We start from the raw sequence: 70,585 nt of genomic DNA, 5'->3' as shown, positions 1-70,585 counted from the left end.
GCGCGACGCAGAAGGCCACCCTCGAGCGATGGAGCGCCAAGGCAATCTGCCTCCTCCCCCACCTCGTGGGGAGAGGTATCCCACCCCGCCGCCTGTCACGCATCCGACTCTCGGTGGCCGACTAGGCCACCGCGAAGGAGTCGGCGAGAACGACGCCCGCCACCGGATCGACCGCCTAGCACGATCCCTGGCGCTAGAAGAAGAAGACGATGTTGGCCCGCCTTGCTTTGGCCCCCGCATCCGCGACAAGCCCTTCCCCAAAGGGTTCTCGCTCCCCAGAGACACGCCCAAGTACAACGGCGCTGTGAAGCCGGAAGATTGGCTGATCGACTACTCTACCGCTGTCAGCATAGCGAACGGCAACAGGCGCGTAGCCGTGAAGTATGTCCCTCTCATGCTGCAAGGCACGGCACGCACCTGGCTAAACAGCCTCAAGCCCTACACCGTCAACAGCTGGCTGGACTTCACGGAAGTCTTCGTCCGCAACTTCACCAGCACATACAAGCGGCCTCCAAAGCCCCGCCAGCTCTCCTTGTGCGTCCAAGGGCCCAGCGAATCGACTCGCGACTACCTCACGCGATGGGCCGAGCTCCGCAACTCCTGTGAGGGGGTGCACGAGGTTCAAGCCATCGAATACTTCACCTCCGGGTGCCGAGAGGGCACCCTCCTCAAGCACCGACTCCTCTGCGACGAGCCGGCTACCCTCGACGAGCTGCTGGTCATAGCAGACAAGTACTCCACGGCCGACTCCTCGATGAAGACCGAGCTCCGAGTGGACGCCTCTGGGAAGGTGCTCGCTCCGGCTCCCAAGACGCCGGTTGGTGACTCCAACCGACGCCCTTACCAGAACGACCACAAGTGCAAGGCCCCTATGCCGCCTTCCACCAGTCGGCAGGTGGCCACTTTCGAAGACGAGCAGCCCGAAGAGCGGCCCGCTCCCAAGAAGAAGGGTGGCAGGCCGGCTTGGCAGCCGGACTTCTCCTACGAGCAGACTCTCGATGCCCCATGCAAGTTTCACAGCGGCGCGAAGCCGTCCAACCACACGACCCGGAAGTGCCACTGGCTCACACGGATCTCCAAGGGCGAGGGGCTGGTGCCGCCTCCGCGTCCCGGCCCACCGCCTTCAGCCCCCCAGCAACCGGTTGCTCGACCAGCAGTCGGAGCCATTCAAGATGAGTTCCCAGATGAGCACGTCGCCTATGTCGTCTTCACGAGCCAGGTTGAAGACAAGCGCAGCCGGCGCCGACAGCACCAAGAGGTCAACGCGGTCGCCTCCAGCAACCCCGAGTTCATGCATTGGTCTGAAAGGCCTATCAGCTGGAGCCGAGCCGATCACCCAGAGGTGATGCCGTCTCCTGGCTCCTACGCATTGGTGTTGGACGTCACCCTCGCGACGGAGAGGCGAGCTGCCCGATTCTCCCGCGTGCTGATTGATGGCGGAAGCAGTATCAACATACTGTACCGCGACACCATGGAGAAGTTAAACCTCAAGGCAAAGCAGCTCATGCCAAGCCGGACCGTGTTCCATGGAATCATACCCGGCTTGTCCTGCTCCCCAATCGGCAAGATCAAGATGGATGTTCTCTTCGGAGACAAGGATCACTTTCACCGAGAAGCGATCTGGTTTGAGGTAGTGGACCTAGAGAGCCCTTACCACGCCTTGCTTGGCCGACCTGCCCTGGCCAAGTTCATGGATGTGCCCCACTACGCCTACCTCAAGATGAAGATGCCGAGCTTGAAGGGGATCATCACTGTAGCCGGCGACTACAAGAAGTCCATCGAGTGCGCTGCAGCCAGCAGCCGACTGGCCGAGTCCCTCGTGGTTGCAGAAGAGAAGAAGATGCTGGAGCGAGTTGTGGCCATGGCCGGCAAGCAGCCGGCCCTATCCCCCAACCCCAAGGAATATGATGCGCAGGGCTCCTTCCAGCCGGCCAAGGAGACGAAGAAGATACCTCTGGACCCGGAGAACCCGGAGAGGTGAAACCTAGACAGTAAATAGGAAGGTGAGCTCGTCGACTTCCTCCGTGAGAATCGAGACATCTTTGCATGGTCCCCAAAGGACATGCCGGGTGTTCCGAAGGATTTCGCCGAGCACAAGTTACACGTCCGAGCGGACGCGAAGCCAGTCAAGCAGCCTCTCCGCCGACTGTCGGAGGAGAAGAGAAGAATCGTAGGAGAGGAGATAGCCCGGCTCTTGGCCGCCGGCTTCATTATGGAAGTGTTTTTCCCAGAGTGGCTTGCCAACCCGGTCTTGGTGTTGAAGAAGAACAACAAATGGCGTATGTGTATAGACTACACTAGCCTCAACAAAGCCTGCCCCAAAGATCCATTTGCCCTGCCACGGATTGATGAAGTGATAGACTCCACAGCCGGACGCGAGCTGTTGAGTTTCTTGGATGCCTACTCAGGATACCACCAGATCAAGTTGGACCCAGCGGACCGCCTGAAGACCGCCTTCATCACACCCTTCGGAGCTTTCTGTTACCTGACTATGACATTCGGCCTGAGGAATGCCAGTGCCACTTTTCAGCGTTGCATGCAGAAATGCCTCCTCAAGCAACTCGGCAGAAATGCCCACGTCTACGTAGATATTGTGGTGAAGACGGAGAAGCGCGGCACCCTGCTGGAAGACCTCAAAGAAACATTTGCCAACTTGCGCCATTTCCAGATCAAGCTCAACCCCGAGAAATGTGTGTTCGGAGTGCCAGCCGGCCAGCTTCTAGGCTTTCTGGTCTCCGGACGCGGCATTGAGTGCAACCCTGTGAAGATCAAATCCATTGAGAGAATGGAGATTCCCACCAAGTTGCGAGACGTTCAGAAGTTCACCGGGTGCCTGGCCTCCCTAAACCGCTTCATCAGCCGGCTAGGAGAGAAGGCTCTCCCCCTGTACCGACTCATGAAGAAATGCACTCACTTCGAGTGGAACGACCAAGCAGACCAAGCCCTCCATGAGTTGAAGAAAATGCTGACCAGTCCACCTGCCCTAGCGGCGCCGACTGAGAAGGAGCCCATGCTCCTCTACATAGCCGCGACTAGCCGAGTGGTCAGTACAGTCATCGTGGTCCAGCGCCCAGAAGAAGGCCGAGCCCAGTTAGTCCAGAGGCCGGTATATTATTTAAGCGAAGTACTGTCCACCTCAAAGCAAAACTACCCGCACTACCAGAAGATGTGCTATGGAGTGTACTTCGCCGCCAAGAAGCTGAAGCCCTACTTTCAAGAGCATCCCATCACGGTCGTATGCACCGCCCCGCTTGCCGAGATCATAGGCAGCCGGGATGCATCCGGCCGGGTGGCTAAGTGGGCCATTGCGCTGGCTCCTTACACAATCTTCTATCAGCCCCGCACCGCCATCAAGTCCCAAGCATTGGCCAACTTCCTCGTCGACTGGGCCGAGACCCAGTACCTACCGCCGGCTCCCGACTCCACTCATTGGCGGATGCACTTCGACGGGTCCAAGATGCGCACCGGCTTGGGAGCCGGCATCGTCCTCACCTCTCCCAAAGGCGACAAGCTCAGATACACGCTGCAAATCCATTTTGCCGCCTCCAACAATGTGGCTGAGTACGAGGCGCTCATACACGGGCTCCGGCTAGCCAAAGAGCTCGGCATACGCCGGATCCTGTGTTATGGCGACTCGGACTTGGTGGTCCAGCAATCATCTGGCGACTGGGACGCCAAGGATGCAAACATGGCGAGCTATCGATTCCTTGTCCAGCAGATCAGTGGATACTTTGAAGGGTGCGAGTTCCTTCACGTGCCACGGGCCGACAACGACCAAGCAGATGCCCTGGCACGGATCGGCTCCACCCGACAGGCTATACCAACCGGTGTCTCTCTCCAGCGCCTCCTCAAACCGTCTATCAAGCCGTCTCCAGAATCGGACTCTATCTTCGTACCGCCCGCCCCTGATGCAGCCGGATCCGACTGGAGGAACCCAGCAGGCGGCTCGGGGACCTCGACAAGCGGCCCGGGGACAGCCGTAATCGCACCCGGCTCGGGGACTTCAGAACCCGGCCCGGGGACTGCAGCAGTCGGCCCGGGGACTGCAGCGGCACAAGAAGCGGTGGCCGACTCCAACTCTCCACCACCCAACCCACCCACCCGGGTCACAGTGGTCATACTAACAGTAGAAGAAGTCACAGCTCCATCATGGGCCCAGCCCATCCTCAACTTCCTAGTCAACAGAGAGCTGCCGACTGATGAGATCTCGGCAAGACTAGTGCAACGCCGAGCCGGCGCATACGCAATAATAAACAGAGAACTTGTCAAGCATAGCGTCACTGGAGTCTTCCAGCGCTGCGTCGAGCCAGAGAAGGGCGTAGCAATCCTCAAGGATATCCACCAAGGCGAATGCGGCCACCACGCAGCCTCAAGATCACTTGTGGCCAAAGCTTTCCGCCATGGTTTCTTCTGGCCGACTGCTTTGGAAGATGCCAAGGAATTAGTCAAATGCTGCAAAGGATGCCAAGTCTTCAGTTCCAAGCAACACCTGCCGACTTGTGCACTCAAGACCATCCCCCTCACCTGGCCCTTTGCCGTTTGGGGGCTGGACATGGTGGACCCATTCAAGATAGCCCGCGGCGGCATGACACATCTGCTTGTCGCCGTGGAAAAATTACCAAGTGGATCGAAGCGAAGCCGATCAAGAAGCTGAACAGGCCGACTGCCGTGACATTCATCGTCGACATCACTACTCGGTATGGTGTGCCACACAGCATCATCACCGACAACGGCACAAATTTTGCCAAGGGAGCACTGGCACGTTTTTGCGCGACACAGGGCATCCGACTGGACTTAGCGTCTGTTGCCCACCCGCAGTCAAACGGCCAGGTCGAGCGAGCAAACGGCCTCATCCTCTCCGGCATCAAGCCCCGACTGGTCGTGCCACTAGAGCGCTCGGCCGGCTGCTGGCTCGATGAGCTGTCGGCTGTCCTCTGGAGTCTGCGTACTACCCCAAACAAGTCAACCGGCTTCACTCCATTCTTCCTTGTATATGGTGCCGAGGCCGTCATCCCAACTGACATCGAGTTCGACTCGCCTCGGGTCACCATGTACACGGAGGCGGAGGCCAAGGAAGCACGAGAAGACGGCGTCGACCTGCTGGAAGAAGGCCGGCTGTTAGCACTCAGCCGGCCCGCCATCTACCAGCAGGGTTTGCACCGTTACCACAACCGGAAGGTCAAGCCAAGATCCTTCCAAGAGGGCGATCTTGTGCTCCGGCTGATCCAGCGAACAGCCGGCCAGCACAAGCTCTCGGCCCCTTGGGAAGGCCCTTTCGTCGTCAGCAAGGCACTAGGCAATGACTCCTACTACCTGATCGACGCACAGAAGCCAAGAGCACGCAACAGGGATGATTCCGGCAAGGAGTCGGAATGACCATGGAACGCCAACCTCCTGAGAAGATTTTACAGTTAAAAGCAGTATGTATCATGCTACCTTTTTGTATTAAGTACGAGACAATGGGCCCCCCGAGGCGCACTCGGGGACTGCCCTCCTTTATCTATGAATGACGAGTGTCATACTCATGAATGTATTATTACATTTGATTTTCTATCTGGCACCGGGTTCGACTAGTCGGCCCGGGGACTGGCCGCCTTAAGTTATATTAAAAGTTCTACCTGAAATCAGACAAGTAGTGTGCCAGCACCCGAGCCCTCTCTTGTTGTAAGTCGCAGCTCGAAGAACCGACTGTCCGACTGGCAAGAGCCAAAGGCAGAAAGGATGCCCACACAAAAAACGGCTAAGGACTAACGAACTTATATAATGCAAGCCGGCCTCCAGCCACACCTACCGGCTGACCAAACAGCCGGTTGGCCGGCTTCCCAGTCACTTCGCTACAATCCAACAAAGCTTGAGTACTCGCCCTCCCAACCGGCCAAGCATTTCTCCAGCCATAGACTGCAGAGCAGCTGTCCGGCTGGGAAGGCGGCAACCAAGGGAGGGCGGCAAAGGAAACAGCCGAAGGATGAAAAGCAAAGAACAACGGAAAGCCAACGCATGCATAATTATATTTACACATAAGGCCTTCAACAGGCCGGCAGTCAATATAGTTCGAATACACCCCCAGTGGGTGGAATTGTGCAAACTTAACAAAATACTGTTCCAAGAGTAGTAAAACAGGAAAGTAGAGGCAGCAGATTAGACTAAGGGCACAGCAGGGGAGCCGGGCTGGTCGGTGGAGACGGCGGAGCCGGCTGGAGGAGTGGCCGGCTGGCGAGTCTTGGCTTGATCATCGTCGGCTGCAGGCAGTGCGCCCGCGCGTGCCTTGTTGCTGGAGGCATGGTCAAGCTGAGGCTGACCGGCCGCTCCACCATCTGCTGCGGCGTCTTCACCCTCCTCCTCCTCCTCGCCCTCGTCGCTGGAGTCGATCTCCTCCGCCGAGTCCTCCCATCTGCCGGGTTCAGCCCGAACCACTCCTCCGGCTGGGCAACGCCGTTGTCGTCTAACCTCAGGAGCAAAGGCGCTGGTGTCGGTGTAGTCGGCGATCGCCGAGACTCGCTGGATGATAGCCGGCCGCACCGGCTCTAGCTCCGTGTCGGCCTCCTGCCGCCAGGTGGCCAACTGGTCCAAACTCAGCTCGGGATACCAGGCCTTGACGAACTCCAGCGCCCGCCTGGCGCTGGACCGAGCCGCAGAAGCCTTCCAGGCCTCGAAGCGGCCAGCCGCCACCTCCAGCCAGTCGGCAGTCCGACTGGGGGTGCGGGGAATCACCTCACCAGGCTAGAGAGCGGCCAGCACTTGCGCCCCAACACGTTGAAGCCGGTGGAGCATGCGGTGAGCCGGCTAGAGGCGGGCTTGAATCGCCAAGAGCTGTTCCTCCAGCGACCAGCGAGCGTTCGGCGTGATCTCAGTGCCAGCCTGCCTTTGTGCCTCGCGGTGGGCCTCGACGACCTGGTTGGCGGCAGTAGAGTAGCTAGGGAAGCACTCTGCGCAAGAAAGAAAGAGAAAGAAGAGAAAAATACCAAGTCAGAAAAAGAACCAAACGGCAAGCGGCAAGCAAGGGACGAAGAAGAGGGCGGCCTACCATCAACCAAGTCTTCGATTTGGCCGTAGCCGTTGATCAACGACTGCCTCGCCTCGGCCCAGCTTGCCGCCTCTGTCTCATATTAGGCTTGGAGGGCGGCCTCGCTGTCCTGCACCGCCTTCAGGGCCGCCTTATGGCTCTCCTCCTGGTCGGCCAGCCTCTTGGCCAGGCGGTCACGCTCCTGGGCCAAGGCGTCAAACTCGGCCTCCTTAGCGCGAAGGGCGGCCTGAGTCCCGCCCAGCTGCTCCCTCAGTTTGGCGTTGGCCGCTGCAGGCATGGCAGAGAAGAAAGAAGCAATAAGGAAGAAGTCGTCAAGAAAGATCCGCCCCGACTGCTCAGCAGTCGGCCCGAATCTCGGGGACTACACCTAGTGGGTGCGCTGACGCGCCCCCACATGAGAAAAAAAAAGATGAAGCACTTACCCCGGCTCTCAGATAGATCAGCATTCTTCTGGGTCAGCTCCCGAGCCTGGGAGTTGAAGGCAGCCGCGCGGAGGTTGTGGTAGTCCTGCAAGTCAGGCAGAGAAGCAAATGAGAACAAGATAGCAAACAAAGCCCGCTAAGAAGTTCCAAGCCGCCTGCTCAGTAGCCGACTCGGAACTCGGGGACTACACCCAGTGGGTGCGCTGACGCGCCCCCACGGAAGGAACCAAGGTCAAAAAGCAAAAACGGGAAGACTTACCAGAATGGCCGCTCGCGTCGCGAGGAACTCGTCATTGTATTTCCTCAGCACTGCGGCCTGGGACTGAAGCCGGTTCCGGACTTCTTGCGCCGCCACATTCACCACGGCCGTCCCTCCACCCGGCGTACACCCCAAGCTGGCGCTAGCCGCCTCCACGTCCCGGGCCGACGAGCCGGAGCCCGCGGCCTTCTGTGGGTCCGAAGTGGCCTTCCCCGCGCGCTGGCGCGATGGCGACTGGACCACCAAGTCCGTCCTCGCAGCCGGCTCGCCCCCAGCCGGTTCTGCCGGCGGCACATTAGGCCCTCTGCCTTGGGCCTCCCCAGTCGGCGAGGCCGGTGCCGCCTCCCTCCCTGGGAGGACGACGTTGTCCTTCCTCTCCAACCCCGGCAGGTCGCCGCTGGCTTCCTCCGGCGGGGGCTCCGGGACCTCGGGCGCCGCGACGCGCAGAGGGGTGACAAGCAAGGCCCTCTCCGCTGTCGCCGCGGCCGCAGCCTCCGCTTGGGCCTTGGCCGCCGCGTCGGCACGCGCCTTCGCCGACTCGTCCTCCTGTGTCGCCTTGGCGGTAGCCGCCCTCAGCTCCTCCGCCTCCCGCTCCTCCCGCGCCTCCCGCGCATTTCGCTCCGTCACCGCCTGAAGCTCGGCGCGGGGGTCCACACGGCGGGTGCTCCCGGATCCTCCCGGCGATCCAACCATGGAGGCGGCAACAACCCGCTCAAGAGAAAGCGGACCCTGATTTTTGAGAAAGGGCAAGGATTTAGAAATCTACAAAGAAAAGAAGAAAGAGTACGCAAAAGAGTATACACTTACGCTGACACTGTCTGCGGCTGCTTCACCACCTTGCGGAAGCGGGCCGCCTTCGCGGCCGCCTCATCCCGCCTGGTCGCCGCCGCCCCGCCCTTGGGCTTCTTCGGCCGACTGCTGAACAAGCCCGACGCGGCCCGGCGCTTCTGCCCGCCGCCCCGAGCAGGCGGCACGGCGGAGGAACCCGCGCCACGGCCAGACGCTGGCTGGCGCCGCGGGACGATTTCCGCCTCGTCGTCATCCGGCCAGTCGTCAAAGCTGACTCCAAGCCCGGAGCCGCCAGCTTCGCCGCCACCCGCCTCGGTGTTTTCGTCCATGGCGGCCGCCCCCAAGTCGTGGTCCTCCAGGTCATGCTCCGCCCGGTCGGGGAGAAATCGGCGATCCGCCTCCAACCCGGACGCAGGTCGAAGGAGAGGGCTCTGCCAAGACGTACCGACTGGTCAGAGTCGGCCAAGAAAAACTCGGCGACAAAACTAAGAGAAGAAAGGGTAAAAGAGAGCATACCATAGGCGGAGGATGTGCACGGGAGTATGGCTTCTTGCTAAACCGCCACTCTGCGGAGAGCTTGCAGTTCGCAAGATAATTCACCATATGAGCCACCTCGTCATGCGGCATATCCTTGGTGCACATCCGACTCGGATCGAGTTGGCCACTCATCTGACAGATCAGGTGAGGGCGGCTTTGAAGCGGAAGCACCCGGCGCGCGACGAAGGCGGCCAGCAAGTCGGACCCAGTCAGGCCCTCTGACTGGATCACCACCCAGAGTCGGGCGACGGCCGTGGCTCCAGCTTGTGACAGCGTCACGGCCCGATAGGACCACTGGGGCCGCCTCCCAGCCGGCGAGCCGGCTACGTAAGCCGGCAGGTTGACGTAGTCGCCTTGCGGGGTGATGTTCCTCACGTAGAAATACGACTTCTGCCAGAGCTTCACCGACTAGATCAGCGTGATGACGGGGAAGGGGTTGTCGGCCGCCGGCCTCCGCATCGTGATGAAGGCGCCGCTCTGAGCCGGCATGCCTTGCATGCGGGTGCCGAGCTTAGATTGGAAGAACTCCCCCCAGAGCTCGAGGGTGGGGAGCACGCCAAGAAAGCCTTCGCACAGGGTGACCAAGGTGGACAGCAGCACCACCGTGTTCGGAGTGAGGTGGTGCGGCTGGAGTTGATAGAAGTCGAGGAAGGAGCGGAAGAAAGCGCTCGCCGGCAGGCCGAGGCCGCGCAGGAAGTGCGAGCGGAAGACTACCCGCTCGCCTTCCTCCGGCGCCAGCGTGATCTCCTTCTCCGGCGCGAGACGGACCCGCACCTGGTCCTTGCCGGGCAACCGCCGCGTCTTGCGAAGGAAATCGATGTGGTCCATATGGACGAGGGAGCCGTCCCAGTCCCGGCCGTACTGCATGGTGGCGAGAAGCTAACGAGGAAGAGTGCAGCGGCGGAGAAAGCACGGCCCTGCGACGGCAAAGCTGCGGGACGAAGTGAAGATTGGTGGGACGGCGCGGCGGCGAGGCGCTGCTGCGAGGGAAAGCAGGAGGAAGAAGATGGCGGAGAAGAGAAGAGCGTGCGAGCGTTTCCCGCTTCCCCTCCTCCTCCTACTTATAGCATCATGCGGCGAAGCCGAGGAGGCGAGGCGTGGGGAGGAACGTGGGATTAACTGCGCCCACTCCCCCACGTCCCGCGATTATTGCGCCCTAACGGCGAGCGGAAACTGCCGCCGGAAGACGTGCAGATAGCTCTAGGCCACAGAGGATCCACGCCTGGGCCTGGGCGTAGGAGTGGTGGGCCCCCGGCCCGCGGCGACGTCCTGTCGCGCACATGGGTTGGCAGGCTTTTTTTAGCCGGAGGATGCCATGTGGTTCGCAGGCGGTGAGCAGCCGGCCCACGGCCCGGCGCACGCGCCAACAGACTCCCGCCTTCCTACTTTAGAAATTTCGCCAAGATGGCGCGCCCAACCGAAGCCGGCTCCTAGCTGCCGGCTCGTCAAGATAAGAAGCTGACCGAGCTTCTTGACCTCCTCTCAGGCTCGAAGCCCAACCAGCTTTGGGGACTACTATCGGAGTAAATGGCCACGGGTAGCCTAACCGACTCCCCCTGGCTCTTCGAAAAATTATCAGGCCATTCGAGCCTTCAAGCATATAGAGCGCAGGGCCGCCTTCCCCCGGCCGGCTATCCCCAGGGCCGGCTATCAGAAGGCGGCCCGGCCTCAGAAACCTTCCCCAAGAAAGCTACGAGATGGCCGACTCCAGGAAGCCGGCCCCAAGTGGACCGACTCCCAGAAGCCGGCCATGAAGAGAGCCGACTCCGAGAAGCCGGCCAAGACTACACCCACCAAGACTGTATCCACATAACGGTGATAAGACGGGGCGTGGCCGCAGTACAGCCCACTACCTCCGAATCCCAAAGTAGGCATGGCCACAGGGCGCCGTACGGGCCAGCCATCTCCCGTCCGGCGCGGCACTGTAACCATGTTGACCCCGATGTCACCCACGACAGGCACCAGTACGGCCCACGGGCGGCGGGCCCCTTTAGCCAGAGAGACACTCGAAGGCGGCCCGGCCTCCCCTAGTCGGCCAGAGGCGTGGCCGGCTCCCAATAGCCAGCTACCTCCCTCCCTCGAAACATGTGCCTCATTAAGGAGAGAAGACGAGGTGAGGCTACAGTGAGAGCCCGCAAGGCGGCGACACTGTAGCCACGCTTACCTCGACAAAGCCCTCGTCATCAGAGGCGAGGCAAAAGTAACCAGCCGCCGACAAGGCCCCCAAGCGGTGGGGCCGGCCTATCGGCCAAGAGGCCGGCAGCCGGTGGGACCCACCAGTCGGCGGGCCCTAATGGCCGGCGGAGAAGCCGGCGAGCATAGACACTGATGGCTGGGACCCGCACCCAGCCGGATTACCATTGTACCCCTGGGGGGTAGGCCTATATAAGCCCCCCGGGACACCCATGCAAAGGGTTGATCTCATAGAATTCCACACACCACATAGAGAGAAAAGGAGAGCTAGCCTTGCCCTTCTTCTTCCTCTAGCCAAACAGCTCAAGGAGCACTTGTAGCTACTTATCTTGATATAGTGATCATGCGGAGACCCCGCAGAGCAGGACTAGGGGTGTTATCTCCACGGAGAGCCCCGAACCTGGGTAAGATCCGCCGGCGTGCATGTCTTCGCCTTATCCCGTTTCCAGGCACCGGCGATGTCTTACTGGCTCCCACAATGATAAGCCACCCGTTGGCATATGTCGCACCTACCACCTGATAGTGGTACTTGCTACTCATGGAGACGGGGAACCTCCTAAATCCCTCGATGCTCGTTATGTGAAAAATATTATGCACTACTTTGATAATCTGAGAAAACCCCATTCAACTTGGTAACGGGAGACACGTCGGATCAACGTGAATACTTTAGGGATTATCGCTTGACACAAAAAGGGAAACTATTATGGGATCAAATTGATATGTTGCATTGGTATGCTTGGAATTTATGCCAGAGATATGATTACACTTGTTGCTCTAGGATGAACGCTCCACACGCCTTCCCTTTTCATGCAAATTTAATGATAATGAAACCTTGGCTTCTTATGCCAATTGTAGATATGATTATTATGATGTGGAACAAATAGAAGAATTTGTTGCTTTTAAAAGGGTGCTTATGAAATTGAATCTTTGTTTTTAATGTATGAAGCTTTTGATGATGATGTTTATAGACCTGAAATTTTTTGTCATCCTTAAATATTGCTATGATAATTATAAATATAATTCTGATATTGATGAATTTATTGAGAAAATCTCCGCTGTACGAGAAGAGACTAATATTTTGCAGGAGTCTATGGAAGAAGGAATTGATGAAACTGTGAGCTCATTGGATGAAAAAGATGATGATGAGAGCGAAGAACAAAATGAGGAAGAGCGGATTAGCTACCCGTGCCCACCTTCTAATGAGAATAACTCTTCAACTCATACATTGTTTAATGTCCCTTCATTCTTACCAAAGGATGAATGCTATGAATATTGTTATGATCCCGTTGATTATTTTGAAATATCCCTTTTTGATGAACTTGATGATTGCTATGCTTGTGGCCATGATGCCAATATGAATTATGCTTATGGAGATGAACTTGCTATAGTTCCTTATATTAAGAATGAAATTTTTGCTATTGCACCCACACATGATAGTCCTATTATCTTTTTAAATTCTCCCAATTACACTATATCGGAGAAGTTTGCACTTATTAAGGATTGCATTGATGGGTTGCCTTTTACCGTTGCACATGATAATTTTGATGAATGTAATATGCATGTGCTTGCTGCTCCTACTTGCAATTATTATGAGAGAGGAACTACATCTCCGCCTCTCTATATGTTGAACACAATAGAATTGCAAGAAATTGCTTATACTATGCATTGGCCTTTACTTGATGTGCATGAATTGTTATTTTATGACATGCCGATGCATAGGAAGAGAGTTAGACTTCGTCATTGCATGATATATGTTGCTTTGTGCTCATTACTAAATGTCAAATCATTGTTAATTAAAATTGGCTTTGATATACCTTGGGATCCGGGTGGATTCATTACTTGAGCACTTTATGCCTCGCTTAATGGTTTTAAAGAAAGCGCTGACAGGGAGACAACCCGGAAGTTTTAGAGAGTCATTTATTTCTGTTGAGTGCTTTTATAAAGTTTAAAAACAAAAAAATATAGAGGGGAACTTAAAAACTTTTTCACAAAAGAGAAGCAATTGGAAGTTATGCATTGGAGAAGTGAGGGTCGACCTTGAACACTTGTGTTCATGCTCATGGAAACAATGTAGAATTCTTTATGAAGATTCTCACAAAAATAATTATCTCCTTGTACAATTCCATTGTATTATAAAAATAATGTGCCAAGATTTGCCTTTAGGATGAGTAGATTGCTTGTTGGTATGTGCGGTGCAAAAACAGAAACTTTGGCTGTAGTGAGCAATTTTACATTTTTTTACTGGAACGTTGAAAGTTTCTGAAACATTTTGCACAGTCTTGCTATACAAGTTATTTATTTTGTCCTAATTTTTCAGAATTTTTGGAGTACCAGAAGTATGGTAAATGTTCAGATTACTACAGACTGTCCTGTTTAAGACAGATTCTGTTTTTGATGCATTGTTTTGCTTGTTTTGATGAAACTATCGATTCTATCAGTGGAATAAGCCATGAAAAAGTTATATTATAGTAGCTACAATGCAAAAAACAAAATATGAATTGGTTTGCAACAGTACTTATAGTAGTGATTTGCTTTATTATACTAACGGATCTTACTGAGCTTTCTATTGAGTTTTGTGTGGATGAAGTGATCAAAGATTGACGAGGTCTCGATATGAGGAGAAGGAGGAGAGGCAAGAGCTCAAGCTTGGGGATTCCCAAGGCACCCCAAGTAAATATCCAAGGAGACTCAAGCGTCTAAGCTTGGGGATGCCCCGGAAGGCATCCCATCTTTCTTCAACAAGTATCGGTATGTTTTCGTCTTCGTTTCGTTCACGTGATATGTGTAAATCTTGGAGCGTCTTTTGTGTGTATTTTTTACTTTTATTTTATGCACCATGCTAGTATGAGATAGTCCATGGTTAATTTATAGAATACTCATTGCACTTCACTTATATCTTTTGAGTGTGGCTTTATAGAATGCTTCATGTGCTTCACTTATATCATCTGAAGTTTGGATTGCCTGTTTCTCTTCACATAGAAAACCGTTATTTGTAGAATGCCCTTTTGCTTCACTTATACTTATTAGAGTATGGTTTTTTGTAGAAAGAATTAAACTCTCTTTCTTCACTTATATCTATTTAGAGAGTCAACAGGAATTGGTCAATTGCATGGCTAGTCATAAAATCGTACATAAAACTTCTGGATCACTGAATATGATATATTTGATTCCTTGCAATAGTTTTGCGATATAGAGATGGAATATGTGGGAGGTACTAGTAAATGGTTGTGGTTAGTAAGAATTTTGGTGTTAAGGTTTGTGATTCCCGAAGCATGCATGTATAGTCTCTCGTTATGCTATGAAGTTGGAGCATGATTTATTATTGATTGTCTTCCTTATGAGTGGCGATCAGGGACGAGCGATGGTCTTTTCCTACCATTCTATCCCCCTAGAGGCATGCGTAGTAGTACTTTGCATCGAGGGCTAATAAACTTTTGCAATCAGTATATGAGTTCTTTATGACTAATGTGAGTCCATGGATTACACGCACTCTTACCTTTCCGCAATTTGCTAGCCACTACGGTACCGTGCATTGCCCTTTCTCACCTCGAGAGTCGGTGCAAACTTCGCAGGTGCATCCAAACCCTGTGATATGATACGCTCTATCACACATAAGCCTTATTATATCTTCCTCAAAACAGCCACCATACCTACCTATTATGGCCTTTCCATAGCCATTCCGAAATATATTGCCATGCAACTTCCACCGCTTCTGTTTTGATGACTTTAGCATTCATTGTCATATTGTTTTGCATGATCGTAAGATAGCTAGCACGATATTTCCATGGCTTGTCCGTTTTTTGATATCGTTGCTATGCTAGATCATTGCACATCCTGGTACACTGCCAGAGGCATTCATATAGAGTCATACTTTGTTATAGGTATCGAGTTGTAATTTTTATTTCTTTTGAGTTATAAGTAAATAGAAGTGTGATGATCATCATTATTCATTTTTAGAGCATTGCCCAAGTGAGGAAAGGATGATGGAGGCTATGATTCCCCCACAAGTCAGGATGAGACTCTGACAATGAGAGAGAAAAAAGAAAAAAGAAAGAAAGAAAAAGAAAAAAAGAAAGAAAAATAAAAAAAGAGAGAAGGGGCATGCTAATTCCACACTTGTGCTTCAAAGTAGCACCATGTTTTTCATATGGAGAGTCTCCTATGTTGTCACTTTCATATACTAGTGGGAATTTTTCATTATAGGATTGGATGCACACCCACTTAGTTTTCATATTGAGCTTTCATACACTTATAGGTCTTAGTGCATTCATTGCATGGCAATCCCTACTCCTCACATTGATATCGACTGATGGGCATCTCCATAGCCCGTTTGTCGGTGGAAACGACACCTATGGGATCACTGGAATCCATTCTACGGTTGGCGGGCGCGGGGTTGTGCAAAGAGCAGGTCTAGAAGCCAGCACAAGGATCATTTACCCAGGTTCGGGCCGTGAGGATGTGTAATACCCTAGTCCCGCTTTGGTGTATATTTGAGTGTTCTTGAGCTCTTGAAGTAGCTATGGTGTGTGCGTCGTCCAAAAGATCCGAATCCCCCCTCAGTACGTCGCGGGCCTCCTTTTATAGTCAAAAGGGCCTGCCACAATGGCACACAGGAGGTGGAAAGGTATACAGTGTACAAGCTTATCGCCTGTCATTACAGGACAAGGCGCATTAAATGCGCTACTTAGGTGTCCTCTCGCTTTATTGGGGACGATAACGAGGCCCGTTCCGTCCGTCGCCGCTCTGTTTCACCCCGACACACGTCCAGGCCAACAGAGCATGCAGTGCCATGTAGGCTGGCAAGCTGCTGAGTTGTCGTGGTGGTAGGGTCTTCACGAAGATCTGCATGCCACCACGTAGGTGCTTGACTAGTTGGATTAGTACCCACGTACCGCCACGTGGGTACTTGCTTTAGTTGGTGGGTCGGCCGCTGAGCTGGGGCGGCGATGGGGCGGCAAGGCCTTGCCGCAGTCTTGTGTATATTCCCGGCAAGGGTCTTGCCGGGGCCTTGCGAGCGCCCTCGGCAAGAGCCTTGCCGAGGCCTTGCAGGTGTCTTCGGCAAGGAGCCTTGTCGGGGCCTCGTGGGCATCCTCGTCAAGGAGCCTTGCGGTTGTCTTGTCTTCTGGTTCTCATCTAGGCTTCGTAGGCCTTTTGTCTTCACAAAGATCTGCATGCCTCCATGCAGACACTTCCCAAGCCTTGGTTCCAACGTTGTCGATGGTGTCGGAACTCTCAGGCTCAAGGGTGGATGTGATGTTGGCATTGGGTAGTTGCCCCGACAAGGGTCTTGCCGGGGCTGCGTAGGCCGCCCCGGCAAGGGTCTTGCCAGGGAGAAGCCTGTTTTGCTGCTCCGTCTTCTGCGCCCCTGGTTGGAGCGCTGCTCTGGTATTCTTGTGCCTTTGCTTCCCTCTTCTGCCCTGCTAAGTGTGGTCGCAAGTGCGGCTCTGACTGCTCGTGTACAAGTAAAGGGGTACAAAGAGAGCCCCTACTTCTGTACACCGACAGGAGCCCCCGAGCCTGGGTCACACATAAGCGCAACGCATTGTTGGGCTGGGCCCAGAACGGTGCACAGGCATGTGGGGTGCTACCTCTTGAGCACTGCGTTGGTTTTCCCTTGAAGAGGAAAGGGTGATGCAGCAAAGTAGCGTAAGTATTTCCCTCAATTTTTAAGAACCAAGGTATCAATCCAGTAGGAGGCCACGCACAAGTCCCTCGCACCTACACAAACAAATAAATCCTCGCAACCAACGCAATAAGGGGTTGTCAATCCCTTCACGGTCACTTACGAGAGTGAGATCTGATAGATATGATAGGATAATATTTTTGGTATTTTTATGATAAAGATGCAAAGTAAAATAAAAGCAAAATAAAAGGCAACAAAACTAGCTAAGTGTTGGAAGATTAATATGATGGAGAATAGACCCGGGGGCCATAGGTTTCACTAGTGGCTTCTCTCAAGAGCATAAGTATTTACGGTGGGTGAACAAATTACTGTTGAGCAATTGACAGAATTGAGCATAGTTATGAGAATATCTAGGTATGATCATGTATATAGGCATCACGTCCGAGACAAGTAGACCGACTCCTGCCTGCATCTACTACTATTACTCCACACATCGACCGCTATCCAGCATGCATCTAGAGTATTAAGTTCATAAGAACAGAGTAGCGCTTTAAGCAAGATGACATGATGTTGAGGGATAAACTCATGCAATATGATATAAACCCCATCTTGTTATCCTCGATGGCAACAATACTATACGTGCCTTGCTGCCCTTACTGTCACTGGGAAAGGACACCGCAAGATTGAACCCAAAGCTAAGCACTTCTCCCATTGCAAGAAAGATCAATCTAGTAGGCCAAACCAAACTGATAATTCGAAGAGACTTGCAAAGATAACCAATCATACATAAAAGAATTCAGAAGATTCAACTATTGTTCATAGATAAACTTGATCATAAACCCACAATTCATCGGTGTCAACAAACACACCACAAAAGAAGATTACATCGAATAGATCTCCACGAGAGAGGGGGAGAACATTGTATTGAGATCCAAAAAGAGAGAAGAAGCCATCTAGCTAATAACTATGGACCCGAAAGTCTGAGGTAAACTACTCACACATCATCGGAGAGGCTATGGTGTTGATATAGAAGCCCTCCGTGATCAATGCCCCCTCCGGCGGAGCTTCGGAACAGGCCCCAAGATGGGATCTCACGGGTATAGAAGGTTGCGGCGGTGGAATTAGGTTTTTGGCTCCGTATCTGGTAGTTTGGGGCTACGTAGGTATATATAGGAGGAAGGAGTACGTCGGTCGAGCAACAGGGGGCCCACGAGGGTGGAGGGCGCGCCTGGGGGGTAGGCGCACCCCCTACCTCGTGGCCTCCTGGTTGAAGTCTTGACGTAGGGTCCAAGTCCTCTGGATCACGTTCGTTCCGAAAATCACGTTCCCGAAGGTTTCATTCCGTTTGGATTCCGTTTGATATTCTTTTTCTGCGGAACTCTGAAATAGGCAAAAAACAACAATATTGGGCTGGGCCTCCGGTTAATAGGTTAGTCCCAAAAATAATATAAAAGTGTACAATAAGGCCCAATAATGTCCAAAACAGAATATAATATAGCATGGAACAATAAAAAATTATAGATACCTTGGAGACGTATCATGGGGCGGAGTTTTTCCTGCAGTAACTTCCTCGTCTGTTGCGCTTCCCCACGACCCGCGTTGAATGCGTGACGTGGGGGTTGTGCGTGGGGCGGTTGCTGCCTGATACGTCTCCGTCGTATCTACTTTTCCAAACACTTTTGCCCTTGTTTTCGACTCTAACTTGCATGATTTGAATGGAACTAACCCGGACTGACGTTGTTTTCAGCAGACTTTCCATGGTGTTATTTATGTGCAGAAACAAAAGTTCTCGGAATGACCTGAAACTCCACGGAACATATTTTTGGAAAATATTAAAAATACTGGAAGAAGAATCCACGTCAGGGGGGCCTCCACCTGTCCACGAGGGTGGGGGCGCGCCTGCCCCCCAGGGCGCGCCCCCTGCCTTGTGGGCCCCCTGACGCTCCACCGACCTCAACTCCAACTCCATATATTCGTATTCGGGGAGAAAAAATCAGAGAGAAGGATTCATCACGTTTTACGATACAGAGCCGCCGCCAAGCCCTAAACTCTCTCGGGAGGGCTGATCTGGAGTCCGTTCGGGGCTCCGGAGAGGGAAATCCGTCGCCGTCGTCATCATCAACCATCCTCCATCACCAATTTCATGATGCTCACCGCCGTGCGTGAGTAATTCCATCGTAGGCTTGCTGGACGGTGATGGGTTGGATGAGATTTATCATGTAATCGAGTTAGTTTTGTTAGGGTTTGATCCCTAGTATCCACTATGTTCTGAGATTGATGTTGCTATGACTTTGCTATGCTTAATGCTTGTCACTAGGGCCCGAGTGCCATGATTTCAAATCTGAACATATTATGTTTTCATGAATATATGTGAGTTCTTGATCCTATCTTGCAAGTCTATAGTCACCTACTATGTGTTATGATCCGGCAACCCCGAAGTGACAATAATCGGGACCACTCCCGGTGATGACCATAGTTTGAGGAGTCCATGTATTCACTATGTGTTAATGCTTTGGTTCGGTACTCTATTAAAAGGAGGCCTTAATATCCCTTAGTTTCCATTAGGACCCCGCTGCCACGGGAGGGTAGGACAAAAGATGTCATGCAAGTTCTTTTCCATAAGCAAGTATGACTATATTCGGAATATATGCCTACATTACATTGATGAATTGGAGCTAGTTCTGTGTCACCCTATGTTATGGCTGTTACATGATGAACCGCATTCGGCATAATTCTCCATCACCGATCCAACGCCTACGAGCTTTTCACATATTGTTCTTCTCTTATTTACTTTTCCGTTGCTACTGTTACAATCACTACAAAACCCAAAAATATTACTTTTGCTACTGTTACCGTTACTTCCATATTACTTTGCTACTAAATACTTTGCTGCAGATACTAAGTTATCCAGGTGTGGTTGAATTGACAACTCAACTGCTAATACTTGAGAATATTCTTTGGCTCCCCTTGTGTCGAATCAATAAATTTGGGTTGAATACTCTACACTCGAAAACTGTTGCGATCCCCTATACTTGTGGGATATCAAGACTATTTTCTGGCGCCGTTGCCGGGGAGCATAGCTCTATTCTTTGAGTCACTTGGGATTTATATCCGCTGGTCACTATGAGGAACTTGAAAGACGAGAAAACAAAAATTTATCCCTCAACTACAAGGGGAGGTAAGGAACTGCCATCTAGCTCTGCACTTGATTCACCTTCTGTTTTGAGTAAGTTTGCGACACCTAAACCTGCTTCTGCTATTAATTCTGATATGTCCCATGTTATTGATGATGCCACTTCTGCTATGCATGATACTTATGATGAAACTACTTCTATGCTTGATACTAGTGTGCCACTTGGTGAATTTCTTGATGAACAACTTGCTAGGGCTAGAGAGAATGAAATTATTGAAACTGATAATATTGAAGATAGTGATGATGAAGACTCTCCCCCTAATAAATATGAATTACCTGTTGTGCCTGAGGGTTATGTTCTGGATGAAGAATCTGCTAGAGCCATTTTAGCTTGCAATGATAGAAGTGATCTTAAGAAGTTATTAGCTAAATGGAAGCAGCAATCTCTTAATGCTAGAATGAAACCTGACCCTGCTTTTGCTACTTCACCTATCTGTGTTACTGATAAGGATTATGAATTCTCTGTTGATCCTGATATAATTACTTTGGTTGAATTTGATCTTTTTTATGGCTATGAATCTGAAACCGTTATGGCACATCTTACTAAATTAAATGATATAGCCACCCTATTCACTAATGATGAGAGAACTCGCTACCTTTATATCCTCAAAATATTTCCGTTCTCATTAAAGGGTGATGCTAAGATATGGTTTAATTCTTTTGATCCTGGTTGTGTGCGTAGTCCCCAGGATATGATTTATTACTTCTCTGCTAAATATTTCCCTGCTCATAAGAAACAAGCTGCTTTAAGGGATATATACAATTTTGTGCAAATTGAAGAAGAGAGTCTCCCACAAGCTTGGGGGAGGCTTCTCCAATTACTTAATGCTTTGTCTGGTCATCCTCTTAAGAAAAATGAAATACTTGATATCTTTTATAATGGACTAACCGATGCTTCCAGAGATTACCTGGATAGTTGTGCTGGTTCTGTTTTCAGGGAAAGAACACCGGATGAAGCTGAAATTCTATTGAATAATATGTTGACAAATGAAAATAATTGGACACTTCCTGAGTCAACTCCTGAGCCTATTCCTAAACCAACTCCGAAGAAGAGAGGTGTTCTATTTCTCAGTCCTGAAGATATGCAAGAGGCAAAGAAATCTATGAAAGAAAAAGGTATTAAAGCTGAAGATGTTAAGAATTTACCTCCTATTGAAGAAATACATGGTCTTAATTTACCGCCTTTTGAAGAAACATATGATCCTAATCTATTACCTATTGAAGAAACTCATGGTCTTGATAACCCGACACAGGTAGTAAAGGTAAATTCTCTCTATAGATATGATAAAGCTGAAATCCCTCCTACTAAGTTTGCTAGCCAATGTTTGGATGAGTTTGATAACTTTATGGTTAAGCAAGAAGATTTTAATGCTTTTTTTGGTAGACAATTAAAACAGAATGCTTATATGATTGAACACTTGAGTGATTATATGTCTAGAGTTAAAGGTGAACTTAAACTCATTAGTAAACATGCTTCTATGGTTACCACTCAAGTAGAACAAGTACTTAAAGCTCAAAATGATTTGCTCAATGAATTAAATAGTAAGAATAATGATTATGCTGTTAGAGTGGCTACTAGAACTGGTAAAATGACTCAGGAACCTTTGTATCCTGAAGGCCACCCTAAGAGAATTGAGCAAGATTCTCAGAGAAATAATATAGATGCACCTAGTCCTTCTAAAAAGAAGAAAAAGAAAAATGATAGGACTTTGCATGCTTCTAGTGAACCTATTGCTGAACCACCTGAGAATCCAAATGATATTTCTATTTCTGATGCTGAAACACAATCTGGTAGTGAACATGAACCTAATGAAAATGTTAATGATAATGTGCATGATGATGCTCAACCTAGCAATGATAATGATGTAGAAATTGAACCTGTTGTTGATCTTGATAACCCACAATCAAAGAATCAACATTATGATAAGAGAGACTTTGTTGCTAGGAAGCACGGTAAAGAAAGAGAACCTTGGGTTCAGAAACCCATGCCTTTTCCTCCCAAACCATCCAAGAAAAAGGATGATGAGGATTTTGAGCGCTTTGCTGAAATGATTAGACCTATCTTTTTGCCTATGCGTTTGACTGATATGCTCAAAATGAATCCTTATGCTAAGTATATGAAAGAAATTGTCTCTAATAAAAGAAAGATACCGGAAGCTAAAATTTCCACCATGCTTGCTAATTATACTTTTAAGGGTGGAATACCTAAGAAACTTGGAGATCCAGGAGTACCAACTATACCATGCTCCATTAAAAGAAACTATGTTAAAACTGCTTTATGTGATCTTGGAGCCGGTGTTAGTGTTATGCCTCTCTCTTTATATCGTAGACTTGATTTGAATAAGTTGACACCTACTGAAATATCTTTGCAAATGGCTGATAAATCAACTGATATACCTGTCGGTATTTGTGAGGATGTGCCTGTTGTGGTTGCAAACGTTACTATTTTAACGGACTTTGTTATTCTTGATATTCCCGAGGACGATAGTATGTCTATTATTCTTGGAAGACCTTTTTTGAATACTGCAGGGGCTGTTATTGATTGCAACAAAGGCAATGTCACTTTTCATGTTAATGGTAATGAGCATACGGTACACTTTCCGAGGAAACAACCTCAAGTCCACAGTATCAATTCTATTGGAAAAATTCCATTGATTATTTTTTGAGGTTTTGAATTTCCTCTTCCTACTGTCAAGAAGAAATATGATACTTATTATTGGGGATGTGCATATCCCCGTTGAGGTAACATAGTGTCATTCGAAATTTCTCCGGTTCCATGTTAGTCGGAATGAGTTTGTTAACAAGACCTGATCAACCTTGTTAGCGGATTCCTTTTGATGAGCATGAGATGGATGAAATTAGAAAGCACAACCTTTTGTACCCTCCTTTTACTTTCTGTTATTTAGTTGAAATAAAGTAAAAATAGCATTTTCCTGTCTGTTTCCTGAATTATCCATGCAATATAAAAATACCCCGAAAATAAAAGTTCTCCAAATGCCCTGAAAATGGAATATGATTTTTTGGGGAATATTTGAGAATATCTGGCACTGAGAACACAACAGGGGGAGCAAGCACCTGGCCACGAGGGTCCAGGGCGCGCCCCCTGCCTCGTGGGCCCATGGTGGCTCTCCTCCACTTATTCCCGCACCCACACACTTCTTCTTCCTCCCAAAAAATCACCTTCCAGCTCAAGCAGGAGTTCTAGCTCATTTTGCTGCGATTTTCGATCTCCTTGCTCAAAGCACCTCTCACAAAACTGCTTGGGGAGATTATTCCTTGGTATGTGACTCCTCCATTGGTCGAACTAGTTTTTGTTCTAGTGCTTTATTCATTGCAAATTTGTGCTGCCTAGGTGACCATGTTCTTGAGCTTGCATGTCAAATTTATATGGTTCCAAGTAGTTATAATGCTTGATATAGTCTCTAGGCACTTGTAGGAGTAGTTGCTATCAATTTTGTTGAGCTTGGTTCACTTTTATTTGAAGTTACTAAAAATTTCAGAAATTTTTCAGAGGAAGAAATATGCCTAGGAAAATATACCAAGGTGGTCCTTCAAGGAAGCAAGGACCCAGGCTCGCAATGCGCGATGCCGATGATGAGCCACCAAGGAACGCTCCAGTGCGGCCTTGTGAATGACCTTCAGAAGGCTTTATGGATCGAGCGGGAATCAAGGAAGAATTTAACACGTATTTGCGTAACGCTGATCTTGTTAGCTTCGAGGGAGAAAAGTGCCGCCAGTACCACTATCTCACTAGTTCCTTTGTGAGGAGGTTTGAATTTTCATCTTCACGCAATTCTCAAACTGTCATGTTTGATCTCTATGAAAAATCTTACACTATGGACTTAGAGGATTTTACCACTGCTTGCAAACTTCCATAGTGGGGTAGTACTAGTGAACCCCGCAAATCTGAATTTAGAGAATTTCTTGCTAGTATAACTGTCGGGGAATCTAGAGACATAACACAAGCTACCATAGGGAGCATTCATTTTCCTGCTATACATTATTTTGCTCTCTTCATAGGTAGGTGCATAAATGGTAAAGATGAAGCATGTCACATGTGTGTCCCTGACCTCAGTATTCTTAGGAGTGCTGTGTTAGGAGATAAATCTTATAACTTGGGAGCCATTGTTGCACGTAGGTTGCATCATAATAGATTTAATGGAGATTTCTTTGGTGGAATTTATGCAACCCGCTTAGCTGATTTTCTTGGCGTAACCATACGTGATGATGATATTGAACTGCCTCCTACTTATCTAGACTTTAATGCTATGGTTCATCATCAGGTTGTCGAGAGGAATGAACCACCTCTCCAGTACAGACTAATCTTTGACAGGCGTCACACCGTCAATATTGTTCTTCCTGCCCCTACTCTCTTTGACTTTCAGGAAAAAGGGAGACATTACATAACCAGAGAGGAGGCGGAGGAGTATAGGAGGAGGGCTGAGATAGCTCGCCTCCAAGCTGCAGCACACGATGCAATGACCGCTGGATCTCAGTACGACCCCGGCTACAACTTTGGATATCCGCCAGGCCAGCCGTGGCAATAAACCAACTTAGGCCAAAAAGCCTAAGCTTGGGGGAGTATGTATTTCTCACCGACATTACATTCATGTTCACACACTCATTGCTAGTTGTCGGTGCTCATACTCTTTCACTGTAATATCCATGCTAGTTTATTTTCCTTTTTCTTGCTTTCTTCTTGTGTGTTTAATAAACCTTAAGAAAAACCAAAAGAATTAGTTGTAGCTTTTAGCTAGTTTACTTTGTTGCTGTAGTAGTAATAATTAAAAAGAAAACCCAAAAATATTTCCTGTTCTTCTTCTACTTGTTGGGAGCTTTCCCGTGTAAATAGTTTTATTTCTTTTCTTTTCTTTGGGGGTCGATAGGGGAAGACCATGATTAAATTGTTGAAGTGGCTCTTATATGCATTATTGTTGATTTAACCAAGAGCCCATATTGCCTTGTCTTCTCCTGTTTATTGAATGCTCGCAGATTCCAGCTTAGTCCAATGCACGTGCACTCTTATTATTTTCACATCGTTCGGTCGTGCAAGTGAAAGGAAATTATGACGATATATGATGGACTGACTGAGATGAGAGAAGCTGGTATGAACTCGACCTCTCTTGTTTTTTGTAAATATGATTAGTTCATCGTTCCTGATTTAGCCTATTATGAATAAACATGTTTGCAATGACAATTAGAGATCATAGTTGCTTATGCCATGCTTGATTAGCTATGAGTTATAATGGTTTACCTTGCGTGCCAACATGCTATTAAAATGGTTGTGATGTGGTATAGTGGGGTGGTATCCTCCTTTGAATGATTTAAGTGACTCGACTTGGCACATGTTCACACATGTAGTTGAAACAAATCAACATAGCCTTCACGATATTTATGTTCATGGTGGATTATATCCTACGCATGCTTGCACTCAATGTTTATTAATTTTAATGCATGTTCATGACTGTTGTCGCTCTCTAGTTGGTCGCTTCCCGGTCTTTTGCTAGCCTTCACTTGTACTAAGTGGGAATACTGCTTGTGCATCCAATTCCTTAAACCCCAAAGTTATTCCATATGAGTCCACTATACCTTCCTATATGCGATATCTACCTGCCGTTCCAAGTAAATTTGTATGTGCCAAACTCTAAACCTTCAAATGAAATTCTGTTTTGTATGCTCGAATAGCTCATGTATCAACTAGGGATGTCCGTATCTTCCATGCTAGGCGGGTTATTCTCAAGAGGAGTGGACTCCGCTCCTCACTCAAGAGAGAATGGCTGGTCACCGGGATGCCCAGTCCCATGCTTTATGCAAACTAAATCAAAATAATTGCAAACAAAACTCCCCCCGGGGCTGTTGCTAATTGGAGGCACTCGTTGTTTCGAGCAAGCCATGGATTGATGCTTGTTGGTGGAGGGGGAGTATAAACCTTACCATTCTGTTTGGGAACCGCCTATAATGTGTGTAGCATGGAAGATATCGCCATCTCTTGGTTGTTATGTTGACAATGAAAGTATGCCGCTCAAAATATTATTATCTCTATTTCAAAATCGAGCTCTGGCACCTCTACAAATCCTTGCTTCCCTCTGCGAAGGGCCTATCTATTTACTTTTATGTTGAGTCATCACCCTCTTATTAAAAACCACCAGCTGGAGAGCACCGCTGTCGTTTGCATTCATTACTATTAATTTATATTGGGTATGACTATGACTGGATCTCTTTTACCATGAATTACAATGTCTAGTCAGTCCTTGATCTTTAAAGGTGCTCTGCATTTATGTTTTGCGGTCTCAGAAGGGGCTAGCGAGATACCATCCTGTTATATCATATTATGATTGTTTTGAGAAAGTGTTGTCATTCGAGATTTATTATTATTGCTCGCTAGTTGATTATGCCATTGATATGAGTAAACATGAGACCTAAGAGTTATTGTGAATGTGGTTAGTCATAATCTTTGCTGAAAACTTGAATGCTGGCTTTACATATTTGCAACAACAAGAGCAAACAGAGTTTGTAAAAGTTTTTCTTTATCACTTTCAGTTTATCAACTGAATTGCTTGAGGACAAGCAAAGGTTTAAGCTTGGGGGACTTGATACGTCTCCGTCGTATCTACTTTTCCAAACACTTTTGCCCTTGTTTTGGACTCTAACTTGCATGATTTGAATGGAACTAACCTGGACTGACGCTGTTTTCAGCAGACTTTCCATGGTGTTATTTATGTGCAGAAACAAAAGTTCTCGAAATGACCTGAAACTCCACGGAACATATTTTTGGAAAATATTAAAAATACTGGAAGAAGAATCCACGTCAGGGGGCCTCCACCTGTCCACGAGGGTGGGGGCGCGCCTGCCCCCCTGGGTGCGCCCCCTGCCTCGTGGGCCCCCTGACACTCCACGGACCTCAACTCCAACTCCATATATTCGTGTTCGGAGAGAAAAATCAGAGAGAAGGATTCATCACGTTTTACGATACAGAGCCGCCGCCAAGCCCTAAACTCTCTCGGGAGGGCTGATCTGGAGTCCGTTCGGGGCTCCGGAGAGGGGAATCCGTCGCTGTCGTCATCATCAACCATCCTCCATCACCAATTTCATGATGCTCACCGCCGTGCATGAGTAATTCCATCATAGGCTTGCTGGACGGTGATGGGTTGGATGAGATTTATCATGTAATCGAGTTAGTTTTGTTAGGGTTTGATCCCTAGTATCCACTATGTTCTGAGATTGATGTTGCTATGACTTTGCTATGCTTAATGCTTGTCACTAGGGCCCGAGTGCCATGATTTCAGATCTGAACCTATTATGTTTTCCTGAATATATGTGAGTTCTTGATCCTATCTTGCAAGTCTATAGTCACCTACTATGTGTTATGATCCGGCAACCCCGAAGTGACAATAATCGGACCACTCCCGGTGATGACCATAGTTTGAGGAGTCCATGTATTCACTATGTGTTAATGCTTTGGTCCGGTACTCTATTAAAAGGAGACCTTAATATCCCTTAGTTTCCATTAGGACCCCGCTGCCACGGGAGGGTAGGACAAAAGATGTCATGCAAGTTCTTTTCCATAAGCACGTATGACTATATTCGGAATACATGCCTACATTACATTGATGAATTGGAGCTAGTTCTGTGTCACCCTATGTTATGACTGTTACATGATGAACCGCATTCGACATAATTCTCCATCACCGATCCAATGCCTACGAGCTTTTCACATACTGTTCTTCGCTTATTTACTTTTCCGTTGCTACTGTTACAATCACTACAAAACCCAAAAATATTACTTTTGCTACTGTTATCGTTACTTCCATATTAATTTGCTACTAAATACTTTGCTGCAGATACTAAGTTATCCAGGTGTGGTTGAATTGACAACTCAACTGCTAATACCTGAGAATACTCTTTGGCTCCCCTTGTGTCAAATCAATAAATTTGGGTTGAATACTCTACCCTCAAAAACTATTGCGATCCCCTATACTTGTGGGTTATCACTGCCCACCCGCATCACATTGCGATTAATGGAAAAGAGGCGGCCCGCGCCTTCCCCATAAAAAAGGGAAAACTGCAGGCGCACTGCTCATTTACCCTTCGTGTCTCTTCAATCTTGGAGCCGTCGTTCCTCCCTTCTTCCTCAAGCGAAAAAGCCGAAGCTCCCGCCTCTGTCAGCCGCCGCCGCGCCCCCATTGCCCTCAATCTCACCTCTTCCCTGGCCGCCATGGCGCCCAAAACTAGCAAAGGCAAGGGAGTGGCCGAGGACGCCAGGGTGAAGGAGGTGCCGGAGAGCGAGCTGGCGGTGCTTCGGACGCAGCTTGCCTACTTCCCCTCGACGGTCGATGCGGTCCACCTCAGGGATTACTTCAGGCCTTTGTGGGGGAGGAAGACGACGGGCCATCCAGCCACGCACATCATCCCCGCCGATTTCGCCAAGGCCGGCCCGAATCGGTACCCCTTCTTCGTTGACTACTTCTCCTGCGGGCTCTGCCCCCTTTTTCCGATTTTTTCAATGATGTCATGCACACCTATGGCTTCCATCTCCTTGATTTCACGCTAAATGCGGTGGTGTGCATGGCTTTCTTTGCCCACCTCTGCGAGGGCTTCGCCGGAATGCTTCCCAGTACGGCGCTCTTCCGCCACTACTTCTATCCCCGCATCTAGGCGGGGGTGCCATCTCCGGCTGCATCACCTGGATCCCACGGACCCAGGAGAAGGGGACATATCCGGAGGGTGCCCAGAAGGAGAGGCGGGAGGAGTGGCAGAGCCGGTGGTTATGGATCGAGGAGAAGGACCCACCGGAGTTCTGCCGGGTTCGCCAGAGTCCGTCGGTCCGCCGCAAGGATTGGGTTGACGTCGATGTCAATGAAAAGAAGCTCACGGTCGCCACCACTAGGATCCACCGTCTCACCAAGACCGGGCTCACCCTTGAGATGATTGGGGCTGATTTTATCCGTCGCCGAATCGCCCCACTGCACAACAAGGGGAGGCCGGCTTGGCTCTTCAGGAATGCGGCTGATATCATGAGGCTTCGCCCTAGCCTGAAGCACAACTTCACAGTGATGGGGCATGCCCACTTCTTTTAGAGGCTCTTTCAGCTCAATGTGGATGATGATGGCAGGACTGAAAGGACCGGCAAGGCCGTGAAGATCGGCAAGGCCGTCAAGGGGCCTCTATTTGGGTTGCCGGCGGGAGTGGTCCCGCTGAGCAACAACTCTCGCCAGTCCGCCATCATTGCTATGATGCCGAACTTCAACGCTCATGGCCTTGACCTTGCCTGGGCCGAGCCACCAGCGAAGAAGGTGCAGGAGTTTTTCGACAACTTGTCGGAGGGCTATGTCCGCGACGAGCCGGTGCTCATCCGCGACACCACCAAGGAGGAGCTGGACGACATTGCCACCAGGGTGGCAGAGGCGGCGTTTGCCACGTGGAGGATGAGGCCGACACGGTCGCAGAGGAGAAGGAGCTCGCCGGATGGGCGGAATCCGTTGGGGAGGCCAACAACGCCGGTGCCGGGGCTCCTCTTATTGAGGATGTGGTCGAGGAGTCGACCGAAGAGGAGGCCGAGGCCGACGACCCCCCGGCCACGGAGAAGAGACGCGTCCTGCGGCGGGCTAGCTCCGGCGAGCCGGTCCGGCCCGGTAGGATCGTGTAGTGGCAACAGGTCCCGGAGGAGTCCGTGCGCCAGACGAGGGCCGCGGCAGCGAAGAAGGCGGTGAAGGTCACAGTGGTGAAGAAGAAAGCGACTGCCTCTTCTTCGTCCAAGCGTCGCCGGACTCCATCCCCTTCCCCTCCTCCCGCAGATGTCAACCTGGAGGTCAACTTCGATCTTGGGTCTCTCAGCCCAAGGAGGAAGAGGAAGGCAGCGGAAGAGGAGGTGGAGGATGAGTAAGCACCCTGGCCTTCATCATCCCCGATCCTTCAGACTATGCCGTTTTTCTTGACTTGCTTTCATCTTTGCAGGGACAGGGAGACATTGGCCCAGAGGGTGGCGAAGAGGGCCAAGTCCTCGATAGGCGGCCAGCCCCCGGCGGGCACTTCGCGCACGCTGGTGGTGGTGGAGATCAGTCGGGACAGCAGCCCCCGACACAGTCCCCGTCTCAGCCCCCAGCGTGCATTCATCACCCACTCCCCATCGACATGCGTTGGGGTACGATTCCTTGGTGCTGACCTTGCCATGATTGCAGGAGGAGGACAGCGGCAGGAGGAGCCGCCGAGGGCCACACCCAACATGCCGCCCCCATCAACCACGCCGCCCCGAGGGGCGTCCCCGGCAAGGGCGCCAAGCACCGAGCCCATGCGCACGGAGGAGGAGGAGGCGAACTTGGGCGGCTCCGTCCCGACAATGAAAGTTGGCGAGGAGGGGAACACTTCTTCCCAGCCCGGCACGGGTAAATGGACGGCTCTTCATCCCTATCTTTCCTCCTTTTTCTCCCTCTGTGCTATAATTTTGACCTCATTCCATCCTTTCTTCTGGTCTTCAGATCCTCCCTCGATGGACCAGGAAGATGTTGACCGCGTCATCGAGGAGGTCGCCAAGGACGCCGAGGCCGAAGCCGACAAGATCGCCGCCGAGGAGGCCACCCGGACTGCCACTGAGGAGGCCGCCACGGGGCCTACCGGAGAGGCCGGCAAGGCTGCTGTCGGAGGAGCCGGCGAGGCTGCCGCAGGGGAGGCCAGCAAGGCTGCCGTCAAGGAGGAGGAGGTGGTCGACGACCAACCCCCTTTCCCTCCGGCCTCCGCCCCAGGCATGTACCTGAAAGTGGGCGATGGCCTGTTCGTTCCCCTCCCAGGGGTGGCGGGCACCAGGGCGCCGACCGAGGGGGAGGTGTTTGACGATGAGGTGCTCGCCACCGCTGGCCTTCAAGTTGTTGACGAGCCGAGCCCCGGTGATGGCGGTTCCCAAGAGGAGCAGCTTCTCCGGGCCATGAACGCTAACTTCCAGAAGCTCCAGGCGCTCCACCATGCGCGCTCCGACAAGGCGAAATCCAAGATGGCAGTGGTGGACAAAGCGGAAGCAGATTTCAAAGAGCGCGTCACTGAGACGTAAGCCTGGCTCCGCGACACCCACCAGGAACTGAAGGATATCGAAGGCGAGCTGGCCGAGCACAAACAAGAGCTCCTCTTGAAGCAGGCTGACATCGAAAGGGGCCCAGGAGCTGGCGAAGGAGCAGGCCGCCAAAGATGAGGCCGCTCGACAATAGCACCAAGCTCTGCTGAACTCCCAGGAGGAGGACCTTGCCGCCCGTGAGGAGGCGCTTGCTGCCACGCTCCGCGGCAAGGATGAGGAGATCGAGAAGCTCGTTGTACAGCGGACCCAAGAGCTGGAGCAGAGGCACAAGGAGGCACTCAATGCTCAGGCCCTGGTCCATGCCGACAAGGTGAAAGAGCTGGAGGTGGAGCGGGACGGGCTGAAGGAAAAGGTCCTGGAGCTGACGAAGGAGAAGGACACGCTCAACGACGCTTTGGTGGAGGCGTAGGCCGCAGTCCTCAACAAAGCCGAGCTGCTCTCCAAGGCCAATGATTCCATTAACGATCTGAAGATGAAACTGGATGGCTTGGAGGGAAAGCTCTCGGAGGCTAGGGCCCGCGAGGAGATCCTGAGCAAGGCCCTGGAGGACGAGAAGCAGTTGCGGAGCAACGACGCCGCCAAGCACGAAGATTATGCAAAGGGCGAAAACCTCTGGATCGGCCGCCTTGTTGGCATTGCGGAGAGGCTCACCACGCAGCTGGCCACCATGGGCATGCCGAAATTCAGGTATTCCTCTGAAGCGGGTGGCAGCCCTAATGCCAGGCTGACCCTATTCTTCGAGGGCGTTCTTGAGGCCCTAGAACAGCTCCGTTCCAATAGAGCGGTCTCTCTGGCCAATGAGGCCCGGAGGCTTTGCCGGGGTGCCCTGACCAAGGTCCTCACCAAGGTGGCGTACTGGAACCCCAACATCGGCTTCGACGCTGCGCTGGAGAGCTTGCCGGAGAGTGTGGACCTCGCGGTGCTCAAGGAGCGTATCGAACCCATCATCAGCCGTGTCGACGGAGTTCGGAGGATCGAGGGCCAGCGCCGGGACTAGGCACCCCGTTTCTCATCGCTGCTGCAGGTTCATGACCAAGCCAATTTTTATCTTTAGTTAGGACCGCAACACCATTTGATGTAATATAACTCTGCAGTACCCTGAAGCGATGCATGTTACTTTCCTGTTTGATCTCTCTTTGTATGTTCACCCTACGTTTAATTAGATAGGCTTGTCGGCGCGCAAACCCAAGCCGCGGCGCCTTGAGGACGGATCCTCAACAGCCTGTCGAGTGTGCTTGCTGCCAGGCAAACCACCTTACCGCTCTCAGCGCGGCTGCTTGAACTGTTGAGTGGACTCGAAACAGGGCAAGAGCGTTGCCAGTAGCGGAAAGGCCACCCTGCCGATCTCGACGCGGCCGTTCGAACTGTTGAGCGGACTCGAAATAGAACAAAGGCGTTGCCAATAGAGGAAGGGCCCCATTGCGTACAGGTTTCCCATACAAAGAGCAAGATCTCCGAGGAGAATAACCTTATATAAAGGGAATTACTCAAAGTTTTATGTGACTTAGCTTCTCTGTCGCCATACGGGTGGTTGTTGCGTCTGTAGATGATGTCGCTCGCTTGGTCATCTTCTTCCTTGGAACCCATGGCGACGAAGAACCACCAAACTAGATGCTAGGCCGGATTTCCACAACTGCGCCCCCTACCTGGCGCGCCAAAGATGTCGGCGGAAACTACACCTATAGGATCACTGGAATCCCTTCTACGGTTGGCGGGCACAGCGTTGTGCAAAGAGCGGGTCTAGAATCCAGCACAAGGATCGTTTACCAGGTTCGGGCCGCGAGGATGCGTAATACCCTAGTCCTGCTTTGGTGTATATTTGAGCGTTCTTGAGCTCTTGAACTAGCTACGGTGTGTGCGTCGTCCAAAAATCCGAATCCCCTCTCAGTACGCCGTGGGCCTCCTTTTATTGTCAAAAGGGGCTGCCACAATGGCACACGGGCGGTGGAAAGGTATATAGTGTACAAGCTTATCGCCTGTCATTATAGGACAAGGCGCATTAAATGCGCTACTTAGGTGTGCTCTCGCTTTATTAGGGACGATAACGAGGCCCGTCCAGTCCGTCGCCGCTCCGTTTCGCCCCGACACTCGTCCAGGCCAACGGAGCATGCAGTGCCATGTAGGCTGGCAAGCTGCTGAGTTGTCATGGTGGTAGGGTCTTCACGAAGATCTGCATGCCACCACGTAGGTGCTTGACTAGTTGGATTAGTACCCACGTACCGCCACGTGGGTACTTGCTTTAGTTGGTGGGTCGGCCGCTGAGCTGGGGCGGCGATGGGGCGGCAAGGCCTTGCCGCGGCCTTGTGTATATTCCCGGCAAGGGTCTTGCCGGGGCCTTCCGAGCACCCTCGGAAAGAGCCTTGCCGAGGCCTTGCGGGTGTCTTCGGCAAGGAGCCTTGTCGGGGCCTCGTGGGCATCCTCGTCAAGGAGCCTTGCGGTTGTCTTGTCTTCTGGTTCTCATCTAGGCTTCGTAGGCCTTTTGTCTTCACAAAGATCTGCATGCCTCCATGCAGGCACTTCCCGAGCCTTGGTTCCAACGTTGTCGATGGTGTCAGAACTCTCAGGCTCAAGGGTGGCTGTGATGTTGGCATTGGGTAGCTGCCCTGGCAAGGCTCTTGCCGGGGCTACGTCGGCCGCCCCGGCAAGGGTCTTGCCGGGGAGAAGCCCGTTTTGCTGCTCCGTCTTCTGCACCCCTGGTTGGAGCGCTGCTCTGGTATTCTTGTGCCTTTGCTTCCCTCTTCTGCCCTGCTAAGTGTGGTCGCAGGTGCGGCTCTGACTACCCGTGTACAAGTAAAGGGGTACAAAGAGAGCCCCTACTGCTGTACACCGACACCGTTGGTTAGCCGCGTCGATGTGAGACTTTCTTACTTTTTTTTCTTCTCTATATTTACCACTATCATCATACTCTATTCCACCCGTAATGCTATATCCATGGCTTGCGCTCATGTATTGCGTGAGGGTTGAAAAAGCTAAAGCGCGTTAAAAAGTATGAACCAATTGCTCGGCTTGTCATCAGGGTTGTGCTAAACACTTTGTGTTAAGAAGACAGAGCATGACAAGACTATATAATTTTGTAGGGAAAGCTTTCTTTAGCATTGATATTTTGAAAGACATGATTGTTTGTTGGGATGCCTGAGTATTGATGTCTTTATGTCAACTTAAAGACTATTGCTTTGAATCACTCGTGCTTAATATTCATGTCATGATAGACATATGATCAAGTTTATAGGTAGCATTCCACATAAAAAATTATCTTTTTTATCATTTACCTACTCGAGGACGAGCAGGAATTAAGCTTGGGGATGCTGATATGTCTCCGTCGTATCTATAATTTTTGATTGTTTCATGCCAATATTATACAACTTTCACATATTTTTGGCAACTTCTTATATGATTTATTGGACTAACCTATTGATCCAGTGCCCAGCGCCAGTTCCTGTTTGTTGCATCTTTTTTGTTTCATAGAAAGTCCATATCAAATGAAGTCCAAACGCGATAAAAATTTACGGAGAATTATTTTTGGAATATTTATGATTTTTGGGAGGTGGAATATTTATGATTTTTGGGAGGAGGGCTTTATTCTCGCAAAGTACTTGTAGTCCAATAGAAAGTCCATCTTTTTTGGTCCATAGAAAGTCCATATCAAATGAATCTGTTTTATTCTCGCAAAAGTACTTGTAGTTTTATTCTTGCAAAATAGTTACATACTTGTTCCAGGTAGCAAACGTCAAGTGTGCGTAGAGTTGTATCGGTGGTCGATGGAACTTAAGGGAATATTTGTTCTGCCTTTAGCTCCTCGTTGGGTTCGACACTCTTATTTATCGAAGAAGGCTACAAACGACCCCCTACACTTGTGGGTTATCACCAAGCATCTCCGGGAAGTCTCTGCTGACATTCATCGCCAACAAGCAGGAAGTATCTTCAGCATTTGGCTCTCTCAAGTACTCAGGGCCAAACACTGCAATCACAGCCTTGTAGAACTTGTACATGAAGTCTAGGCACGTAGACTCGGTCATACGGACATATTCATCAATGAGATCACCAGGCACTTCGTATGCAAGCATCCGGATAGCTGCAATGCATTTCCGATAAGAGGATAATCCAATCTTTCCAAGGGCATCCTCCTTGCACTTGAAATACTTGTCTTATCCGACCACCCTCTCCCGAATACGGTTGAAAACATGCCTAGCCATACGAAAACGACGCCGAAATTGGTGATGTTTGAAGAGCGGGTTGGGTGTCTCAAAGTAGTCCTTCCAAAGAAGGAAATTGTGGAAAAAGAACTTGTCGGCGGAGTCTTGTACCTTGGGGGCAAATTGTCGAACAACTTGCGGACGTCGTCGAAGAAGCTGGTCGACGAAGAGACGCACGCCTCCCCTGGACCAGGTAGCTGGCCTGGCGGCGTCCGACGAGCGTGGTGGCGTCAGGCGAAGGAACTGGCTGGGGGCACGGGGGGCGACTTCGTGCACGCGGCGACGTCGGGCGATGGGGGGAAGCTGTGGTGGCTCAGCGACAGGCTGGTAGTGGCGGCGACATGAGAGGTGGCGGCGTGCGAGGGAGGTGTATGGGCGCAGACTACTGACAGGGGCACCGGAACTGGATGGCGGCAGGGGGTGGGGCGGGCAAGGGCTTGTCGTCGATGGGGTGGAAGAGAATGGCCTATGTGCCACCGATTGGCGGGCCAGGGAGGAGTAGGCGGGCGTCGCGCGCGTTCGCTTCGTGTCCGTGCCGACGCAAATGAGGCCCAGAATTAAACTAGAAATGGGTCGCCCGACGAACGAAAAGCCGACGTGTGTCTATTTAGACCGACTACGCATGAACGAAATGGGTCTGCGCGTTGCAGTTGCTTTTAAAACGCGCGAAAGAAAACAAAAAGCCTGACGCCTCATGAGGATATCTCGAGCGGCCCAACACAAGCGTGGAATCAGGGAGAGTGTGCGTGCTCGTGCCAACAAATCACCAGACGGCTCGACGGTGTCTTCTCAGTCGACCGGCGGGGTCATCGACTCATCGTCTCTCCTGCGGCGGCAAGATCAGAAGCTACTAAGCTAGCGACGGATCGCCTTTTCTCCTCCGCACAAGTTAAGCATTTCTTCCTCCGCTCCCCCCGGGGGCCTCGATTCTTCCGTTAAACCATGGGCTCTTCAATCTCGGCGGCGGCGCCGCCGCCAAGCTCTCCGTTCCCCAGCTGGCTGCAGCTTTCCATCTAGCCGGAGGCGCTATGGACGCCGATCTCTTCCACCGGTTGCTTCCGAGATTCCCTCAGAGCCCACTTAACCCGGGGAAGAGGGGCGGGTCCTGAACTGCTGATGCTTCTCGGTACACGGCCCAAGCCCAACTGTGCAACCTCATCATTTTTCCTGCCATTCTTGTGGCATTAGTTTCCAAATAAGCACGTCTTTTCTTAATTGGATGCTGTCGCTATTCCGTGTTTATCCATCAGATCTGTGGCGTGTTTGGCCAAGTTGCTGATGCGGCTCGTGGGATGCTGAAGGGAGCAGTTGAACACACCCACCTCAGAGCGGCAAATAAATGCAGTACAGTATCAAGAAAGACCCAACTGTATTTATTGGAAAAGGAAATGCCATGTGCGTTCAGATAAAAATGTCTCGATCGAAGCGTGCAGGCATTGTAGCTGCACATGTCCACGAGGATCGCCAGGTCTGACTGCAGAGAAACATTATTAAGTCTTGTTGCGTCCCATGAAAGAGGTTGCTGCTGAGATTAATTCGGGCATAAATCCCCTCGCAAGGGAGCGAGTCAACGACTATGCACACAAAGGCACAAGCATAGATGGGTATGGGTGCTACTGCCTTCTTCTACCTCCTGCTGTCCCTCTGGCTCTGGGTTCAGGATGCTGCTGCTGCGACCGGTCTTGGCTTCACAAGAAGTGATTTCCCACGGGAATTCGTCTTTGGAGCTGGAACCTCGGCATACCAAGTAAGTAATCTTTATCTTGTTTGGGCTGAAGTTCATCGGGTGCCGTCGCCAGTTTAATCAATCTTGACTTGTTTCTTTTGCGTGCAGTATGAGGGTGCTGTCGCTGAGGATGGCAGGAGCCCAAGCAGTTGGGACACTTTCACTCACGCAGGTTGGTTACTAACATGTTTGCTAAATTTGTCTCTAGTTTTCCAGTGCTGCAACTACATTTTCTTTTAGCATGGGTGCATATGACCTGACCATGGATATTTCACAATGTGTAACAAATGACACCTTGAGCAATTTGTGATCAGTTTTGCCTGGTGCGTCGAGTGGATATTTGAGACGACTGCCCTCTTGGTGGAACAATTTACACAGCATTTATGTTGCTGAGCATAACTAAATTTAGAGTGTTATTGGCAATAGCCAAGGCCTGAACCTCATGTGGTTGACCAATCACAGTTAGGTCAATTTTGACAGCTAGATTTTTTACATTGCAGGCAAAATGCCAGACAAAAGCACGGGAGATGTTGCTGCAGATGGGTACCACAAATACATGGTAAATAATATGGGGCCTTGCAAAATCTTGAGCGTTTCTCTTATGAAAGAAATTTGGCTTATCTGATTTTGCAGGAGGATGTGAAGCTCATGTCTGAGACGGGTCTAGAGGCCTATAGGTTCTCCATCTCCTGGTCAAGGCTCATTCCAAGTACAGAAACTATCATGGCCTTCATCAGAACAAATTGCTTTAGTTTTCTAATTTATCTCGTTGTTTCTGGAAATTTCGGGTTTGTAGATGGACGTGGAGCTGTCAATCCCAAAGGGCTACAGTACTACAATAACCTCATTGATGAGCTAGTGAATCATGGCAAGTATTTTTATTAGATCTTTGAGCATTTAAATGTTTAACTGCAATCAATTTTTAGGTTCATACTTCATACAATCGATGTTCCTTCTCAAGAAATACATGCAAAATAAAAGTTTGAACCCTCTGGTCTCCGTGCTATTTATCCCAGGAATTCAAGTCCACATCACACTTCACCATCTAGATCTTCCCCAGATTCTTGAAGATGAGTATGGTGGATGGTTAAGCCCCAGAATTATGTAAGTGTACATATGATTTCACTGCAGTGGCGATTTTATATGGCATTGGCATACTTAGGACATAATCATTTGTTCTATTCATATTTTTGAATCTACAAAATGCAGCGAAGATTTCACAGCATATGCAGATGTTTGCTTCAGGGAGTTTGGAGATAGGGTTGCATCTTGGACGACAGTGAATGAGCCAAACATTGGTATATTGGCCTCTTATGATGTTGCTATATTCCCTCCTGGCCGTTGCTCGAATCCATTTGGAGCAACAAAGTGCACCGCTGGGGACTCTAGTGTCGAACCATACATAGCAGCTCATAATACAATTATGGCGCATGCATCGGTTGCCAGTCTGTACAGAAAAAAATATCAAGTGAGTGGACGATCTTGTATTTACAGTTTTGGTGATGCTTATTGTTCCTGAACTGTGATATTATAAACCATTTTAGCTTTCCTCAAGGGTGGAGGCACCATTTCAGTCATTATGCATTAACCACATCGTAATTCATCTATTTCATAATACATTGTTTCAGCATTGGCTACACACTGAGGGTAGTATTTCTTGGGGGAGTATTCGATTTATTTTGTTTAGGTTCCTGGGCCTGTCCCATTTAAAACAGGGACATCATGTACGTAGACACTTGTTCTCCGTTATCTAAAAAAGATATTACATTCTTCTTATTTCCTTGTCATGGTGCAAATGTTTCCGAAGTATAGGCTCATAAAAAAGTAAGGAACCTTTTTGGATGTAGGCCATGCAAAAAGGAGTTATTGGCATAAGTATCTACTCCTTCTGGAGTTATCCATTGACAAATTCCACTGTGGATTTAGATGCAACTTGGAGATGTAAAGATTTCTTCTTCGGCTGGTATGATATTGTGCCTCCATTTTGTCACTGGAAGCATTTAACCTGCATAATACGTGCATTGTTGAGATCTTAAGTTAAGTGTGGTACTGGCAGGATACTAGATCCATTGGTGTTTGGGGACTACCCACAAGTAATGAAGAAGAATGTTGGGTCTCGCCTTCCACCCTTCACGGAAGTTCAGTCTGAACTTATCAAGGGTTCTTTAGATTTTATTGGAATAAATCACTACTACTCTCTCTACGTGAATGATCGCCCTCTAGAAACAGGCGTTCGAGACTACAGCGCAGACATGTCAGTTAGTTTAAGGGGTAAGTATCTTTTCTGGATAGTGATACTAGGATTGTTGCTTAACTGCTCATAGTTGTGTACTATATGTGGATGTGCAATTCGATTAGTTTTTGGAGTCCCTTTTTCTAGGATATGCATTCTTCATGTAACGGTTAGTTATGTGGTTGCACTAGAAATTGTGTGCAACAGTAGGCCTGATATTCATTTTTCTGGCAACGGTCACACAAGCAAACAAGGGGATTCCTGCATCCTGCTTACCAAAAACAAAGGAGGGGGGGAGGGGGGGGGGGGGTATTCTTGATATGCGACATCTGAAAGCATGCTTTTCTACACCAATGTAACAGAGAAGAGTTGAACGTACTGTACTAACTAGTGATTCCTTTGTATGATGCAGGTTCTAGGATAGACCCACCATCTAGTCAGGTAAAAAAAACGCCGTCAGTGTTTTACAAAAGAAGTCGCCAGTTTTTAGCTAAAAATGCAGTTTCAAGAGACTAGAAAAGAAATACCCACTTAAAAACTGATGTCAAAAGCTTGACAGTAACTGTCAAAGATGATCTTGATTGGAGTGCAGGGCTTCCCAGTAAATGTTCCAAGTGATCCCAAAGGGTTGCAACTTCAACTGGAGTACCTGAAAGAAACCTACGGGAACCTTCTGGTCTATGTTCAAGAGAATGGCAAGCAGAAATTCCCAGCCAGAAGCAAGCCTCTGTTGGCGAACAAAGGTGCATCCTTACTCATGTAGTTACCTGATTTGTTTCAGGTATGGGGTCTGCCGATGATAGCCTAGATGACACGGGCAGGGTCGGTTTCCTGAGCAGCTACATGGAAAGCACACTAAACGCGATGAGGTGCGTCGGAACAGCAGGGCTGCAGTCTGCCCGTTCGTTCATTCATGTCAACGGCAACGGAATTCGGAAGTTAAAATTTCCAGCTTACGGTTCCCAGGGACAAAAGGAAAGCATTCCACCATGCATTTGCGTGATGCTCTGTTTGTTGTGCAGGAACGGGGCCGACGTGAGAGGCTATTTCGCCTGGGCATTCATGGATTTGTTTGAGCTCCTGTCCGGGTACCAGTTGAGGTACGGGCTGTACCGGGTCGACTTCGCTGACGAGAGGCTGCCACGGCAAGCTAGGCTCTCGGCTCGCTGGTATTCCGGCTTCCTCAAGCACAACAGAACCTCTGCCCTGCTGTCGAGAACGCCGGTGAACCAGGCACTGAACTCGGTGTCCTGACTCCCGTCTTTGAGTCCAGTGCAACCGTGCATGCGTGCGCGAGATGTTTCGATCAGAAAGCGTGATTCTTGGATTACATTAGTACTATTAGAAACCAATACTCCTGTGACCACTATTTTCTTAAGTATTTTCTTTAGGACACCAGTGATATGAGAGCATGATATGGCGCTGAGAAATGTCACATTTGGTAAAATATGAGAAGGTCATGGTAAGCTTGGTCTCGGTGACCATGAGAGCTTGTTTATCATCTCGAGATGATCATGACAGCCACTTGAAACATTGAAATTATATGTGTATGCTTTACTGTGTTCTACTTTCTAGAATTGTTGCCATGAAATCAGAGATGTTCGTCTGATGCTATTCCAGCCAGTTACCTGTGGATTTGGCCTGAACATAAGTTCAGCGTTTTTTTTTCTCCTCCAGCGGGGTCATCGACTCATCGTCTCTCCTCCGGCGGCGATACCCGGTCTCCTTTGTTTTCTCCTCCGCACGACTAAGCGTTTCTTTCTCGGCTCGACTGCGCTGCCAAGCTCCCCGTTTCCCAGCCGGTTGCGGAGCCACTATATATGCTGTTCGTCTGTCACTGATTGTCTTCCCGATTCCGTCGCGCATTTAACCTGGAGAAAAGGGGCAGATGCTGATGCTCACCATCCCTCCTGCTCGTTGTTTCTGTAACAGTGCAGCCTCGTCCTTTTTCCTGCCATTCTTGTGATTCACATGGCACTAATTTTCCAAGTGAGCATGCATGTCTTTTCTTTCTTAATGGGATGATGCCGCTGGTCTGTGGCGTATTTGACCAAATTGGTGATGGTGCTCGTGAGATGCTGAAGGGGCAGTTGAACACATCCACCTCAAGAGGACAAATAAATGTACTATGAAAACAAAGACCTCGGGTATATTTATTGGAAAAGGAAAGGCGTGTGCATTCAGATAAAATGTTTCCATCGAAGTGTGCAGTGCAGGCACACACAGTGTTTAAGCTGGTGCTTTCCAGGACCATGAAGGTGGTTGAGGTTGCTATTGAGATCAACAACTCTGATATAAATCTCCTAACTATGCACAGAAAGGCACAAACATAGATGGGTGCTACTGCCTTCCTCTACCTCCTGCTGTCCCTCTGGGTTCAGGGTGCAACTGCGGCTGATCTTGGCTTCACAAGAAGCGATTTCCCACGGGAATTCGTGTTTGGAGCTGGAACCTCGGCATATCAAGCAAGGAATCCATCTCGTTTGAGCTGAAAGTTCCGGTGTGTTTAGTTCATCGGGTGGCGCACGGATTTAATGAATTTTGATTCTTCTTTTGCATGCAGTATGAGGGTGCTGTTGCTGAGGATGGCAGGAGTCCGAGCAGTTGGGACACTTTCACTCACGCAGGTTGGTTGCTACATACTGTACATGTTTGTGAAATTTGTATCTGGATTTCCCATATGAATGTCAGACTCTGGATACTTCCCATATGCATAAGAAATAGCACCTTGAGCAACTTGTGATCAGGTTACCTGATGTTGAGTGGATATTTAAGACGACTTCCCTCTCGGTAGAACAATTTACACAGCATTTCCGTTGCTGAAGCATAACTAAATTTAGAGTAATTGAACATGACAAATTGGTGTTTGCAATAGCCAAGACCAGAATTTGACGCCGTTGACCAAGAAGACAAGAAGTGTTTGTTGCAGTTAGGTCATTTTTGACAGTTTGATTTGTTCTTGCAGGCAAAATGGCAGACAAAAGCACGGGAGATGTTGCTGCAGATGGATACCACAAATACATGGTAGATAATATAAATCTTGACCGTCTCTCCGCTTTAGCAGTTCTTAAACTAATTAGGCTTATCTGATTTTGCAGGAGGATGTCAAGCTCATGTTTGAGACTGGCCTAGAGGCCTATAGGTTCTCCATCTCCTGGTCAAGGCTCATTCCAAGTACAAAAATCCGCATAACCTTCATCAGAACAAACCGGTTTTGTTTTCTAATTTATCTCATTTTTTCGGGAAATTTTGGGTTTGCAGATGGACGCGGAGCTGTCAATCCCAAAGGGCTAGAGTATTACAACAACCTCATTGATGAGCTAGTGAATCATGGTAATTACTCCCTCCGTCCATTATGGGACGGAGGGAGTATATTTTTAAGACCTTTAACATATTTAAATGCAGTCAATTGTTAGGTTCATACGTCATATAATCAAAATCAATGTAAATGTCGGTTCATTTCAAGAAAGCATACAAAATAAAAGCCGAAGGCAATAATCATTTGAACCACTGGTGTATTTGATATTCATCCAGGAATTCAAGTACACATCACACTTCACCATGTAGATCTCCCTCAAATTCTCGAAGACCAATATGGTGGATGGTTAAGCCCCAAAATTGTGTGAGTTCATGTCTCAATACTAAATAAACAAACAACTACATTGCAGCGGTGATTAGGGGAATCAAGTGGCATATTTATATTATCATTATATTACTTATGACATAATCTTTTTGTCATATTCATATTTCCGTATCCACAAAATGCAGTGAAGATTTCACAGCATATGCAGATGTTTGCTTCAGGGAGTTTGGAAATAGGGTTGCATCCTGGACGACTATCGATGAGATAAACATCGGTGTAATTGGCTCTTATGATAGTGCTCTATTCCCTCCTGGCCGTTGCTCAGATCCATTCGGAGTGACAAAGTGCACCACTGGGGACTCTAGCATCGAACCATACATAGCCGCTAAGAATGCCCTTATGGCGCATGCATCAGTTTTCAGCCTGTACAGAGAAAAGTATCAAGTGAGTGAATGACCTTTTTACTCAAAAATGTTTTTGGTGCTACTTAGTTTCTTCGAAAAGTGCGACACTGAGAAATCTTAGCTTTGCTCAAGAGTGGAAACCCCATTTTCAGTCATATACACACTAACCGTACCTCAATTCCTTTTTGACAGCAGTATATCATGGAAGAATAGTCGGTTTATATTGCTTAGGTTCTGGCCTTGTTACGTTCAAAATAGGGGTGTATATAGACTCTTATTCTGCTAATGGAGTGGGCAGTGCCCCTGCTCTTTTTTCCTAAAATATGATTCTATTCTTTCCTGTTGTGATGCAAAATTTTCAGAGGTGTAGGCTCATAAAAAAAAGTAACCTTTTGGATGCAGCACAAGCAAAAAGGAATCGTGGGAATAAATATCTACTCCTACTGGAGTTATCCACTGACAAATGCGACGGTGGACCTAGAAGCAACTCAGAGATGTAAAGATTTCTTGTATGGCTGGTATGTTTCTCTCACTTACATATTTGTCACTAATCCGATCTGAAAGTGCTGGCATTTTTATCTAGAAGCATTTGACGACAAGTAATGTTGAGATCGTAAGTGTGGTACTGGCAGGATACTAGGGCCATTGGTGTTTGGGGACTACCCACAAGTAATGAAGAAGAATGTCGGCTCTCGCCTTCCACCCTTCACAAAAGTTCAGTCTGAACTTATCAAGGGTTCCTTAGATTTCATTGGAATAAATCACTATTTTTCTGTCTACGTGAATGATCGTCCTCTAGATACAGGTGTTCGAGACTATAAGGCGGACATGTCAGTTAATTCAAGAGGTAGTTATCCTTTTTTGATAGTAATACTAGGATTGTTGCTAAACCACTCGTAATTGTGTGCCATGTGGGTGTGCAATTTGATTCGTTTTTCATGCCATGAATCACGATGATGTGCTGTGCATACAAGCAAACCTTGCCAAGCCAAGAGTTTCTGTACTGTTCTAACAAGTGCTTCTTTTGTATGATGCAGGTTCTAGGACCGACCCGCCAGCTGGTCAGGTAAAAAATTATGTCATCAATGTCTTTTGCAAAGAAGTTGCCAACTCCAGTTCTTTGGGCCATTTACTATCCATCCATTGGGTTATATGTTCCGAGTTGAATAAAGAGTTTGTACAAGAAAGACTAGCATATACAAAACTGATATCAGAAACTCGACGATAACTGACACAGTCTTTGTTGGTCTGCAGGGTCCCCCAACAGACGCTCCAAGTGATCCCAAAGGGTTGCAGCTTGCACTGGAGTACCTGAAAGAAACCTATGGGAACCTTCCAATCTATGTCCAAGAGAATGGCAAGCAGAATTCCGAACCAGCAGCAATTCTCCGTTAACAAATAAAGCTGCATCTTTAATCGTGCGGTTTGTTTCAGGTATGGGATCTGCCGACGACAGTCTAGATGACACCGGCAGGATCGGTTACCTGAGCAGCTACATGGGGAGCACACTAAAGGCGATGAGGTGCGTCGAGACACACATGCAGTTTCTTCAGCATTTCGTTTCAAAACAGTAGTAGTATAAGAAATCAGCTCTCCCCGTTCATTCATGCATGCACTCAAGCAAATGGAATTCGGAAGTTAAAAAATTTCCGGCTTACGGTTGTGCATGCAGGAATGGAGCCAACGTGCGAGGCTACTTCGCGTGGGCGTTCATGGACCTGTTCGAGCTCCTGTCGGGGTACCAGTCGAGGTACGGGCTGTACCGGGTCAACTTCACCGACGAGAGGCGGCCGCGAGAAGCCAGGCTCTCGGCTCGCTGGTACTCCGGCTTCCTCAAGCACAACGGAACCACTGCGCTCGCGTCGAGAGCGCAGGTGAACCAGGCGCTGAACTTGGTGTCCTGACTACCCGCAAAAAAAAAAAAAAAAAAAAAAAAAAACTTGGTGTCCTGACTCCCGAGTCCAGTGTAACCGCGTATGCGTGCGTGCGCGTGAGGTTTCGATCAGAAACCGTGATTCTCGGATTACATTAGTACTACTACCTCCGTTCACTTTTATAAGTCGTTTCAGACAACTGAAAATGACTACTTTGCACCATGTTTGAAATATCTTCAAGCCTTATAAAAGTGAACAGAAGGAATACTAGACTAGAAACCAATGCTGCTGTGACCACTACTATCTTCTTAGTTACTGTAGTATTTTCTTTTGAAAACCATCACTTTCAGAGTAAGTTGAAGAAATGAAAGGCTCGAATTATTAAGTTTCATATATATTGATTTGTATTTTCAAACTGCCATATTTATCACTACACCTCTGAACATGTTCACCATGATGCTCATGAGTAGTTATGCAGTGTTCTTGAGGATATGGGAGAAAACTACTCCATTTATTAAGTTTCATATATATATTTGCAGTAAAGATTATTGTGTGATCATGTTGTGGTGTAATTCTCCAGTGATGGTATGCGAATGTTGACTGTATATCACTTTGCCTATATGAACCTAGAGGAGAGTATTATGTTATAATAAGTTTAGTATGAAAGGCTAAGGTGATAGAGATGACAGTTCAGTTAGTTAATGAATTATAATATGAGGGGTGATAGAGACCCTAGAGGAGATGGTTATGGTTGGGCTTTATGCCTTAATTTTTCTTAGTAGTCCCGGAGCATTGCTAAGAGGGCAGTCATAAATATGTGTGATTCGATGGTTTTGCAGCATAGTACTCCCTCCGTCCCAAAATTCTTGTCTTAGATTTGTCTAGATACGGATGTATCTAATACTAAGACGTGACTTGATACATCCGTATTTAGACAAATGTAAAACAAGAATTTTGGGACGGAGGGAGTATATAAGTAGGCTCTATCCACATGACACCGACCAAGCGACAGTAATCAATGCAAATCATCATGTGATATTCCCACAGTCCTTAGGAACGTTTGATCACCATAAGTAACACAATCGGCTTGTACTTAGCCTTATTCTAGCTAGGTGACTAAAGGTATCGTTTCAGTTTTAATTTGTTTTTATCTTTTTTCTCTTTTTCTTGTAGTCGTAGAAAAACCCAGAAAAAAATATCATGACAAAGAAACTTGGGGAGTTTGCAACTTCCAATGAGAATTTTATGCGCACTCCTATCACTTTACAAACGTTGTTGCCGAGTGATTTGAGATTAAACCACACTTGATCACGTTGGTTCAACATAACCAATTCAGAGGCCACGCTTCTGAAGATGCCATCATGCATTTTCATACTTTCACTAAATTGTGATATGAAACGTATAAAAGACTATGAGCCACACGCTGTCACACATTGACTTTGTGTCTATTTTCTTTGTCTCTAAGAGGAAAAGCTAAGGAATTGCTTCTAGCCTTGAGTAGAGGAACCATTACCTCATGGAACTTGTGTTCCAGCATGACAAAGTTTTGCCCACCTGCTAAGATTATGCAATTGCGCTCTAACATTACAGATTTTAAGGAGGAAGATCGTGAGCTACTAACACTTGCTTGTGATAGGATGCAAGAGGCACTAAAAAAATGTTTGAATTGTTTTTAAATTTTGTTTGTGTTTTCAAAAAATGCTCAGAAGATTCAAAAACCGTTCGTGTTTTCAAACTTTGTTCACAATTTCAAAAAATATTGTGTTTTTCAAAAAATTCCCCGTTTTAAAAAATTATTTGGATTTTTTAAACTTTGTTCATGTTTTCAAAAAATGTTCAGAAGATTAAAAAATGAGTTTTTTTTTCATATTTTTAATTTTTTTGTTTGTGGTTTCAAAAAATCTTCACGAATTTCATTTTTTGACATTTAATATTGTTTGGGACGTTGAAACTTGTTTGTGATTTCAAAATTTTATTCGGGAACATTTTTTTGTGTTCGCGTGGTATATTTTTTGAATTTGCGAACTTTTTTGAATTAACGAACAGTTTTTTAATTCATTAACTTTTTGTGAATTCACAAACTTTTTGAATTCTTGATCATTGTTTTTGAACCGGTGAACATTTTCTGAATACGCGTGAACATTTTTTAGAATTCACAATGTTTTTTAATATTTGCGTACTTTTATTTCAAATTTATAAATTAAACAGACCGGAAAATAACGAAAAGAGAAAAAAAAAGATTAAAAAAAGCAGCGCACTACCGGTACACTCGTTAGAGCATCTCTAGCAGACCCCGCATCTCGCCGACCCGCAAAACGCGTTTGCAGTTCACGGAAAAACGGTTTTGCAGGTCGGCACGGACGGCCGCAGAGACAGACCCTGCAAAACGGACTCGTATAAAAGGATATTCGCGGAATATGCTCTTTTACGGGTTGGTTTTAGCTGCGGCGGAATAGACCCCTCAAACTTAAGCTATAAAATGGAATATTCGCTTATATTCTTTCCCATGTCTTCTTCTTCCTCTCGTCCATGTCCATGGTCAGTTAGCTTGCTCCTGCGAAATCGATGGATAGCACACGAAGTTGTCATAAATGAAGCCGCAGACGACCAAATACGAATGGCATGAAGGGCCGAGCCAGCAAGCTCCTCCGTCGGGGCTCGAATCGATCCAGAGCTAGCTAGCTAGCTAGCTAGCTCAGCTCGAATCCATCCAGGAGCGAGCTAGCTAGCTCAGCTCCAGTCCATCCAGGGGCGAGCTAGCTAGCTCCTCCAATCCATCCAGGAGCGAGCTAGCTAACTAGCTCAATCCATCGATTCACAACTAGCTAGCGTGGCCGGGCGCGGCCGGCAGGCGGCGGACGGGCGCGACGGTCGGGAGCGGCCGACGGGCGCGGCGGGTAGGCGGCGGGCAGGCGGCGGACGGGCGTGCGGCCGGGCGAGCTTCATGGTGTTGGCGGGAGCAGAGATTCCTCAACCGCCAACGTTGACCGGTATGCAGGGCCCTGGTAAAGTTGCCTTCAAACCTGTAGATATAAGGATTTCGGCTTCGCGTTTACAGGGCCCCTTAAAAGTTTTTAAGGGTCGGACAATTTCAAGGGGTCTGTTCGGGCCCGTTTTTTCGACTGAAACTGCAAAAAGCGGTTATTTTGCGGGTTTGATCACTTATGCGGGGTCGAGATGCTCTTAGCAGCGCCCCCCTCCACTTTGGCACATCGATTCCTCCGTGTAACCCTTGGCTCCTCCATCTCCGCGGCGCCGCGAGCTCTCCGCTGTCCGGCAAGCTGCCGGCGTGTCAGCGGAGGCGACCGCCGCTGCCCGTTCATCCTCAACTGGTGGTTTCCGCAGCTCCATCAGCGCGCGAGAACCTGGAGAAGAGGGGCAGGTGCTGATGCTCACTATCCATCCCATTCCCGCCCTTAGTTTTTGATGCACGCAACGCAGCCAGTCCTTATCAATTAGGGGGGATTTTATCTTCTACTCTAATTAACGCGGTGTGTCTTTTCTTAATCTGTGTACTGATCTGTGCTCATCCATCGTATACAGATATGACACATCTGTCCAACTTTTTAACCGGGGCTGGTGGTGGTGGAGCGCTGATGGGGCAGCTGAACCCAACCAATTCAGCGAGCCGATCACGAGCGGTAAAAAATTATATACCTCAACAAGGCCCAGGTATATGTCTTGAAAAGAAATGCCATGTGCATTCAGATTTTCCGACAAAGGTTTCCACTGAAACGTGCAGGCACGCATTGCAGCTGCACACATCCCCACCAGGTCTGAACTCTGAAGGCAGAGAAATGTTGTTTAATCTTGTTGATTTCTTTTTTCGAGAGTACCATAGCTTTATAGAGTACGCCTAGGTTGATTTCCACGAGGTAAGCTTGAGGTTGCTGATGAGATTATTTCTCTGGCTAATATAAATCTCCTCGGAGGGGAGCGAGTCAACTACTCACAGAAAGGCACCAGCATAGATGGGTATGAGTGCCACTGCCTTCTTCTACCTGCTGCTGTCCCTCTGGGTTCAGGATGCAGCCGCGGCTGGCCTTGGCCTCACAAGAAGTGATTTCCCACGGGAGTTCGTCTTTGGATCTGGAACCTCGGCATATCAAGTAAGCAAGCAGTCTATCTTGTTTGAGCTGGAAGTTCTGCCGTGTTTAGTTGATGATGAATCTTGATTCTTCTTTGGCATGCAGTATGAGGGTGCTGTTGCTGAGGATGGCAGGAGCCCAAGCAACTGGGACACTTTCACTCACGCAGGTTGGTTGCTACTCCCTCCGTTCGGAATTACAAGATGTTCTAACTTTTTTTGAATCGGATGTATATAGACGTGTTTTAGTATATTTGTTCACCTATTTCAGTCTCTATCTAGTCCATATTGACATATCAAAAACAACTTGTAATTTGGAACGGAGGTACTACTTGTTTGTAAAATCCAACTCTAGTTTTCCGGTGCTGCAACTACATTTGGTTTTAGCATGGATATTTCCCTATGTGCAACAAATAGCACGTTGAGCAATTTGTGATCAGTTTTCATGATGAGTTGAGTTGATATGAGTTGATATTTGAAACGAGTGCCCTCTTGGTGGAACAATTTACACAGCATTTTTGTTGCTGAAGCATAACTATATTTGGAGTAATTATTGGCAATAGCCAAGACCAGAACTTGATGTGGTTGACCAATCACAGTTAGGTCAATTTTGACTGCTAGATTTTTTTATTTTGCAGGCCAAATGTCAGACAGAAGCACGGGAGATGTTGCTGCAGATGGATACCACAAATACATGGTAACTAGTATGGGGACCTGCAAAATCTTGAGCATTTCTCTGCTTTACTAATTATGAAAGAAATTTGGCTTATCTGATTTTGCAGGAGGATGTCAAGCTCATGTCTGAGACAGGCCTAGAGGCCTATAGGTTCTCCATCTCCTGGTCAAGGCTCATTCCAAGTACAGAAATTATCATGACCTTCATCAGAACAAATTGCTTTAGTTTCTAATTTATCTCATTGTTTCTGGAAATTTCGGGTTTGTAGATGGACGCGGAGCTGTCAATCCCAAAGGGCTACAGTACTACAATAACCTCATTGATGAGCTAGTGAATCATGGTAAGTACTTTTATTAGATCTCTGAACATTTAAATGTTTAACTGCAATCAGTTCTTAGGTTCATACTTCATATAATCAATGTTCCTTCTCAAGAAATGCATGCAAAATAAAACTTTGAACCCTCTGGTCTCTGTGATATTTATCCCAGGAATTCAAGTCCACATCACACTTCACCATATAGATCTCCCTCAGATTCTTGAAGATGAGTATGGTGGATGGTTAAGCCCCAGAATTGTGTGAGTTCATATATAATTTCACTACCAAATAAATAAATTCTACTATAGTGGCAATTTTATATATCATCGTCATAATTCTTACGACATTATGTTTTGTCCTTTCATATTATCAAATCCACAAAATACAGTGAAGATTTCACAGCATATGCAGATGTTTGCTTCAAGGAGTTTGGAGATAGGGTTGCATCATGGACGACAATGAATGAGCCAAACATTGGTGCATTGGCCTCTTATGATGTTGCTATATTCCCTCCTGGTCGTTGCTCGGATCCATTTGGAGTAACAAAGTGCACCTCTGGGGACTCTGGTGTGGAACCATACATAGCAGCTCATAATACCCTTTTGGCGCATGCATCGGTTGTCAGTCTGTACAGAAAGAAATATCAAGTGAGTGGATGATCTTTTACTTAAAATAGTTTTGGTGGTGCTTAGGTTCTTCATGAACTGTGACAGTCTAAACCTTTTATTAGCTTTCCTCAAGGGTGGAGGCACCATTTTAAGTCATTACACATTTACACATTAACCCACATTGTAACTCATCTTTTTATTGATACATGTTTCAGCATTGGCTACACAATGAGGATAGTATTTCTTGGGGGAGTTGTCGATTTATGTTGTTTAGCTTCCTGGGCATGTTCCTTTAAAACAGGGACATCATGTACTTAGACTCTTATTCTTCGTTATCTAAAAATAGCATTCCCTCCGATCCATATTAATTTTCGCTGATTCAGTACAAAGTTGTACTAAATCAGCGACAGTTAATATGGATCTGAGGCAGTATTACATTCTTTGTTAATTCCCTGTCACGGTGCCTATTGTCCAATATCTTAACCAGCTATAGGCTTATAAAAAACTAAGGAAACTTTTTGGACGTAGGCCATGCAAAAAGGAGTTGTTGGCATAAGTATTTACTCTTTCTGGAGTTATCCATTGACACATTCCACTGTGGATTTAGAAGCAACTAGGAGATGTATAGATTTCTACTTCGGCTGGTATGATATTGCACCTCCATTTTGTCACTGGAAGCGTTTAACCTGCATAATACATGCATTGTTGAGATCTCAAGTTAAGTGTGGTACTGGCAGGATACTAGATCCGTTGGTGTTTGGGGACTACCCGCAAGTAATGAAGAAGAATGTTGGCTCTCGCCTTCCACCCTTCACGGAAGTTCAGTCTGAACTTATCAAGGGTTCTTTAGATTTTATTGGAATAAATCACTACTACTCTCTGTATGTGAATGATCGCCCTCTGGAAACAGGCGTTCGAGACTACAAAGCAGACATGTCAGTTAGTTTAAGGGGTAAGTATCTTTTTTGGATAGTGATACTAGGATTGTTGCTTAACTGCTCATAGTTATGTGCTATGCAGATGTGCAATTTTTTTCGAAAAGGAGGATGACCCCGGGCCTCTGCATCTGGGCGATGCATGCAACTATTTTATTAATTATTCACAATGACCTTACAAAGTAATACAACAGTAAGTCTGAAGTCACCATCTTGGCAACATCTGTCACTACTCCTATCGAGTTGATGAAGGGTTGCCGATTGTCCGAGCCGAATACCAAACAGACCTCGCACCAAAGCCTAACATCTAAAGCCGGAGGCCCCAACCAGGCCACTTGTCAGATCTGAGGCACACACCGGTCCAGCGCACTCTCAAAGGCCGCCGCCGCCGTCTTCCATCGATCCATCTTCAGAGTATATACTGACGCATCGACCTTGCCAGGCCTGCCGTCGGCGCCACCACGGCGGCAGACAACACCACCTCCCTACGCGCGCCCATCTTCACACATCCGCCGCCGAGACCCTGCTGCGCCACGCCGCCGAGATTCTTCGTCTTCGATGCGGTAAATGGAACGCTGCTCCACCACTTGTCACCCCCATCCGGCAGCTGCTCCAAAAACGATGCCTCTATGACGGAGAGCGACGCCTAAAGCGCCGCCATCGTCCGATCCGATAAACCCGGGTCTAGGTTCTCACCCGGAGCAGCGCAAGCTAGTCACCACTAGCTGCAGTGGTGATGTCTTCAACAAGATAACGACGCGAAAACGCCGCCATCGCCCGCCCTGACCGGAGTCATAGCACAGTTTTCACTGGCAACATCGCCTCCCCACTCGACACCGGGTCTGGATGCAAGATACCACAACCAGTCGGCCAACCACCTCCGGCGAAGGAGATGGTCACCACCGCCACGCCCAGGGCCAGAGCCCCTGACGTCCTCGTGTTGCGGGTCTAGCCCAGAAGTTGCTTGCCGTCGCCGGATCAGAGGAGATGCATGACACCCTGAGACGTGACCCGTTGAAGCCCATCTGGGGCCAGATCGGGTACCCTAACCGCCGTCGCGGAGATCTCGTCGTCGCTGCCTCCAGCACGCCGACCCGTGCCACTGCCCTTGATCTGGCCGGAGTGGACCGCCGCCACCCAGATCAGATCGCCGGCTGAGGAGAATTGCCGCCGCCGCCGCCGCGTCACGCAGACTTAGCCTGCGACGGCGGCGGGAGGGGGGAACCTTTGCTGGTGGCGGCCATAAATTGGGCATTTCTCTGAGTGGAGTCTTGAGTCATCCCTCGAAACACGTTTCATTAGTGTCTACTATATATATATATATATATATATTGAAAAGGAGGATAGCCCCGGCCTCTGCATCAGAGTGATGCATGCAACCATAGTATCTACTATATGCATCTCAAAGCATGCTTTTCTACACTAATGTAACAGGGAAGAGTTGAGAGTAATGTTCTAACTAGTGATCCCTTTGTATGATGCAGGTTCTAGGATAGACCCACCATCTAGTCAGGTAAAAAAAAAATGTCATCATTGTGTTTTGCAAAGAAGTCGCCAATTTATAGCTAAAAATGCAGTTATTTTGGTCATTCAATGCACATCCATCTCTTTGGTTATATGTTCTGATCTTGTTCAAGATATTAGAAAAGAAATACGCACTTAAAAACTGATGTCGAAAGCTTGACAGTAAGTGTCAATGATGATCTTTATTGGAGTGCAGGGCCCCCCAGCAAATGTTCCAAGTGATCCCAAAGGGTTGCAGCTTCAGCTGGGGTACCTGAAAGAAACCTACGGGAACCTTCCCGTCTATGTCCAAGAGAATGGCAAGCAGAAATTCCCAGCCAGAAGCAAGCCTCCGTTTCTGTTGACGAACAAATTAAAGGTGCGTCGTTACTCATGTAGTCATGTGGTTTTGTTCCAGGCATGGGAACCTCCGCCGACGGTCTGGATGACACCGAAAGGGTCAGTTACCTGAGCAGCTACATGGAGAGCACACTGAACGCGATGAGGTGCATCGAAATCGAACCTATATATATAATATATATCCCCTTCTTTCAGCACTGACTTGTCAACAGCAGCGGAATTCACAAAGTTAAAAAAAGGAAATAATCATTCCACCATGCATTTGCATGATGCTCTGTTTGTTTTGCAGGAATGGAGCCAATGTGAGAGGCTATTTCGCCTGGGCATTCATGGATTTGTTCGAGCTCTTGTCCGGGTTCCAGTCGAGGTACGGGCTGTACCGGGTGGACTTCACCGACGAGAGGTTGCCGCGGCAAGCTAGGCTCTCCGCTCGCTGGTACTCTGGCTTCCTCAAGCACAACGGAACCTCTGCCCTGGTGTTGAGAACGCCGGTCAACCAGGCGCTGAACTCGGTGTCCTGACTCCCGTCTCTGAGTCCGGTGCAACCGTGCATGCGTGCGTGTGATGTTTTGATCAGAAAGCGTGATTCTTGGATTAAATTATAATTACTAGAAACCAATACTCCTGTGACCACTATTTACTTAAGTATTTTCTTTAGGACAAAAGTGATATGAAAGAGCATGATATGGCTCTGAGAAATGTCACATTTGGTAAAATATGAGAAGGTTATGGTAAGCTTGGTCTCGGTGACCATGAGAGTTTGTTTGTCATCTCGAGATGATCATGACAACCACTTGAAACATTGAAATTATATGAGTATGCTTATGCTTATGTTGATGCTATATGAAAGCTAGAATTGTGATGTTAAATGTAATGCGGTGTTATGCTTTGTCTAGTGATATACGTTGTATTTTGGTTCTTGCGAGTGCTTTTCGAAGTATTCACTAGCTTTGTTGATCTGGCTAGATCCCAGTTGAGGTGCGTCTTCCACTAGCGTGAAATCGGAGATGTTCTTCTGATGCTATTCCAGCCAGTTCCCTGTGGATTTGGCCTGAACATATGTTCACCGTTTTCTTTCTCCTCCAGTGGGCCATCGACTCATTGTCTCTCCTCCGGCGACGATACCCTGTCGCCTTTGTTTTCTCCTCCGCACGAGTTAAGTGTTTCTTTCCCCGCTCGACGGCGCCGCCAAGCTCTCCGTTTCCCAGCCGGTTGCGTAGCCGCTATCGATGTTGTTCGTCTGTCACTGATTGTTTTCCCGATTCCATCGGAGCGCATTTAACCTGGAGAAGAGGCGCAGATGCTGATGCTCACCATCCCTCCTGCTCATTGTTTCTTGCTAACTGTGCAACCTCGCCCTTTTTTTTTACGCGTCAACGGCGGGCTTACGCCGGCCTGAACATATATTAATGACCAAAGAACCAATTACAACAGTATAGGGGAGATAGGGGGGTACAAGGGGGAGAGGGGTAGTTAAGCTGCAATCTCGCAGCTAGGTGATACAACATGGAGCCCCAGTCTCGAAGAAGACTTTTTTAGAAGAATTATTACATCGATGGGCCCAGAGGGCAAGGTCATCAGCCGCGTCCCGGATAATGCAGTGAATGCCTTGGTTGCATTGCCGAAAAACTTTGTGTTGCGTCGTTTCCAAATGTTCCACAGGACAGCAAGGATTACTGTGGACCTGACTTTGTTCGAAGTAGCCCCCTGCCAAATATGGAGGAGGTTATTGGTGCGTCCTTCATGCAGGCTGCCGAGCTCATCCCAAAGCGGCTTGAGAGGAGCGCAGTGGAATAGGAGATGGTCGATGCTTTCGCACTGCCCGCAAAGTGGGCAAGCATCAGAGGTGGCTAGCGCTCGGCGGAAACGGCGTTCATTTGTGTATAGTCGGTCTTTGTGAGCCAGCCATAGGAAAATCCGACACTTGTTTGGGGCAAAGTTCTTCCAGATCCCCGTAGCCAATTGATCGTTCGGACTAGAAGCCCAGATTGCCTCGTATGCCCTTTTGGAGTTTTGGTGGTAAGGGGTTTGCCCGAGAGCCTGCTTATTCTAGAGTCAGGTAAACCTCGCCCTTTTTTTCGGCCATTAATTCTTGTGATTGGCAAGGCAGTAATTTTCCAAGTGAGCATGCCTTTTTCTTTCTTAATCGGATGATGTGGCTGGTCCGTGTTTATCCATCAGATTTGTGGCGTATTTGGCCAAATTGGTGACGGGGCCCATTGGATGTTGAAGGGGCAGTTGGACACATACAGCTCAAGGCCAGAAATAAATGTTACTATGAAAACAAAAACCCCGGGTATATTTATTGGAAAAGGAAAGGCATGTGCATTCAGGTAAAATGTTTCCATCGAAGCGTGCAGGCACACACAGTGCCAACGTTGTGCCTCCGCACGGAGTGAATTGCAGAAAACCACCACATTTGGGACTTCGTTTGCGGAAAACCACCGGGTCACTAATTTTTTTACAAAGATCATCGCGGATTCGATAAACTTGTTGCAAATAGCACTAATCGGGTGATTAGCTGCGTTTGATCACTTTCTGACAAGTGGGGCCGGGTTGTAAGGAGCTGACTTGGCAAAACAATTGCATACACACCCCTGAATTTCACAAGTACACCCTTATTAAAAAATTAAAAAAGCAATCAGCCCCTTTCACCCCCGTCGTCTGCCTCCTCCCAGGCGGCGGCGGCGAAGCCGGACACCAAATCCAGCGAGGCCTTCAACGCGGCGCTTCTTGGGGACATCAGGGTGGCCGCGCCGGAGCTGGTGCCGTCGTCTTCCTCGCACGTAGCAGCGGGTGGGCACAACGGCCGGCGAGCCGCGCGACGGAGCAGGAGGCCGTGGGGCTGTGCCGCGGGCGCGCCGACCCGCACGCGGTCACCGTACGCCACCGCGACGCGCTCGGGGGCGGGCACGCTGCGCTCGACTGGTCGCTCCTGCCCATCTCCTCCCTGCTCCACCTCCTTCTCGTCTCCGTGTCCGCTCTGCCGGGGCTCACGCTCCCCGCCACGGCAACCCGACGGTCGGTAGGGTCAGGGCGCCGCCGTATCGGTCGAGCCACGCCACCTAGTGAAGAAAAGCAGCGGGGTTGCATGGGCGGTGCTGCGCCCCGACGGCGTCATGTTCGGCCACGACTACTTCACCGCCGCCGACGACCGCGGCGTCCGGCGCGCCGTTACGCTGTTCGCCAAGGTGAAGGGATTCACCGTCCGGCCCCAAGGCTAACACTGGATCCTTTCCCCGAAGCCGCGCGGCGACGGCCGGTGACGCGTTCTCTCGGTCGGTCTCTGCGGTGTGCGTTCGCGTGCTTGTCGCGGTCACCGGCCTCCGCATGCTGTCGAGGCAGGGGCGAGCAAAAGGGCACGAAGCCGGCGGAGGAGCAGCCAGGATCTGGTTGGGGCGAGGTGCAGGAGGGCCGGGAGCACGGATCCACACACACCGGTGGGTCAGAGGCTCTTCCTTGCGACGACGGCGGCTCTGGCTCCGGCGCGGTCACCCTTCCATCCATAGAGACGAAGGTGAGAGGGAGCTCGAGATCCCGGCAGGTTCGCCGGTGGCAGGTATCCCACCCTCAGCCGTCACCCCTTCCATCCTCCATCCCGCCCACGAGCGCCAGCAAGGGACGACCTCCCTCAGCCGAGCACCCGGCGAACCAGCGTCCCTCCTCCCCCGCGTGACAGCTCCGGCCAGGGCGCGGCATCCCGACGGGTTTGGTCGATTCGGTCCTTACAGTTTGTGCACAGGGATCTGATTGAGTTTGTTTTTTAGATTCAGGGGTGTGTATGCAATTGTTTTGCCAAGTCAGCTCCTTACAGCCCAGCCCCACTTGTCAGAAAGTGATCAAACGCAGCAAATCACTCGATTAGTGCTATTTGCAACAAGTTTACCGAATCCGCGGTGATCTCTGCAAAAAATTAGTGACCCGGTGGTTTTCCGCAAACGAAGCCCCAAATGTGGTGGTTTTCTGTAATTCACTCCTCCGCACGAGGTCTGACTGAGTGGAGAGACATGTTGTTTAAGCTGGTGCTTTCCATGAGCATGAAGGTGGTTGAGGTTGCTGCTGAGATCAATTCTGATATAAATCTCCTAAGGACACATAGCAACACACACACACATGCACTTCTTGATACTTCGTCCCCTCCAAAATAATTGATGCTCTAGGATTGTCCTAAGTTAAACTTCGTTAGATTTGACCGAGTATATACAGAAATATATCAACATCTATAAAACCAAATTCAGCTAATTAGATTCATTATGACATATATTTTCATATTATATATATATTTGATATCATAGATATTTGCGGATTATTCTAGAAACTTGGTCAGAATTTAAAAATTGACCTTGAAAAATCCCAAAACTTCAATTATTTTAGAATGGAGGGAGTAATTAATTGATCAGACCAAGCCTTTGTATGTGGACTGTGGGCTGCTCCAGCCATCCAGTAGTAAGTAGTAAGCTGTTCCAGGCTAGAAAGAAAGAAAGAACGGCTGCAAGAAAACTGAGCCGGCTGCTGCTGCCTTTAGAAAAAAGATTCGACTGTAACAAAACTTTTTTCAGGCACCTGACTGTTAGCAAAACCGGATTTCTATCTAGCTGAAGCCACTATGGATGCCGGTCGTCTTCCACTGATTGTTTCCGCGGTTCTGCTAGAGCGCACTTAACCTGGAGAAGAGTGGCAGATGCTTACGCTCACCATCCCTCCTGTTCGTTATTTTTGGGTGCACAATCTCATCCTTTTTCCTGCCATTCTTGTTATTTGCAGGGAATTGATTTTCCAAGTGAGCATGTCTTTTCTTAATTGGATGGTGTGGCCGGTCCATCAAATTGCCGATGGGGCCCGTGGGGTGCTGAAGGGGCAGTTGAACACACACACACCTCAGAGCGGCAACTGAATGCAGCACAGTATGAAGAAAGTCCCAGGTGTCGTTATTGGAAAAGGAAAGGCAATGTGCACTGAAGCGTGCAGGCACGTGCATTCAGATTGATTCCCACGAGGTTGCTGTTGAAATTAATTCTCTGTCTAATATAAATCGCGTCCGAAGGGAGCGAGTCAATTATGCACGGAAAGGCACAAGCACAGATGGGTGCTACGGCCTTCTTCTACCTCTTGCTGTCCCTCTGGGTTCATGATGCAACTGGGGCTGCTCTTGGCTTCACAAGAAGTGATTTCCCACAGGAGTTCGTCTTTGGAGCCGGAACCTCGGCATATCAATTAAGTAATCTACTACTCCCTCCGTCCCATAATGTAAGACGTTTTTGACACTAGTATAGTGTGAAAAAACATACATTATGGGACGGAGGGAGTAGTATCTAGTCCATCGGGTGCCGTCGTCAATTTAATCACTTTTGATGTTTCTTTTGCATGTAGTATGAGGGTGCTGTTGCTGAGGATGGCAGGAGCCCGAGCAGTTGGGACACTTTCACTCACGCAGGTTGGTTGCTACTATGTACATGTATGTTTGTGAAATCTGCCTCTGGTTTTCCATATGACTGTCAAGACTCTGGATATTCCCCGTATGTGTAAGAAAAAGCACCTTATCAGTTTTGCCAGATGCGTTGAGTGGATATTTGAGATGAGTGCCCTCTTGGTAGAACAATTTACACAACATTTCTGTTGCTGATGCATAACTAAATTTATAGAGCAATTCAACATGACAAATTGGCATTGGCAATAGCCATGGCCAGCACTTGACACGGTAGACCAAGAAGTGTCTGTTGTATTTTAGGTCAATTTTGACAGTTTGATTTGTTCTTGCAGGCAAAATGCCAGACAAAAGCACGGCAGATGTTGCTGCAGATGGGTACCACAAATGCATGGTTAATAAGACGAGGGACTGAAAAATCTTGACCGTTTCTCTACTTTAATAGTTCTACAAAGTAAATCAGGCCTATCTGATTTTGCAGGAGGATGTCAAGCTCATGTCTGAGACTGGCCTAGAGGCCTATAGGTTCTCCATCTCCTGGTCAAGGCTTATTCCAAGTACAGAGATTCTCATGACCTTCAACAGAACAAACTGCTTTAGTTTTCTAATTGATCTGATTGTTTAATTTTCGGGTGTGCAGATGGACGCGGAGCTGTCAATCCCAAAGGGCTAGAGTACTACAATAACCTCATTGATGAGCTAGTGAACCATGGCAAGTATTTTTTTCTTAGATCTTTGAGCATTTAAATAATTTAATTGTGATTGATTGTTAGGGTCATATTTCATATAAGTTGGTGTAAATATTGTTCCTTGTTAAGAAGTTCATGCAAAATAGAAATTTGAACCATCCAATCTCTGTGGTATTTATCCCAGGAATTCAAGTCCACATCACACTTCACCATCTAGATCTCCCTCAGATTCTTGAAGACGAGTACGGTGGATGGTTAAGCCCCAGAATTATGTAAGTGCATATATGATTTCACTACCAAATAGACAGGTCAACTGGAGTGGCAATTTTATATGTCATTTTGGCATACTTACGACACAATCTTTTATCCTGTTCATATTCTCAAATCTACAAAATGCAGCGAAGATTTCACAGCATATGCAGATGTTTGCTTCAGGGAGTTTGGAGACAGGGTTGCATCTTGGACGACAATGAATGAACCAAACATTGGTATAATGGCCTCTTATGACGTTGGTATATTCCCTCCTGGTCGTTGCTCAGATCCATTTGGAGCAATAAAGTGCACCGCTGGGGACTCTAGTGTGGAACCATACATAGCAGCTCATAATACCCTTATGGCGCATGCATCGGTTGCCAGTCTGTATAGAGAAAAATATCAAGTGAGTGGATGATCTTGTACTTACAATTGTTTTGGTGATGCTTATTTTCTTCATGAACTTCGATATTCTAAACCATTTTAACTTTCCTCAAGAACTAAGGAACCTTTTTTACGTAGGCCATGCAAAAAGGAGTTGTTGGCATAAGTATGTACTCCTACTGGAGTTACCCGCTGACAAATTCCACTGTGGATTTAGATGCAACCCAGAGATGTAAAGATTTCTTATTTGGCTAGTAAGATATTCTGCCCCTATTCTGTCAATGGAAGCTTTAACCTACATGATCCGTGCATTGTTGAGATCTTGAGTGCCATACTGGCAGGATACTGGATCCATTGATGTTTGAGGACTACCCGGAAGTAATGAAGAAGAATGTTGGCTCTCGCCTTCCGTCCTTCTCGAAAGTTCAGTCTGAACTTATCAAGGGTTCTCTAGATTTTATTGGAATAAATCACTACTATTCTCTCTACGTGAATGATCGACCTCTAGAAACAGGCGTTCGGGACTACAACACGGACATGTCAGTTGATTCAAGGGGTAAGTATCTTTTTTGGATGCTGATACTAGGATTGTTGCTTAACTGCTCATAGTCGTGTGCTGTGTGGATGTGCAATTTGATTCCTTTTTTGGTGCCTCTTTTTCTAGGAATTGATTCTTCATCTAACGGTTAATTAAGTAGTTGCACGTTTCAGAAACTGTGTGCAACTGTAGGCTTGATGATATTCTTTTATCTAGACCATATTGCCCTGAAAAATGAATGGTTGGTTGAGACTTATATTACTCTCCTCCTCTGATAGTAAAATGTACCGTAGAAAAGGTCATGCAAAAAATAGGCTATCCAAGATGCTGTGAGTGGCGTCCTACACTAATGATAAATTGGTAAGACAAACCGGCTAGCAACCTTTCCAGATTCACCAGTCATGTAAATTGTGTATTTCTCTGAGTGAGTGCAGTATTCAGTCATCCCTTTAAACATGTTTTGTTAGTGCACTACATTACACAAAGTATATATGCTATTTGTTCACCGCATTCTGCACTAGTGTAACAGAAAAGAGCTGAGCGTACTGTTGGTTCTAACTAGTGATTCCTTTGTACGAATGATGCAGGTTCTAGGACAGACCCACCACTTAGTCCGGTAAGAAAAATGAAGTTATTTTGGTCATTCACCATACATCTTGTTGGATAAATAACAACTTATATTCACTGAGGGCCAAAAGCCATTACATATATATGTGTGACAAAGTGCAGAGAACCCCTTATACAATGGGGATATACCGAAAATGGACTATACACATCTAACACCCCCTCCTCAAACTCATGGTGGATCAACAACACTGAGTTTGAGAGGAAGAAGCCATGCTGCACTCGAGTCTGTGCCTTCGTGAAGAAGTCCGCCAACTGTAACTCAGAGGGCACATAGCGAAGAGCGAGAGTCTGATCTTGCACAGCAGCACGCACAAAGTGGGCATCCACACCGATGTGCTTGGTGAGCTCATGCTTCACCGGGTCACGTGCAATACTGATAGCACCAGTACTGTCTGACAGTAAGGGAGTCGAAGTAGTAGCAGACACACCAAAGTCCTCAAGTAACCACCGTAACCAGATCACCTCAGCCGTCAACATAGCCATGGCTCGCAACTCAGCCTCTGTACTCGAGCGAGAAACTGCAGTCTGTTTCTTTGTCTTTCAGGCAATAAGAGAGCCACCAAGAAAAACACAATAAGCAGACATCGAGCGGCGATCAGAGGGATCACTAGCCCAGGTAGCATCAGAGTAGGCCTGGAGCTCAAGAGAGCTGGAGCGGGGAAAGAAAAGGCGCTGAGAGATCGTGCCACGAAGGTATCGTAGAACACGGAGGAGATGACTATAGTGGACAGAGGTGGGGGCTGAAACAAACTGACTCAGGATGTGGACAGGATAGGAGATGTCAGGACGCGTAACAGCAAGATAGACAAGACTGCCAACAAGGTGACGATAGCGAGTGGGATTAGGAAGAGGGTCACCATCAGAGGCACGAAGCTAAACGTTGAGCTCCATAGGAGTCACAACTGTGCGCTCATCACCAAGAGCAGCGCGAGCAAGAAGATCCTGAATATATTTTTCTTGGGAGATGTAGAAGCCATCAGAGGTCGAGGAGATCTCAATCCCAAGAAAATAGCGAAGTGGACCAAGATCAGTCATGAGAAACTGGTCGCGAAGGCGAGCCTTAACGAAGGCAATGTAATCAGAGTCGTCACCAGTGATGATCATGTCATCAACATAGAGAAGGAGAAGAGTCCGACCACGAGGAGACGTGTGAACAAACAACGCGGGATCATGATCACTGGGCAAGAAACCAGCGGCAGTCACCACAGAGGCGAAGCGCTCAAACCAGGCGCGAGGGGCCTGTTTGAGACCATAGAGGGAGCGGCGAAGTCTACAGACCATACCATCAGGAGCATAGTACCCCGGTGGTGGTTGCATATAAACCTCCTCACGCAACTCGCCATTGAGAAAAGCGTTCTGAACATCAAGTTGAGAGATAGACCACTGACGAACAGAAGCCACAACAAGAAGAGTGCGGACAGTGGTCATGTGGGCCACAGGAGCGAATGTCTCATCATAATCGCGCCCCTGCTCCTGCTGAAAACCACGGGCCACAAGACGAGCTTTGTAGTGCTCAAGAGAACCATCGGAGCGAGTCTTAATCTTGTAGACCCACTTGTAGGTGATGGGACAGACACCGGAAGGAAGGGGAACCAGATCCCATGTGCTAGAGCGCTCAAGAGCAGCAAGCTCTTCGGCCATCGCAAGCTGCCATTCAGGCTGAGTCATGGCAGTCCGATAGGAAGTGGGCTCAGCAATAACAGAGAAACCGTACCGATCAGGGGAGTAGCGATCAGGCGGGGGCGAGGCCGAGCATGGAGGTTGTGAACCGGGGGAGGCGTGGGAGGAGGTGCACCAGAGGTGGGAGGATCGTCAGAGGAGACATCCTCAGTACGAGATCGACGAGTATAGTGGAGAGGAAACGGTGAGAGAGGGCGACGGACTGGAGATGATGGTGGAGAGGTGGAGGAGGAGGATGGAGAAGACGGGGTCGGTGGTGAATGAGAAGAAATGAGAGGTGCCGGAGGAAGAGGTGACACATGAGGCACATAGCAGGGTGTATCGGGAAGGAGAAGGAAAGAAAGGTCGTCCACAGAGAAACTCGAGGAAGAAGAACGTGGGTAGTAGGAACGAGACTCGTCAAAATTCACATCACGTGAGATGCGCAAGCGACGACCCACAGGATTCCAACATCGATAGCCCTTGTGCTCATCACTGTAGCCAAGGAAAACACACTCAACCGACTGAGCAGACAGTTTGGTGCGTTCTCGGGGGGCAAGAAGAACATAGCACACGCATCCAAACATACGAAGAGCTGAGTAGTCAGGAGAGCGACCAGTGAGACACTCCATAGGAATACCACCCTGCAGAGCAGTCGATGGCTGAATGTTGATGAGGTAGGTGGATGCTGAAACAGCCTCAACCCAAAAATGGGGTGGAAGGGAAGCAGCAATCATCAGCGCACGAGCCGTCTCAAGCAAATGACGATGCTTTCGTTCGGCAACGCCATTCTGAGCATGAGCACCAGGACACGAGAACTGGGCAAGAGTACCCTGTTCCGCGAGAAAACCACGCAGCAGCTGAGAGATATACTCTCCAGCGGAGTCAGCACGAAAAGAACGAATGGGCGTGACAAACAGGGTGTGAACCATGGCAGCAAAACGTTTGTATATAGGGAGAACATCGCTACGAGATTTCATGAAGTAGAGCCAAGTGTAACAAGAGAAATCATCAATAAACAAAACATAGTAGCGATGACCACCTTTCGAATCAAAGGGAGCAGGACCCCAGACATCAGAATGAACTAAGTCAAAAGGACGCTGAGATACATACTCACTAGTAGGATAAGGTAACTGAGTCTGTTTGCCAAGTCTGCAACCATTACAATGTAAGGAGACATCTCCAGATACAGACCTTAAGAGGCCCTGACGAACTAAAGAAGACAAGCGAGAGCCACAGATGTGACAAAGGCGATGATGCCACTGCTGGAAGGACGCAGACGAAGAGGCAGCAAGAGCATGAGAGCTGGTTGAAGTGGTGGCAGCGGAAGGAACACAAAGCCAGTCAACCTCCCAAAGGCCCTCTGACTCACGGCGCCGGGGGCCAGCACCAACCAAAGCCTTGGTGCAACGATCCTGAATGGAACAAGAGCCGGTATCAAGAATGACACGACAACCAGAATCAGTGAGTTGGGCAGCGGAAAAAAGATTCATGGTAAGGCGAGGAACATGTGAAACACTCAGAACAGAAAAAGATGGAGTGAAAAGAATACCACGACTAGCAACAGAGAGAGATGTGCTGTCGGTAGTAAGAACATTAACAGGCGAATCAAGAGGTCGTAGGGAAGACAACGCGGAAGAATCAGAACACATATGAAAGGAGGCTCCAGAATCCAGAACCCACGAAGATGTACCTGACTGTGTAGATGCCGGTGGTGGTAAGGAAGGGGATGCAGTCACAGCAGCAGCGGAAGCAGTCTACGAGGAGCCTGAGGAAGCAAGGAGACGCTTGAGGCGAACAATATCCTGGTCAGTGAGTGACGGGGTTGAGGAAGACACAGGAGTCCCACTGGAGGAGGAGGAGCGCCTCTGGTCTCGCTTCTTCTGGCGACAATCGGACTCTGGGTGACCTGACCGGGAGCAATAACCACAGACGGTGTCACGGCGCGACGTGCCCTTCTCAGCATAAGGAGGACGGCTCACCCCCCTGGAGGAGTAGGCAGGAGCGGCGGAGCAGTGAGGCAAGCAGACAACACAGGAGCCCGGGCGGCCAATATTGACGGAACCAGAAGCAACCCAGCAGAGCGAAGGCGTGTCTCCTCAGCACGAAGCTCAGCAAGTATCTCGGAGATAGGAACACGACCACGAGCAAGAAGGTGAGCATGTCGAGGCTCAAACTCAGACCGGAGACGAGATAAGAACTCATGGACCCCATGAAACTCGAGATCTGAACGAGTAGTCTGATAGCAACGACAGGTTCCACAAACAACTATCCGAAGAGAGTCAAGCCGGCGCCAGATAGCAGAGCACTGTGAATAGAACTCATCAACAGAAGAATCACCTTGCTGGAGTACATGCTCCTGGCGCACCACGGATAGGTAGAGAGCATCACCAGAGGGCTGATAGCGCTGACAGAGGTAAGACCACATCGCTGCAACGGTGCCAAGGCCCATGAACTCTGAGGCAAACTGAGAGAGGACACACGCAGTGAGAACAGCAGCAGCTCGAGCATCATCATTGCACCACTGAGTGTAAGCACACAGATCATCCCGGTACACAGAGAGAGCATCGGAATAAGCGGATACCTGCTGATCATAAGCATCAACCGCAACATCATCCAGAGCCTTGGCAGCATCCCGGTCAGCCTGAGAAGCATCAGCAGCAAGGACCGGCGGCACTGATGGGATTGGGGCCACTGGCGCAACTGGGCATGGTGGACAGGAGACCTCGCCAGAGAGAACACCCCACAGAAGGAGTCCACGCATATGGATGCGCATGAAGCCCACAAACTCAGAATAGTTGGTGCCATCAAAGATCACCGAGCACCGAGGAACCGCGACATAGCCCGAAGATGACATACTAAGATATCCCTCCTTTTTTTTAAGTCAACGAAGGCAGAAGAACCGATCTAGATCGAACGGGATCGAGCGAGAGCTGACGCACTCGCGCATACACCCGAGGCGAGGGCCAGCGGCTGGCTAGCAGGGGCCCGCTCTGTCGGCCGAATGAGAGCGGGCGGCGCAGGAGGGGGCAGCCGAGCGAAGCAGCAGCCTCACCAGCAGCACACGCTCGGGGGCCGAGCGGAGCAGCTGCTCAGCAGCAGGCCAGGCGGAGCAGCAGCTGAGCGAAGCAACAACCTAGCAGCAGCACACGCGCGGGGCTGGGCGGAGCAGCAGCCCAGCAGCAGCACACGCGCGGGACAGGGCGGCGGGTAGGCGGAGTAGACGACGGGACCAGGCAGCGGAGCGGACCGGGGCGGCCGGAGTCCCAGCGAGGAGGACCGGGGCGGCCGGATCCGCGGCGAGGACAGCTGGGGCGGCCGGATCCGCGGCGAGAAGAGCCGGATCTGGCAATGGGTGGATCAAGGGAGGAGCTAGCACGGAGTTGCAGCGTGCGGGAGAGAGGGGAACCTAACATCTGATACCATGTTGGATAAACAGCAACTTATATTCACTGAGGGCCAAAGGCCATTACATATACATGTGTGGCAAAGTGCAGAGAACCCCTTATACAATGGGGATATACCGAAAAGGGACTATACACATCTAACACATCTATTATCAAGAGATTAGAAAAGAAAAACCCACTTAAAAACCTGAGATCATTAGCTTGACAGTAACCATCAAAGACGATCTTTCTTTATCGGAGTGCAGAGTGCCCCACCAAATGTCCCAAGTGATCCCAAAGGGCTGCAACTTGTACTGGAGTACCTGAAAGATACCTACACTGTTCCGGTCTATGTCCAAGAGAATGGCAAGCATACTCCCAACCAGAAGCAAAAGTCTCAGTTGAAGAAGAAAGGTGCATCGTTACTCATGTAAGCAGTCATGTGGTTTGTTTCAGGCATGGGATCTGCCGATGACGGCCTAGATGACGCCGACAGGATCGTCTACCCGAGCAGCTACATGGAGAGCACACTGTACGCGGTGAGGTGCGTCGAAATCGAACATATATCCCATTCTTTCAGCATTGCCTTGTCAACAGCAGCAGAACTCAAAGTTAAATTTCCAGCTTACGGTTCCCAGGGATAGAAGGAAAAACATTCCACCATGCATTGCGTGATGCTCTGTTTGTTGTGTAGGAACGGAGCGGACGTGAGAGGCTACTTCGCGTGGGCGTTCCTGGACATGTTCGAGCTCCTGTCAGGGTACCAGTCGAGGTACGGGCTGTACCGCATCGACTTCGCCGACGAGAGGCGTGTTGGGGAACGTAGTAATTTCAAAAAAATTCTACGCACACGCAAGATCATGGTGATGCATAGCAACGAGAGGGGAGAGTGTTGTCCACGTACCCTCGTAGACCGATAGCGGAAGCGTTTAACACAACGCGGTTGATGTAGTCGTACGTCTTCATGATCCGACCGATCAAGTACCGAACGTACGGCACCTCTGAGTTCAGCACACGTTCAGCTCGATGACGTCCCTCGAACTCCGATCCAGCCGAGTGTTGAGGGAGAGTTTCGTCAGCACGACGGCGTGGTGACAATGTTGATGTTCTACCGACGCAGGGCTTCGCCTAAGCACCGCTACGATATTATGAGGTGTAATATGGTGGAGGGGGGCACCGCACACGGCTAAGAGATCAATGATCAATTGTGTGTATAGAGGTGCCCCCCTGCCCCCGTATATAAAGGTGCAAGGGGGGGTTCGGCCGGCCTAAGGGAGAGGCGCGCCAGGAGGAGTCCTACTCCTACCGGGAGTAGGACTCCCCCCCTTTTCCATGTTGGACTAGGAGAGAAAGGGGGAAAAGGTGGAGGGGAGGAAGGAAGGGGGGGCGCCGCCCCCCTCTCCTTGTCCTATTCGGACTGGGGGGGGGGGCGCGGCCCTGCCCTGGCCTCCTCTCCTCTCTTCCACCTAGGCCCACTAAGGCCCATTAAGTTACCGGGGGGTTCCGGTAACCTCCCGGTACTCCGGAAAAATCCCGATTTCACCCGGAACACTTCCGATGTCCAAACATAGGCTTCCAATATATCAATCTTTATGTATCGACCATTTCGAGACTCTTCGTCATGTCTGTGATCACATCCGGGACTCCGAACAACCTTCGGTACATCAAAACATATAAACTCATAATATAACTGTCATCGTAACGTTAAGCGTGCGGACCCTACGGGTTCGAGAACTATGTAGACATGACCGAGACACCTCTCCGGTCAATAACCAATAGTGGAACCTGGATGCTCATATTGGTTCCCACATATTCTACGAAGATCTTTATCGGTCAGACCGCATAACAACATACGTTGTTCCCTTTGTCATCGGTATGTTACTTGCCCGAGATTCGATCGTCGGTATCTCGATACCTAGTTCAATCTCGTTACCGGCAAGTCTCTTTACTCGTTCCGTAATACATCATCCCGCAACTAACTCATTAGTCACAATGCTTGCAAGGCTTATAGTGATGTGTATTACTGAGTGGGCCCAGAGATACCTCTCCGACAATCGGAGTGACAAATCCTAATCTCGAAATACGCCAACCCAACAAGTACCTTTGGAGACACCTGTAGAGCACCTTTATAATCACCCAGTTACGTTGTGACGTTTGGTAGCACACAAAGTGTTCCTCCGGTAAACGGGAGTTGCATAATCTCATAGTCATAGGAACATGTATAAGTCATGAAGAAAGCAATAGCAACATACTAACGATCGAGTGCTAAGCTAACGGAATGGGTCAAGTCAATCACATCATTCTCCTAATGATGTGATCCCGTTAATCAAATGACAACTCATGTCTATGGCTAGGAAACATAACCATCTTTGATCAACGAGCTAGTCAAGTAGAGGCATACTAGTGACACTCTGTTTGTCTATGTATTCACACATGTATTATGTTTCCGGTTAATACAATTCTAGCATGAATAATAAACATTTATCATGACATAAGGAAATAAATAATAACTTTATTATTGCCTCTAGGGCATATTTCCTTCAAGGCGGCCGCGGCAAGCCAGGCTCTTGGCTCGCTGGTACGCCGGATTTCTCAAGCGCAACGGAACCACTGCGCTCGCGTTGAGAACGCAGGAGAAGCTAAACACCGTGTCCTGACTCCTGCGGGCCTGGAAGATGAGGCGCCTGCCTGCGCGTATGCTCTTGCGTAGTCTTTTTGAGGGATGTGTGCAGGTTTCGATTGCATGTGCTGCATTTGTCTCCTCGTCGCGGATAGTTTCTCTGTACAACGTACCCATGTGAACATGATAGCGGGACTGAGGTTAGGGAAGGATTACGCCCCTAAGGTGGAATCTGCAAGTACCAGCGAGCAGGTTTAGCATTTTCGTTACAGATCAAGATCTTTAGAAAAGTTTGTCGAAAACGCTGATTTTCAGTAATCGCGTTGCCGAAAGCACTAACCGGTCGATTGAGAGTTGTTTGATGCAAAATATGACAAACGGGGCCGATTTTCAAGACTGACATGGCACCAAAATTTAACGCCGCCGGTTGAAACGTTAAGTTAACAACCGTGTGTGCCTGATGCGGCCATGCGGGCCTGGGAGATGAGGCGTGCGCGTGTGTGTATGCTCCTTCGTAGTTTTTTAACGGATGTGCAGGTTTGGATACGCGGCTCGAGCACATGATGTCAAAACTCAACGTGCAACGCTTTGAACCGCAAAGTGCAAAGTTCTTCTCACGACAACCCGTGCCTAGTTATGCATGTTGGGGAACGTAGCAATAATTCAAAATTTTCTACGCATCACCAAGATCAATCTATGGAGTAATCTAGCAACGAGGGGAAGGAGAGTGCATCTACATACCCTTGTAGATTGCTATGCGGAAGCGTTGCAAGAACGCGGATGAGGGAGTCGTACTCGAAGCGATTCAGATCGCGGTTGATTCCGATCTAAGCACCGAAGAATGGTGCCTCCGCGTTCAACACACGTGCAGCCCGGTGACGTCTCCCACGCCTTGATCCAGCAAGGAGAGAGGGAGAGGTTGGGGAAGACTCCATCCAGCAGCAACACGACGGTGTGGTGGTGATGGAGGAGCGTGGCAATCCCGCAGGGCTTCGCCAAGCACCGCGGGAGAGGAGGAGGAGGGAGAGGGGTATGGCTGCGCCGAAAGAGAGACGTTCTCATGTGTCTTGGGCAGCCCAAACCTCAACTATATATAGGGGGGAGGGGGCTGCGCCCCCTTTAGGGTTTCCACCCCCAAGAGGAGGCGGCCAGCCCTAGATCCCATCAAGGGGGGCGGCCAAGGGGAGGAGAGGGGGGGCGCCCCACTAGATGGGCCCTAAGGCCCATCTGGACCTAGGGTTTGCCCCCTCCCACTCTCCCATGCGCCTTGGGCCTTGGTGGGGGGGGGGGGGCGCACCAGCCCACCTGGGGCTGGTCCCCTCCCACACTTGGCCCACGCAACCTTCTGGGGCTGGTGGCCCCACTTGGTGGACCCCCGGGACCCTCCCGGTGGTCCCGGTACATT

The 70,585-nt window shown here is 49.0% G+C and overlaps 3 protein-coding genes and 1 pseudogene across 4 annotated transcripts; all 4 read left to right on the top strand.

Moving 5' to 3' along the window:
• Window positions 1–35,934: 35,934 nt before the first annotated feature.
• Window positions 35,935–40,845, top strand: LOC109736185 (beta-glucosidase 2). Its single transcript, XM_020295402.4, has 14 exons — window positions 35,935–36,421; window positions 36,546–37,042; window positions 37,130–37,193; window positions 37,522–37,580; window positions 37,655–37,730; window positions 37,818–37,889; window positions 38,038–38,125; window positions 38,231–38,489; window positions 38,869–38,984; window positions 39,078–39,292; window positions 39,667–39,695; window positions 39,847–39,949; window positions 40,036–40,123; window positions 40,277–40,845. The coding sequence occupies exons 2-14, from the start codon at window positions 36,896–36,898 to the stop codon at window positions 40,506–40,508; spliced, it is 1,548 nt and encodes a 515-aa protein (XP_020150991.1). The 5' UTR covers window positions 35,935–36,421; window positions 36,546–36,895; the 3' UTR covers window positions 40,509–40,845.
• Window positions 40,846–41,514: 669 nt separating this feature from the next.
• LOC109736184 (beta-glucosidase 2) lies at window positions 41,515–45,530 on the top strand. The gene is made up of 13 exons (XM_020295401.4): window positions 41,515–41,719; window positions 41,818–41,881; window positions 42,220–42,278; window positions 42,353–42,428; window positions 42,516–42,587; window positions 42,789–42,876; window positions 43,023–43,281; window positions 43,644–43,759; window positions 43,874–44,088; window positions 44,279–44,307; window positions 44,496–44,598; window positions 44,676–44,763; window positions 44,914–45,530. The coding sequence occupies exons 1-13, from the start codon at window positions 41,588–41,590 to the stop codon at window positions 45,143–45,145; spliced, it is 1,533 nt and encodes a 510-aa protein (XP_020150990.1). The 5' UTR covers window positions 41,515–41,587; the 3' UTR covers window positions 45,146–45,530.
• A 2,728-nt stretch (window positions 45,531–48,258) lies between these two features.
• LOC109736180 (beta-glucosidase 5) lies at window positions 48,259–54,431 on the top strand. 2 transcript variants are annotated; one of them, XM_073510830.1, is made up of 15 exons: window positions 48,259–48,497; window positions 48,659–48,756; window positions 48,858–49,224; window positions 49,309–49,372; window positions 49,841–49,899; window positions 49,985–50,060; window positions 50,147–50,218; window positions 50,367–50,454; window positions 50,583–50,841; window positions 51,331–51,446; window positions 51,540–51,754; window positions 53,222–53,250; window positions 53,458–53,560; window positions 53,659–53,746; window positions 53,890–54,431. In XM_073510830.1, the coding sequence occupies exons 3-15, from the start codon at window positions 49,087–49,089 to the stop codon at window positions 54,119–54,121; spliced, it is 1,539 nt and encodes a 512-aa protein (XP_073366931.1). In that variant the 5' UTR covers window positions 48,259–48,497; window positions 48,659–48,756; window positions 48,858–49,086; the 3' UTR covers window positions 54,122–54,431. The 2 variants fall into 2 exon arrangements, with proteins under 2 accessions (XP_073366931.1, XP_020150989.1); XM_020295400.4 differs by having other exon boundaries at window positions 48,659–49,224.
• A 1,600-nt stretch (window positions 54,432–56,031) lies between these two features.
• LOC109736181 (beta-glucosidase 2-like) lies at window positions 56,032–67,480 on the top strand (annotated as a pseudogene).
• Window positions 67,481–70,585: the final 3,105 nt, after the last annotated feature.

Source organism: Aegilops tauschii, chromosome 3 (genome assembly GCF_002575655.3).
Source record: "Aegilops tauschii subsp. strangulata cultivar AL8/78 chromosome 3, Aet v6.0, whole genome shotgun sequence".
Classification (NCBI taxonomy): Eukaryota; Viridiplantae; Streptophyta; class Magnoliopsida; order Poales; family Poaceae; genus Aegilops; species Aegilops tauschii.
This window is presented reverse-complemented; position numbering and strand designations above follow the sequence as displayed.

Coding starts and splice junctions, on each gene's coding strand:
- LOC109736185 (XM_020295402.4), top strand. CDS start 36,896: ATGGGTATGGGTGCTACTGCCTTCTTCTACCTCCTGCTGTCCCTCTGG. Junction 37,043..37,129: donor CTGGAACCTCGGCATACCAA/GTAAGTAATCTT, acceptor TTTTGCGTGCAG/TATGAGGGTGCTGTCGCTGA. Junction 39,950..40,035: donor GGTCTATGTTCAAGAGAATG/GCAAGCAGAAAT, acceptor GATTTGTTTCAG/GTATGGGGTCTGCCGATGAT.
- LOC109736184 (XM_020295401.4), top strand. CDS start 41,588: ATGGGTGCTACTGCCTTCCTCTACCTCCTGCTGTCCCTCTGGGTTCAG. Junction 42,279..42,352: donor ATGGATACCACAAATACATG/GTAGATAATATA, acceptor CTGATTTTGCAG/GAGGATGTCAAGCTCATGTT. Junction 44,599..44,675: donor AATCTATGTCCAAGAGAATG/GCAAGCAGAATT, acceptor GGTTTGTTTCAG/GTATGGGATCTGCCGACGAC.
- LOC109736180 (XM_073510830.1), top strand. CDS start 49,087: ATGGGTATGAGTGCCACTGCCTTCTTCTACCTGCTGCTGTCCCTCTGG. Junction 50,219..50,366: donor TGATGAGCTAGTGAATCATG/GTAAGTACTTTT, acceptor TATTTATCCCAG/GAATTCAAGTCCACATCACA. Junction 51,447..51,539: donor ATAGATTTCTACTTCGGCTG/GTATGATATTGC, acceptor TGGTACTGGCAG/GATACTAGATCCGTTGGTGT.